The following is a 71,863-nucleotide window of genomic DNA, read 5'->3' on the forward strand; positions in this document are numbered from 1 at the left end:
GTGAGTGCAGAGCCCCTGACCTGGGGGTGCCACTGCTTTGTGGGACCATCACAGTGAGCTAGGAATAGAATCGAGGGACATAGAGGTACCTCTGTCAGCATAGACCATCAGCCACATCCAGCTTGGGGGTACACAGCATCAGAGAAGCCTTCCTGGAGTAGGCGGAGTCTGAGCTGCCTCTTTAGGGTGAGCCTTTTAACAAGGAAAGGACCAGAAGGGTGGGCTAAGCTGGGGGTACAGAGCTGTGGGAGCCTCTCTGCAGGTGCTGTGTTCAGAATGCCTGGGCTGGGGGTGAGCCGTGGGGGTGGGAGGTGAGGCTTCAGAGATGTGGCTGCTGCTGGGGCCCCTGCACCTGCTGACAAGGTGTCTCTGGTACCTGGGACCAGGTGGAGCAGGTGCAAGTGGTCTGACAGGTATAATGCACACCTGGTGCCGTCCCCACAAAACCCTTCAGAATCCTCACTCAGGGTCTGAGGACGCCCTTCAAGCTGGCCCTGCCCATCCCTCCACCCTCCCACCAGGGCTCCCCCACATCTGTGTTCCCCAGACACTCTGGTCTTCTCTCAGGCATTCCCAGCCACTGCTGGGTCTTAGCACTTCTAGAATGTTCTCCTCAACTCCCCCTGCTTCCTAACACCAAGTCTTTGCCCAATTAACAGCATCACATGCTTTGGGTTTGCACGTCATCTTCGCTGGCTCAGGAAGCCCTCCCTGGACCCAGATGGGATGAAGCTGCCCTGTCCCCTGTCCCCAGAGGCTCGCACATCTTGGTTCTCTCATGGTGGTATGCCCTGTGACTCTCAGAGTTCCTGGCGCACTGCAGGGACTCAGGAAATACTTGTCACGTGAGTGAAAGAGTGAACGGATGGATGAGTCACCATTCATGCGGTGACCCGAGGGCTAGCTGGATCCCAGGCCAGAGAGCCCAGGAGAGCAGGGCCTGGGTCTCCTTGCTATCACTGTGTCCTTGGCACCTGCCAGGCGTCCAGAGTCTATCAGGCACTCAATAAGTATGTGATGAGATTGTATTTTGGTGTGTTAAAAATTGTTTTTTTGTCCATCCTAATTCCCCTTTGACCAGTAGCTCTTCCCTATTAAAACTTGACCGTGAGACATCCGGTCGCCTTATGGAGGAAAGTGACTGCCCACGAACAAGAGTTAGATTCTTAGTTTTTCCGTTTCAGGAGTCAATGTTTTTAATTTGCAAGAGCCTGGTGTGCCCCTATCAAATGCTCTGAGGGTCTCAAAGCTTCGCATAAACATGAAGGAGCAGGTGTGGAGCCAGTGAGAGCTTCTCCCTCTCAGAGGAAAAGTCTCCAGGGCTGGAGAAGCAGGAAGGGGTGCGTTGGTTAGCTTTTACCACACAGCAAGTCTTCCCAAAACCCAGGGCTGGAGGCAGCACGACTGACTAATTTCTCACTGTTCTGTGGGTTGTCCAGGCAGTTCTGGTCTCGGTGGGCTCAGCTGGGGCTGGATCCTTGCGGCAGCCTCGCTCACATGTCTGGGCAGCCACCGAGAGGTCCGGTGGAGGGTGCCTCTCTCCTATCTCGAAGGAACCCAGCCCAGGCTTCTTCCCAGGCAGTCTCCGAAGGCTGGACAGCCAGGCTCTTTTCCAGTCTCTTCTTGTATTATTTGCCAGCATCTATTTGGCCAGGCCTAGGTGGGGAGGGGGTGGGACTGGAAGGAAGGAGCCCCTACTCTCCTGATGGGAGGAGAGTCACCTTGTGAGGGGGTAAGCATAGGGAAGTAAAGACCTTTTTTATTTGCAGCTTACCACAGGAAGAGAAGGATTTGAGTGAGACAGACCTGTGTCCTGAGAACACTCTATGCCCTGCTAGTGTATTCTGGGCAGAGCTGCGGAGCAGGGATGGTAGAATCCGGGGAAAAAGTTGGGGGATCCGGAGAGATGGCTGTCTTTGTAGTGTGCTCTGGAAGACAACATGACTGTGGAGTGGCAGACAAGGCGGGTGGATGGGGTACAGAATACCAGGGAACGGATACAGTGGGTATTACTGCTGGACCCCGGGGTGGGGTGAGCAGGACACAGAGCCATCTGGGGACCTAGGCCTGGAGACAAGAGGGCCAGCAGACAGCCCAGGAGATTCCAGGGAGGAAAAACGATGATGCAAAATGGGACACTCCCAGGTCCTCAGGGCCTTGGCACTTAAGGGGCAGCAATCTTGAGCAGGGGAAGCCCAAGCAGCTGTCCAAAACCAACCACAATGCAAGTGCCAGCCGGGTGGGTGATACTGGCGGGTGGGTGACGCTGGCAGGTGGGTGAGACTGCTGGGTGGGTGACGCTGGTGAGTGGGTGACGCTGGTGGGTGGGTGACACTGCTGGGCGGGTGATACTGGCAGGTGGGTGACACTGGCAGGTGGGTGAGACTGCTGGGTGGGTGATACTGGTGGGTGGGTGACACCAGGAGGTGGTGACACTGCTGGGGGGATGCCACTGGCAGGTGAGTGACATTGGTGGGGGGATGACACTGCTGGGTGGATGACACTGGTGGGGGATGGATGCCACCCAGGGTATGGACAGTGCTAGGTGAGGGACTCTTGATAGCCTTGAGCAGGGCTTGGCCAGGGGCATCTTTTTGTTACACAGTGACAAATGTTTAGATATGCTGCTGGAGATTTAAACAATTAAATAGTCCTAGTGATCTGTTTCCATAATGGAGAATGCCATTCTGAGATGTTTTCTGTCAGAGATGAAGTCAGCTTCTTTGCCTTTATGTGAAACTTTTAATAATTTGAGGACACAAACGTTTTAAATAACACTTAATTGATACGGAATTCATATTCCTTAAAATTCACCTTTTAAAAATAAACAATTCAGTGGGTTTTTTTGTTTATTTGTTTGTTTGTTTGCAGTCGTCACCAGTATCCAATTGCAGAACATGTCACTCCCAAAAAGAAACCACAGCCATGCCCATGGCCTATCCCCACAGCCTGGCAACCACCAACCTACTTCCTATCTGCAGGGATGCACTATTCTGGACCTTTTGTATAGATGGAATTTGTCTTGAAGGCAGTGCAGCCCCAAGTCTGGCTTCCTTCACCAGCCATAGGGTCTTCAGGGCTCCCAGCACCACGCCACAGTACTTCATTCCTTGCTTCTTTGAGGGCTGAGTAACATTCCACCCGTGGATGTGCCATGTTGCACTCACCCCTTTGGCAGATGATGGGCATTTGAGTGGTTTGTACTGTTTCCACTCGTATGTCTCTGCAAGTGTTTTAATAAATCTTTGCCTAAGCATTTTCCCCTAATGCTTCAATTTTGAAACACTAGAAAATCTATGTTATGTGTATACCATCTACTTTGTAAAATTAGCCTTTTTCTACAAGTTCCCCACGTAACGCAAGTGCACAGCTTCTTGCAAAACTATTGCTACAGGGCCACCAGGATGTGTCACTAGGGGACTGTGCCATTTTAACCTTGTGTGGGTCTGGGTCACAGCTGCCAACGTGCTGTGCTCCCTGGCTGCTTCTTTGTGAAAAGGAGGGCTAAGAGGACCAGTGAGGAGACACGCCCACTTTAGGGGAACACCTCCTCCCACAGGTGAGTGCTTTGTTGGGGGAGCCATATTCATACTTCTGCATACTTAAGGCAAGAGAATATTATTGCCCATTTTACAGATGGGAAAACTGAGATGAAGACAAGTCCAGAGGTAGCAAGAGGCTGAACGGAGATGCACTTCAGGATTGCCCTGGAGGCTTCCCCTGCTCAAGGCTGCCTCCTGCACAGCCGGACAGCCTCTAGTAGCAGGGCCAGGAAAGGGACCCTTGGCCTTGAAGGAGCAGCAGCCCATTAGCATCCCTCTGCTCTTCTCCACACGCCTCACGAAGGGAGGACAGGACGCCACTACTTAATCTTCAAAGAGACAACTTAACTACAGGTAATATAGAGTGTTTAGCGTATAAAGCGAAACTTACTGGAGTCTTCCTCTAGGGTACTGGAATCCACTTTCCCAATGCACTGCCTTATCTGAATGGCCCCAGGCAGGCAGTGAGGCAGCTCTGGGGGAGGAGGGCTGGGCATATATATAATCCCTGACCTCCCAGAGCCTTGGGAAGCTGAGAGCAGGCATGTGCAAATTACCACCACCTGATGGTTCCAGGACACAGAAACCGTCATCCCTGTTCTACAGGGGAGAAAGTGGAGCCTTTGATACAAGTGACATTCTCCATCACACCATGGCTCTTGAGGGGCGGGGTCTCAATGGGCTCCCTGTGTCTCACGCCTGCACAAGGCCTGGCTCCAAGGAGGGGCTGCACAACCTTCCTGCGAGAGAATGAAATCAGGAGTGAAGCAGTGACTTATGAGAGTCCATGGAGTGCCCAGGAACTCAGGGCCTTTATCTTCCGGCCCAAGCACCAGGGAGCAGATATAAGCAGCTTCGTTGAGACCCGGCTCAGCTGAAAGAGGTCGAGTGCCTCAGGTCATGAACAGTACAGAAAGAGCTGTCCCTGTTCAGAGCTGAGCACTTTGACGAGGGAGAATGTGGTGGGGGTCATCACCTCCTGCTCCACTCCCCTGACCAGAGCAAACTGGGCAGGGCAACCCTGAGGAGGGGCCACTGGACAGCAGAGGTCGAGAGCAGCCTCCCTGGGGTCTGGCTGTTCTGCTCTCCGGTTTCGTCAAAGATCATTTGAAAACTGGTCACAACAATATTTCCTGCCTCTTCTCAGCAGCAGTCAAAGGCAGTATCCATGATGTTACATATAATAAATGGCTTTTGATTTACTGGCAGGAAAAACAATATCACCACTGATGAAATCTGATGCCTTCTTCTTACCAGTTAACAAGGGTGGGATCACTTGATGAAGAATCAAGTGGTTACATGTGTTCATTCACCAAATGTTTATTGAAAAACTGCTTGGATTGGGATCAGTCCAGGACTGAGAACACTGAGGTGGCCAGGACACTGTCTTTGACCTCTGGGAGTTCACAGTCTAGTTCCACTCTTTACTCTGGCCACTGGGAAGTTTATGGCTGCAATCTGTAACCCTCATAATTGAAATATTTGCCCCTCTTCCTTTCGTCAGTTCTGATCTTCTATTTCTATTTTAATTTTATCCTATGCATATCCTTTATTATCAGCTGTTGTAATATACTTTTATATGGGGATAAAAAAGGAAAAGATACAGATGGCAGATTAAGCATACACCCCTCCCCCACCTCCTCCTCCTGCTCCAGATCCCTGGAAATGACAGAAAGTATCTGTCTCTTTGCCTCATCCTCTCCCCCTCCCATGATTCCAGAATAGCTCTAGAAAACAATGACCAAAGAAGTGCCGTAAACAAGGCAGAGATGCTGAGGAGTTCCAGAGAGTTCCAACACAGAGGGACTGGCTGGCTGAAGAATCCCAGGCAGGAGCTGCCCGTGGTGTCCTAAAGGCAAGGCTCACAGACAAGGAGCAGAAGGCTTGGGGACAGTTGCTCAGGTGTCTGGGTGCAGAGCCGGTGTCTGGGTGCAGAGCCGGTGTCTGGGTGCAGAGCCAGAGTCTGGGTAATTGACAGACTCCCTTCCCTGGCACCTGTCAAGAGGGAGGCAGGAGGAGGTCTACCTCCAGACTGGAGCAGTGGTGTGGCCGTTAAGGAATCCTCTAGTGATGGGGGATCTGAAATAAATGGGGGTTTCCAGGGGGGACCCCCTGCCCTGCCCCCTCTGCCACAGTAAACAGAGGCAACTGGGGAAACCAGAATTTCATCTATAAACATGAGCATCCATCCCAAATCACCAAACTGAAATACAGCATTCAACAACTAGGGAACTGACACCCAGGGAGATGTAGCTAGCAGCACAAAGAGAAAAGAAGTAGAATTAATGTCTTCAGAGGGACAGGGATAAGACAGTAACTGTATGGAAAAGAGCCAGTTACAGTTCTCAGGAATAAAGCCACTGAAGTCAGGGTTCAGTGGCAGGCTGAACAACGAGTAGCCACTTCTGAAGGTGGCTTAGTGAACGTGTCTGTGGAATGAGGAACTCTCCCGGTGCAGCACTGAAGAGGTGGAGAGAATGAGAGAAAAGTGCTGTACAAGCTTACATTTTCTAAGTGCACTTGTGGACATTCTATATAGGGTGTATGGAAGGGTTCAGATCCATGACTAAGGTACAGCTTGTCAGACAAAGGGTCATAGCGAGAACATGTTAGAGGAAGGTGCATCACTCAGAGATCCGGGACTAGGAGCTGCTGACGTTATCTCGATGTGATTTGGGTTGTCTCCCTTCTGGGAGGGGAACGTATTTTGGATCTATGTGGGAAGAAAGCATAATTTAAGCAAGGAAGGGTTTTGAGATTTTATGCATGGCGAGAGCGTGTGTTTCTCTTCTGAGCAGCCAAGGGGTGGATTGTAGTCGGCTGCTGCTGCTATGTTGTGTGCTTTCAGAATGCCTACCACCTTCCTTTTCCAGTGGTAATAGCATCTCCTGTCTTGAGGGGACTCTTGCCCCATTCCATGTGGTCCTGTTAAACCTACTAATTAAGGACCACCCTCCCCCTACTGGCCACACGCGCGTGGGTGCGCATGCGTACACACACACACACACACACACACACACACTCTCTCTCTCTCTCTCTCTCTCTCTCTCTCTCTCTCTCTCTCTCTCACATGGAGTCACCAGGATAGCCACATGGTCCTGATTGGACTACAAATGATATCCTCTTTGCTTGGGGCAGTTGGAATGTGACCCAAGGCAGACCAACAATCCTTGCTGAAAATATTCTTTAAGTGTGGTGAGGGAGAAGCACTGTTTCTGTTGAGATTGTATGTCAGGGGCTGCTAGTGGCTGTTTCCTCTGATGCTTGTAAAATTTCTTTCTGAAAAATGGAGCCAGACATAGGCAGAGATTAAAACCAAACAGAAAAATTAAAAGCTGTTTTGATATCATTGGAAGCCCTCAAGCTAGCTGTGCTTAAGATGGAAACATCCACAGCCTGTTTTGTTAAGCAGCTGACCGACCTCCCACCAAACCCAAACACAAAACCCCAAACTTTTGTGCTTTTAACCATTTTCAGGTGGGTACCCTTGTGACCAGTATTATCATGACTTACGTAAGATCTTTGAAAATAGTGTTGTATTTGCATATGAATATTATATCTGAATATCTTTCTGAAGTCTTTTCTTGAATTTTCCAGATAGATGTTTACATTAGTTGCAAAGATTTGTAGTTTTATTCTTTTCTTTCCAATATTTATCCTTCGTATATTTTTCCTCTTTTTTGCCTCATCTATAATCCTTAAGATAATGTTGAGTAGAATGGTAATAGTGGGCATATTTGATTTGTTTCTATTTATTCACTCACTCACCATTGATTTAACATTAGCTGTGTGGCAGAAGTTGCTCTAGGTCCTGGAAATACAGATGTGAAAAAGATAGACAAAGTCTATCTGGAAGTTTTGAGGAGAAACAAGGATGGGAAAGTGAAAGTATATAGTGGGGAAACTGGATGCAGCTCCACCCTGGAGAATATGAAGTCTTCCTGGAAGAAATCATGCCAGTGATAGCCTGTGTCTTTCATAATGGAATCTGATGTTTCCTATTTGATTTCTGTTAAATGTTCTATCAAAGGCAAGAAACTTTCTTTTTTACTTTCATTTTACTGAAAGCTTTTTAAAAAAAATCAGTAATGGATGTTTGATTTTATCAAATCCCTTTTTAGCAGCCATGAACATAGTCCAAGCCCTCCTTTTTAGACTGTTAATTTGAATGACACCAACACACTAACAGCTGTGCTAATATTAAACCGGCCTTGCATTCCAATATTCCTGCATTGTATTAGCATATTATTCTGTTACTACTGCTGGATTCAGTCTGCTAATACTTTATTCAGAAGTTTTGCATCTTTTTATAAGTAAAAATTAGTTTAGTGTGTATGTTTTGTTAAGCTTTATGAAATGAAGTTAGAAAAGTTTCCTCTATCTGTATAGTCTGAACTCGTTTAGGTTGCATGAATGTATCTGGATGTCAGCTGAGATGTCTTGTCCTTGGAGAGGTCCAGTTCTCTCCCAGGTTCCTGGGTATTTTGGAGGAGGTGTACATTTTCCCACTTCCCTCTTAGCTCTGAGCTTCTGTTGAAACTGAGGTGGTTCCATTTTTGGATTGTCTTTCTGAACCATATGGGCTGTTTCTGTTCTGCCTTCAGTTGCTCCTAACGTATGACACATTCTCTTTTCCTTACACCAGGCAGGTGGGTGTCTTGCAAAACTGTCTGAAGATTTGAGATTGAGGAGGGCTATGTCACAGTATCTCCCAGCAGATAGCCCCAAGGTAAACAAAAGACATGCCCTGTCCTCAAGGCTCCTTTGGCCTCCTTAGGAAGGGCCCCACACACTCACACACTCTCTCTCCCCCAAGGAATGGCCAGGTCTCTGTTTTCGGGGACCCCCAGCTTTTGGCTCCCCCAACTTTATTCCTCTACTCAGGCGGACCGATTTCACTGCCCTCTGTTCTCAGCACAGCTCTACTTTTGCATGGCCAGAAACCCCTCACATTCGTGTTGTGCCAACCAGGGCCATCTCCTCCTTTTACAATTTTCTCCATCAAAGGGACAGCACACAAAAATCCCAATTTCTCTGCTGTTTGGTACTGTGCCACACAACTTGGAAGGCAGAGGTGGCTATCTACACTTTTGATTTTAAATCCTTCTCCCTCTGCATTAGATGTGTCATCATCCAGTGTTTCTTTTTCTTTTCTTTCTTTTATTTTTTTTTTCTCTGAGACAGAATCTCACTCTGTTGCCCAGGCTAGAGTGCAGTAGCACGATCTTGGCTCACCTTCCCCTCAGGTTCAAGCAATTCTCTGTCTCAGCTTCATGAGTAGCTGGGATTACAGGCACATGCCACCACGTCCGGCTAATTTTTGTACTTTTAGTAGAGACAGGGTTTCACTATCTTGACCAGGCTGGTTTTGAATTCCTGACCTTGTGATCCACCTGCCTTGGCCTCCCAAAGTGCTGGGATTACAGGCGTGAGCCACCATGTCTGGCCCAGCCAGTGTTTTTCAGTTTCTCCAACTCCTGGGCCAGCTCACTCCATCAATAAAGTCAGAGGCTGGGGCTGGCGGCCAAGAGACCAACATGGTGCCAGTTTGCCTTTGTGGTTTCCAGCTTGTCCCAATGCCCCACACTTCACATTCACCTCCTCATTACTGGGCATTTGGGTAGCTTCTTGTTTTTGTTTTTCACAAATAATGCTGCTATGAACCTTTTCATACCCTTCTTTTAATGAATGTACGTATGCCATTCAAAAAGGTCATAGGGTGGGCATATGTTAGTTTTAATAGATGCTGCAAATCTCTCTTCCACAGAGATTGTACCAATGTACTCCCCCACCAGCAGCCTAAGAGTGTTCCAGGATTTCCGGCACATGGCCTTTCTCTGTCATTTTCATTATAACCATTCTGAAGGTGTGCAGCAGTAGCTCATTGGTGTTTTAATTTTCATTCCTCTGATGATCATTGAAGTCAGGCACCTTCTCCTGCATTTACTGGCTGTTGGGCTATCCCATTTCATGAAGGTCCAAGTCCTGCTCATTTTTCTATTGAGTTGTATCTTTTTTTGTTGCTTTGTAGGAAATGTTTCTATTCTGGGTATGAGTCCTTTGACAGATGTACATGTTCTGAATATCCTCTCCCACACCGTGGCTTGCATTTTCAGTCTCCTGATGGTGCCTTCTGATGGATAAAGTCTGCAATGTAGTCCAACTTGCCAATTATATTCTTTATGGCTGAAGGTTTTCTGTGTATCATCCAAGCCATCTTTGCTCAACCCAAGATAATAGGGTTATTCTCCTAAGTCCTCTTTTTCCCAAGATATTTGCATGGTGCATTCATTTAGGTCTCTGTTCAAATGTCACCTCCTCACAAGGATCTTCCTAGACCATCCCATCTAAACCAGAGTTCCACCGTCACATGCCACCCCTCACTCCACTTTAATCTTCTTCAGTGAATTGAACATTATTTGACTTTATGTTATATATTAGTTATTATTTATGTGTTAGTTTATTGCCTGTCCTCTATACTAAATGTCAGCTCCATGAGGGCAGAAATTTTTCATTGTTCACTGATTTAGCCCCAGCGCCTAGAACAGTATGTGGCACACATAGTTGCTTGCTGTAGATTTATTAAATGAATGAATTAATAATTGCATTTAGTCCTTACCACTGCCCTGTGAGGAAGGGCTTACTTTGTTGTCCCTCAAAGGACTTTGTTGTCCCTTTGAGTCTAGGGATACTCCTCCTTAAAATCTCCGCAAAATCTTATCAGCCATTCATACTTTAATATAAACAAATATTTTTGCTCTGCTTTTTTTGGGTAACATTTTGCAGGTGAGAACACTGAAGCTCAGAGAATCTATCTCAACAATGTTTTTGGTGCCTGTTTGTGTGTGTGTGTGTGTGTGTGTGAGTGTGTGTGTGTGTGTGTGTGTGTGTGTGTGTGTGTGTGTGTTTGGTGCCAGGCTCTGGGCTTGGGTCTGGAGGTACAAAGATTAGTAAAACAGTGGTTCTTTGAAGCCATTTTGGGGACAAGTGGTAGAATAAAGTATGGATCTCAGGATCATCTGACTCCAAAGCCCACATCCTCTCTGCTGAGATGTGCAGGGGACTGAAAGAGGGACTTTTCTGGGTGGGAGAGTCTGGAACATGTTTGCAGGCTGTGCCCATAGGAGAGAGGGATTAAAGGTAAAGAAAAGCCAGGGCCCCAGGAGGCAGCCAACTCCTTCCCCCGATGCCCCCGAGTCCTCCTTTACACCCAGGACTTACAAGCCCTGTGGTCTCAGTTGTTTCCAGGCTGATCCCAACTTCTGGAAGGGACCCCTCTAGCAAGTCTCTGTCCCTGGCTCTGTAATCATCCCTTCCCATCAATCTTCCCCTAATAAAATTCCCTTTCCTGCTTGAGGCTCTCCTCTGAGAAAAGATGGGTACCAATTCATTTATACTAAAGTATAAATGACTAGACAATGTTGTGTTGTTCCTAGCAGGGTTTTGCATTTCCCAGAAGGGATCTGAGGTGGGCAGTCCTGTCACTGGAGGGATGACTCCATAATTGTGTGAATTCTGGCCGAATAAGATACTTGGGGAACTAAGAAAACTATCGACATTTAAAACACCATGAAGGCAACAACTCTTTTGTACCTGATTATAACCAGTCTCCATAGTAGCATAACATTTTCTAATTTGTAAAGTCCTTTCATCTCAACCATGTGGGTCTGAGGAAAGGAGTCTCAGGGAATTTCACCGTCTTCTGGAAGGCACGGGGGTGAGGTTGAGCCACTTTCTGCCTCTTCTGCCCATGTCCTTTCCATGCTGTGTGGAGCTTGGGCAAGGAGAGCCTAAGCAGCTGCACTCTGTGCTCCCCCTTAGAGGCTCTGGATCCCAAGCACTTGATAATTAATGCTAATGAGCCCTGTTAGTCCAGCAAGAGGGAGGAAGAAGGTTCAGCCCCTCTCGCTCTCTGGTCTGCAGTGGCACCTTTTGTACCTGTGAGTTGGGCCCAGATTCTTTGGCCCAGATCAGTGGATTCTGGGATGACCAGGGACAGGGAAGAAGGGGCAGTGGATGTGGAGGTTTGTCTGTGGGAAGCCAGGGCTGGCCTGCTGGGTTTGAACTTGGAGCAGTTTTTCAGACTAGCTCCCCAGCCCCTGAGAGCCTGCCCTGAGAAGCTCCGAGTCCTGCACCTCATTTCTGGTCTGCATCCTGCGGCCTTGGGAGACCCTGCTTCTCCAGGGCCTCAGTCCTCCATCTGTGTGCTGTGTGTTTGGGAGATCAGTGCTCTCCAAGGCCCCTGAGCAGTCTGGAAACTTCCAGTGCTTGGAGCCAGGGTGAGCTTGCCTCTTCTTCAGGTGGGTCTGGCTGGACACCAGAAGCTGGTCACCAGGGGGTAAGGGCTTGGGATGGGAGTGGTCTGGAGCAAAGTGCAGGGCAAGCTCAGGGTATGAGAGTCAGGTGAGGCTGGGCTCAGGCCCCTGTTGGGACTCATGCAAGCTGAGTTACTCTGAGCATGCCACTTAACCTCTCTGATTCTTTATCTGTAAAAGGCAAGTAATGGTGGCTTCTAATGAGGATGACAGGTGCTTACCAGACTTAGAGGAGCTGGAATGGGTCCCCGTTTGAGGGGTAGGGATTTTTTTAAAATAAAAATCAGCTTTTTTTTTTTTTTTTTTTTTTTTTTGAGACGGAGTCTCGCTGTGTTGTCCAGGCTGGAGTGCAGTGCTGCCGTCTTGGCTGACTGCAACCTCCGCCTTCTAGGTTCAAGCGATTCTCCTGCCTCAGCCTCTCGAGTAGCTGGGATTACAGGCATGCACCACCACGCCCAGCTAATTTTTTGTATTTTTAGTAGAAGTGGGGTTTTACCATTTTGGCCGGGCTGGTCTCGAACCCCTGACCTCAGGTGATCCACCCACCTTGGCCTCCCAAAGTGCTGGGATTATAGACGTGAGCCACTGTGCCTGGCCACAAAAATCAGTTTCTGTTGCTTGCCTGCTTTAAGATGCTCTTGGGGTTTCCCAGTGCCCCTAGCCCCCGACTTGGCCCACAGTCTGCGTGTGGCTCCCCCTTGAAGCTCTTTCTCTCTACTCCAGCCCCAGCAGCCTCCTTTTGGACTTTTTCTCCCCATTTAAGAGCATCTCCCCCTTCTAGCTCCTTGGCCAACTTCTGTCTGTCTTTTAGTACCCAAGTCAAAGAGATTTCCTCAAAGAGGTCTTTTCCTTGTTGAAATGAATCCCGTTATAATTTCCCAGAGCAGCATTGTGTCAGGACAGCTATGGCAGAGCTAGAGAAAGGTTCCTTTCTCTCTTTTGTAAGCGAAGTCTGGAAGTCAGCAGTGCCAGACTCCTGAGGCACCTCTGTCAGCCTCAGGAACCCAGGCTCCTCCCTTGCTCCATGACTCTCAACATGTGATGTACCTCTCATAGACCCAGAAGGCTGCTCCAGCTCCAGCCATCACATCTCCCTTCCAATGGGAAGGAGGGAGGAAAAGGAAGGAGAGGCTCACCTCTCCAACCATAAAATACTTCTGAGGAAGTATGGTCTGTTTATGTCCCTCCGAAATTCATATATTGGAACCTAATTCTCAGTGTAATAGTGTGAAGAGGTGTGGTGTTTTAAGTTATGAGAGCGGGACCCTCCCAAATGGAATTAGTGCCCTTATAAAAGAGGCCTGAGGGAGCGTGTCCATCCTTTCCACCATATAGGGACATGTAGCAGGCTCCATCCATGAGGAACAGGCCCTCATCAGACATCAAATTGGTGCCTGATCTTGAACTTCCCAGGCTTTAGAACTGTGAGCAATAAATTTCTATTGTTTGTAAATTACCCAGTCTAAGTCATTTTCTTATAGCAGCCTGGATAGACTAAGACAGAAGTCACATCTTTACTTCTGCCCAAATTCCTTTGGCAGGAACTGTCTTGTGGCCACACCCAGCTGCAGAAGTGGCTGGGCAGTGTGCATGATGGCTGGACTCAGCTGAAAAGGAGGAGAGAATAGATATTGGGAGATGAGTGTGTATGTGCCCGGACCCTGTGTGTGCCTGCTTCTTTCCTGCAGGATCTGTAGTCATATGTTCATGTAGCACTGGCCGGGTTATTTCATATTTCCCCACGACTAAGTTGGGGCCTAGTGAGCAGGGAGCCCCCACTTGCTCACAGGGGTCCCCCATGCCTGGCACAGTGTCTGGGATACAGTCAGTAAAATCTCAGGAAGTATTTGCTAAACAGGTAGATAAAACTAGTCCTGGATTCCTCCCTTTGCTCTCCTCCAATCAAGCCTTTGGGATAGAGCCCCTTCCTCCACATAGCAAGCCTTTTATTCTCTCTGGAGGGTTCTGGGGCTTTCCTTCCAGGGGCTTCATGCTTCCAGCTGCTCAGGGATTGGGCCCTGATGTTCAGACCCCTCTCCTTCCTGACGGCTGCACAGGGATTATAGCACAGGGTTTGATGTGCAGATGCTAGGGGGAGGGGGAGGGCTGATATGAATCAGAACTGACAGATTCCAGCGTGAAGACGGCCCGAGTCCTGAGAACACCAGCAGCCTAATTGGCAGTGCTGTACATCAGTGCTTCTCAAGCGCAGTTCGGCCGAGAATCACCTGGGGAACTTGTTAAAAATACAGAACTTCTGAGTCAGTAGGTTTGGGGTGATATATTTGGTTGCAAGTGACATAACGCCAACTAGCTTAGGCAAGAAGGGAATTGACTATGAGGGCACAGGGACTTCTCCTGGAACTGTGAGGAGGCTGGGGCATACTGGCGGCTGGCCAAGAACCCCGATGCCTTCAGGGCTGCCCACTTCCCTGGTCTTCCAGTTCTGAAGTGCACTGAGGAGCAGCCCCCACCCCAGAAGGAGTGATCCCTCTCTCCATGGGGTTTCTGCAAGAAAAATCCCTGGGGAGGACTCAGATTGTCCCGACCTGGGTGTGCCCTAGAAGTGCTGCCAGGGGGGCTGAGTTCTTTGACTGATTGGGGCCAGTGTAGGGGCACAGGGCATGTGGAGGGCCCCCTGAGGACTCTGCAGCCTCATGCATTGGGGCGGTTCCGGTGGAGGAATTCCTGGAGCTAGGCACTGGAGCCAGCTGCCTCTCTCTCAAGCAGAAACCAGGGAGTCCTAGTTTTCCAAAGCTTCTAGGGACCAGGGATGCACAGCCAGACTGGGGGCTCACCTTTGCAGAATAAGAGGGCAGAGCCACGGCTGAAGACTGGAACCTGAGACAAACACCTCCAAATTGCTCTCAAGGGTGGGACAGGAGAAGCCCCCACTGCTTGCTGCAGGCCTGGTTGTTAAAGGGCCAGGAGGGTCAGGCACTAGCCGGAAGGATCTGTGGGTGGAGATGCCACATGGCTTCCTCCTGAGAGTCACAAAGCAACAAGGGGGGAGTCTGTACTTCCCTTAGATTCAGTGGCATGGGGGCAGCATGGCAGGAGCCTGGACGTTAGATGGGGAGACAGCAAGTCCTGGGGGCCCTGGGGGCTGGGCCAGAGGGTCAGGACACCAACATCCTCCTCCTCCCTGTCTTCCAGTGGGTCTGCAGCACACCTATCAGTCTCCCAGGGTTCTTCTTAAAATGCACGCTCCCAGGCCCCATGGAATCAGACTGCAGGGCTGTGCCCAAGGAAGCTGCATTTTAACCAAGCTCCTCAGGGTGGCAGTCACAATCCCTGTCACCTGCCCAGGATCGTTTGCGAACCATGGTATTTGACCCACCCCCCACCTTCATGGTGCCCTGTCCTGAGCCCCGAGCACTGGCCCTCTCTCTGTGCCTCTGTATGTCCAAGGTGCCGGGCAGCAGGGGCAGCACCAGGGGTAGGTGTGGTGGGGAAGGAGCTGCAGCAGAACCGAGGCTCTCTTACTGCCTGGCTGAGGTCCAGAATCCTCCAGGAGCCAGGGTGCCTGGGGAATGGGGCCCGGTGTGCAGCACCTGCCCCCGAGGGACAGACAGTTTTGGACCTGGTTGCTCCTGCACAACCTTTTCGAGTCGCTGGGCCCCTGAAGCCCTAGCAAGGGTGCTCCCTGCGGGTGGATGGAGCCCTGAGCCGACGGTTCACTGTGAGAGGAGGTGAGGCTCCAAACTGGCCGACATGTCAATCTAGCCCTGGGATGTTTTATTTGGCCTGCAACATGCTTTGAAAAAGGAATTGGTTAATAATATTTAAAACTCAAAAATTCAGCATTAAAAATTCTTATTTCCAGTTCCTTTTGGAAACTTGGCAGAGTTTGCCTGCCTGGGCCCCCAATGTACCTGAGGTCAGGGGTGGGGGGCTCGAGCTCTGCAGCCCCACCCCGCTGGAGTCTCACATTGCTTCTTCCTGCTGCTGGCCTGAAGACTTTGAGGTTCCGACCCTGGCCAGACGTCCAGCCCTTGGTCTGCCAAGAAGTTATGATTGCTGTTCTCGCTGTCATCACGGTCACTGTTTGTCCTTAGAGCTATCACTCCCTGCACACATACATGCACCGTCAGAGCCTCACTCCTCACCCACTGCACACATGCATTCTCAGAGCCTCACTCCAGCAATTACACTGGGCAGGGCCTATTTGCCCTTTTTATATATGGGAAAGCTGAGGCCCAGAGTGGCTACGTGACTCTCTGTAGTGGTCAGTGGCAGAGCAGGTGCTGTGATCTAAGTTTGCTTGGCATGCTACCTCTGAGAGGGACCTGAGCTTTGCCCATGTCCTCTGACCCCTGACTTCTGATCTAAGTGTTTTTACTCCTGTGGCCCCTTCTCCCAGCCTCTAGCCTAATGCCAGATGCTAAGAGCCCAAGAGTTTTGGGCCTGGGTGGGGTGGGGGCTCAGGCACAGAGCCAAGGGCCAGAGAGGAGGCCCCAAGGCTGACCTGCTCACCAGGCCCCTCCCTCCACCCTCTGCATGGCTGCCACTGAGTCGGGGGCAGCTGCAGGTGCCCATGCCCTGTCCTGATCCTCAGCCCTAAGCTGGAACCCCAGGGCCCTCCTGATCCTCCTCCATGTGCTTTGAGGGGAGCCTCTCTTCCCTATTGTCTGCTAGGGTGGCTGGAATTCCACCACTGTCACCTTTTAGGTGACAGTGTCCTTCTCACTTTTAGGAAGGAGTAAGAGGTCTGGGAAGAAGCAGAGTGGCCATCCAGAGAGACATCCTCATCACAACGACCTCACCTCAGGTCGGCTATGGAGGAGTACGGCAAAGGCAAGAGAGGCAGAGCCTGTGCAGGAACCAGCAGGCTGCTTTGGCGGGGGTGCGGTGTCTGGTCAGGGGAGAAGCCTACTGGGGCGGGGATAGAGGAGAAGGACAGGCAGGCTGGCCTTGAGGGGCCCTGAGAGCCTGCAGTGACCAGGCCAGGTACTGTAGCTCCCGCTGCCTCCTCTTCCCTCCTCTCTGTCACCCTCAGTCCGTCCCCTCCTGCCCGTGCCCCTCTTCTCCCTCTGTCCATTCCCTCTGCCCAGCCCCATCTGTCTCCTCTCCACTGCGCCGTGTGTCTGTCTTTTCTGTCTCTCTGGGTTGGTGTCTTCCTGCATCCGTGTCTGTCTGTCTGTCACTCTGCATGTCCATCTCTTTCTTGCTCTGCCTGTGTTTCATTCTGCCCATCCACTCTGGCATCTGTGGGTTTTCACGTCGCTATCTCCCTGGGGGTCTTTGTCTCTTTGTGCTGGGTCTTTTTGCTCTTCTCTCTCTGTCTCTCTCATCTCTGCCTCTCTGTGTCTCTGTTTTCCCCAAGGGTGTGTGTGTGTGTCTGTCTGTCTGTCCATCCACCGGCTCTCAGGCAACTGAAAATACCCCCTGCGTCTCATTTGATGTGCAGTTGTGAGATTCCCTTTGAATATTGCAGCAGTGAGTTGACGGTTGCCAAGGGAACAGGTCAGGAGAAATGGGGGGACTGAAGGGGGTATCGGGAGCCAGGCAGGGGGTGTGGGTATGCTTTTCTGTTTTCATCTTCTTTGGTGCTTTCCTTTTCCAAAGCATAAAAAAGGGCGACAATTTAAAATGATTTTTCAGGAATCAACACGACAGAAATAATGGCTCCTAATTGTGTTGGACTAAAAGCCAGGCAGGGAGAGTGGCAGTTCCCCCTCCTGTGCCTGGAGGGAGTTAATGGCCAGATTCTGGGAGTGGGGTGATTAGAGGGCCTGGAAGCCACTTTGCCTGGCACCTGGGACTGGCATGGCCCACAGCTGACTCCCCCTGCTCAGCTCTGAGCGCAATTTCAGAACCCCTAAGCCTGGAGTGTCACAGCTGGATGTGAGATGAGGTTTTTGTGGCCACACATGGAGGTGGGGGGTGCATTGGACCTACTGCTGGCCTTTTAGCCAGAGGTGGGGGCCAGGGCTGGGAACAAGAGGTGGGTAGAAGAGGCCAGGCTCTGGCCATTCTCAGACCAGTCACACATTCCGGTTTTCCCAGGCAGTTTTGCAAAAGCATCCTTGCTCTCCTCTGCCCAGCCCTAATTTGGTCATCATGGGGATTAACAGAGATGATCCCTGCACAGCACCCACTACAGTGCCACAGTGACCTAGCCGTCCACGCACCATCCTCTGCTGTCCAAGAGAACCCTGTGAGCTTGGACTGGACTTGAGCCATCTGCCTCTGGCATGGCCGTGGTTGTTTCACCAGCATTTACTCACTTGTACACCAGAGTCTTCTGTGAGTAGGATGTGGGTTTGTGCAACAATAATGGTTACTTATTAGCTATATAATGAGTAGGAATTATTAATGGACTTGTTTTCTTGTGTCCTTTTCTAAACTGCATATGAGCCCTTATCCATTTAACTTGCATGGTAAATCTTTGACATAGGGACTATTATTGTTCCCATTTTGCAGATGAGAAAATTGAGGAATTCGGCAGCTATGATACAGAAATGAAAGTGCAATCATTGGGGCAAATGCAGGAAGTCAGGGGATCAAAGAAGCAGACGAGGTCTGAGCAGGGTCTGGCAGGTTGTGTGGGTGACTACTGGGTGCATTGTGTGAGGGTGGGTTTGGAGGGCAGCATGCATGGACAGCCGACAGGTGTAGAGGTGGGTGTGAGGCCCACCTGGGAAGATTAGGAAGGACCTAGAATGGCGCGAAGGCCCCTTGCAGGGATGTTGAGCACCTATATCATCTTCCCCACCCCCCGTCGCCTGTGAAGAACTGAGTTGAGGAACAAGGCTGTCACCACCCTGGTGATTTCCAGCCTCGCCCAGCCATTGATTCTGCGGGACCAGACTGCAGGGAGCCAGCTCCGTTCAACATGAACCCCCCAGGAGCGCAGGGTTTCTCCCTTCACCCACCTGCCCCTCGTCCTCCCCAGTCAGCCTGAATCCTGTCCTCTGTCCCTGTGTCCCCATTTGCTTTGACCCCATCTGTCCCCACTAGTTGTCCTACATCTTTCAAAGAGATGCCTGGTGAGGGTGGGGCTAGGTGGTGGGGACAGTGCCATTGCTGTGTCCTGGAGCCTGTGTGTGACTCGGTAGCCTCTCCTCAAGGTGGATGTTTCTCCCCTTTTGTCAAGCCCAGGTCCAAGCAACTCCAAGTGCCAGCCGATGCTGCCCAGGGCTTCTGAGCTGTGTTTCTCACAATCCGTGGGAAACATGGTCCTGCAGCTTCCAGCATTGGGTAGGAGGGAGCCAGAATTGGAGACAAGACTGGGATAAGGACGCAGACAGGGGCTAAGCTCTCTGCGGAGGCTGCACGTGCAGAGGCTGCACCTGCAGAGGCTGCACCTGCAGAGGGGCATGATGGGAGGACAGTGTGGGGCCCAGTGTCAGGAGAGCTGCAGTGAAGAGGTGCCGTGGGCCTGGGCGTGTGGGAAGGTCTTGGAAAGGTGGAGAGAAAGAAAGGGAATGAGCACCTCCTGGGGCTCTCTAGTAGCCTGGACCTGCGCCCCAGTGCATGATAATCGAATTAGGACTGACTGACACCCTTAGTGACTTATTTTGGCAACTGGCCTTCCCTTCTCATGGGCTTCCCAGTACTAGTTAGGAGCCTGAGTTTTAGAGAAGTGCTCTTTAGTTTTTGTATTCTGATGTTTTGGGCTTTGCTGACTCTAGAGGGACTATCCATTCCAGTTCCTAGAGATAGATGTCTCCCTGCCAGTATGCCTTTTATATGGAAACCACCCAGTCCAGAACCCACATCCAGCCAGTGCCTCTCACACTCAGGACAGTGGTGTGACACTGTCCTGTGTGTGACACTGTCCTGTGTGTGACAGTGGGGTGACACTGTCCCCCTGCCCTAGACCCTAGGGTCAGGATCAGACACCCAGGGACAGCCCTGTGCCTCAGAGCTCCCAAATTATTCAAATTAATTTACCTGACACCTGCTCACCCACCTCACGGTTTCTTCTTGCATATTCTGTAATGGAGACTCCTGCCCAAGTCCTCTCTCCCTCTGTCTCCTACCGACCTGCTGCTTCTCTGTGGGGCCCTGCATGGTGCACTCACTCCTGTTCCTCAAAATCTGTGAGTAACCAGTCCTATTTCCAATGGCAGTCGGCTTTCTCTGCTGGCCTCACCACACTGAGCATTTAACACAGCCTCCCAGGGTGTGCGCCAGGCCCCTCCATGTGTCCCTGCAGGTCCACTGCCTTTTTCCTCTGCTCAGGGCCCTGGAAGCCTGTCCTTGGGGAGGATGACATCTGCAGGCTCTGGGCTTCCAGCTTCCATAGCTTTGGAGACACCAGCCAGAAGCCTAAGGGCAGGCGGAGGGTGAGGTTGGGGGGATTATCCATGTACCCCTCCCTGCAGGATGTGGGCTCTCAGTTCCTCTGCAGTGGCCACAGCTCTTCTTGGGTGACCTGCTCCTGTAGAAGTTCTTTCTCTGGGTTCTGGGATTCGCTTTCTCTTCTCACCTTGCAGGTCTTGGCATGGCAAGAGCTTCCTGCTGTCGCTGGCCCCAGGTGCTTCACCATCACCATTTCCCTGAGCCCTGATCGCTCTGTAAATGGTCCTGAGTGAAATGCTCCTCTATTTTTTCACTGGCATGAGTTCTGGTCTCCTGCCAGCCCTGATAACAGGGATGACAATGGCAGGGCTGGGCTGGGCAAGGGGTGGGGGTGATCCTGAAGCATTAACCTGGGAAGCTATCTTTCATCTTAAGAGAGTTTTCTTGTTGATACTTCAATTAAACTATTCCAGGACAAATCCTCAAAATGTGAAATTATATGGATCAGATGGGAGAAAATAGGTATACCCATTCACCTTCTTCAGTTACTTTTTTCCTTTTTTAGAGAGATAATTGGGACTAAGTGTTTCCCAAAATGTGTTAATTCTTCTACCACCTCCACAATTTTTGCCATATCTGCACACCACCTGTATGATTATTTATCTAATAATTTCCTTTCACTCAGCTTACTTTTTGAAACAGTCAGGTGTATATAATTTACATAATTGGAGATATAATTTACATACAGTGGAATTTACCCCTTTGAAGCATGAGGTTTAGTGAGTTTTAACAAATGCACACAGTCACGTGACCACCGCCACCACCGAGACCCAGACTGGTGCACTGCTCCCATGCTTCCCTGGTGCCTCTCCGTAGTCAGACCCATCTGCCACCCAAGGCCCCGGGCCACCTGATCTGATTCCTGTTCCCAGGGTTCCCCACGGTTCTGCCTTTCCCTGAACTTCATGTGAATGGGGTCATACAGTGTGTGGATTTCATGTCTCACTCCTTTCACTTAGCGAGATGCTGCCACCGCTAGTTTTTTTTTTTTCTTTTTTGAGGTGGAGTCTTTCTCTGTCACCCAGGCTGGAGTGCAATGGCACAATCTCGACTCACTGCAACCAACCTCTTCCTCCCAGCTTCAAGTGATTCTCCTGCCTCAGTCTCTCGAGTAGCTGGATTACAACCATGCAACACCAAGCCTGGCTAATTTTGTATTTTTAGTAAGGACAGGGTTTCGCTATGTTGGTCAGGCTGATCTCAAACTCCTGACCTCAGGTGATCTGCCTGCCTCGGCCTCCCAAAGTGCTGAGATTACAGGTGTGAGCCACTGTGCACGGCACACCTTTTCTTTTTTTTAAATTATTTTTTATTTTTTTATTTTTTTATTCAGTCTCCATAGAGACTCAAAAATTGCCAATGCCAACTATATTTCAAGTCATCATGGTGGGGTATTGGGAAAAGTTTTCAATTAGCAATAATTGCGCCTCGGATAAACCTCATTGGCTATGATATTGCCATTGCACAAAGCTACACCTTTTCTTTTTTTAAATCAAGCTAAAACCAAAATCACAATGTATTCATTCTATTGTTCAACATTCTTGTTTCTATATGCTGTGTTTACATTGGGTAATTCAACAAACCCATAGCCTGGCTTTTATTTTGGAATATTTCCAGGCAGTAGAATTCTCCCTTCTTAGTTGTGACAAATGCGTACAGTCACGTATCCACCATCACAAGCAAGGTACAGACAGTGCCGTCGCCCCAAAACCTCTGGGGTCTCCCTTTGCCATCAATCACTTCCTCCTCTCCAAACCCACTCCTTGCAGACACTGAGCTGACATCCCTCCCATAGGATTACTTTTGCCAGAGTTTCTTATGAGTGGAATAGATGTGGACTTTCGAGTTTGGTGTCTGTCACTGAGCATGTTTTTGAGATCCCCCATAGTCCTTCATGTATTAATATTTGTTTCCTTTTATGACTGAGTACTATTTTATTGTACCAATGTGTCGCTATCCCTTAGTCCATTCACCAGCCAGTGGACACTTGGGTTGTTTCTGGTGTGGGCTCGTTATGAATAAAGCTGCTATTAATATTTGTACACAGGTCTTTGGCCACATGTGTTCATTTACCTCACCTCGCACAGAATTGCAGGATTATATTGGAAATGTATGCATAGCTTTATAAGACATGGCCCAACTATCTTCCAGCCAGGCTTCGTGCTTTTCCTTCCCACCAGCAGTGTGTGAGAGTTCCAGCCATTCTGTATCCATCAGCACTCAGCTATGAGGTTTTACATTTTAGCAGATTGAGCAGGTGTGAAGCGGTAACTCACTGTGGTTTTAATTTGCATCTCCTTAATGACTAAGGACACTAATGATGTCGAGCATCTTTCTGGAGGCTCATTTCCTGTATCTCTTCTTGGATGATGCATTCCTTTAACTCTTTTGTCCATTTTTATTGGGTGGTTCGTCTTTTTCTCATGGAGTTGTAAGAGTTCACCTTGTCTTCTAGACATCAGCCTTTGGTCAGATATATGTTTGACAAATATTTTTTCCCCAGTTCTTGGGTGCTTTTACATTCTCTTAACAGTGTCTTTTTTCTTTCTGTTTTATTTTTATTTTTTTTGAAACAAGGTCTTGCTCTGTTGTCCAGGCTGGAGCGCAGTGACACAATCTTAGCTCACTGCAGCCTCAGCCTCCCAGGCTCTAGAGACCCTCCCACCTCAGCCTCCTGAGTAGCTGAGACCACAGGTGGGCACCACCACACCTGGCTAATTTTTGTATTTTTTGTAGAGATGAGATTTTGCCATGTTGCCCAGGCTGATCTTGAACAAATGGACATAAGTGATCTGCCTGCCTTAGCTTCCCAAAGAATTGAGATTACAGGTGTAAGCCACCACACCCAACTTGTTAACATGTCTTTCAAAGAGCAAGGGTATTTAAGTTTGATGAAGTTTTCAACTTACTTTTAAAACTTAAACATGTTGTTTTACAGCTTTACATGGAAAACCCATAGTATTTGCCATAAATTGATATGTTAGAAATGCTTTTGGAAGAAAGTTACAGGAAACTCAACTTTCAAGGCCTTTGGGAGTTATTCTAATAAACATGTGATTATCCCATAGAACAGGAAAGCTTGAAAAGGCAGTCCTGGTAATGTCATCAAGGGCCAGACCTTCCCACCTCTCCGCCCCACCTTCAGCAGCACGGTGATGTTTGCCCTCAGTCTCGTTGCCTCGAGTTCCTGGATGGCTGCCCAGCTCTGGGCATCACAACCATTGTTCAGAGCGAGAAGAAGAGCAGTTGCAGACAGAGCAGGGCGAGGCCAGTGTGGGGCCAGCCAGGGACCCAGGGTGGCGCACTGAAGGAGGCAATGGTCATAGTGCATGGCCCTGATGGTGAACACCTCTTTAAATCTGGAACCCTGGGCATGTCTCTTGCCTCACACTAGGCCTAGCCCTAGCACAGAGCTGGGAGTTCCTCTGCCTTTCTCTTATCATGTGACTCTTTCCTGGAAGCTCCCGTAGCAGACTGCTCTATGTTTCATGGTTAGAACTAGGACTGTACTCATAGCCATTTTTGAATGCACGGGTGGCCAGGGGAGAAGATATCCTGGCATGTTGCAAGAAGAAAGTGGAGAAAGCATGCTTCTGGTTGAAGGAGAAAAACTTTCCTGTGTTTAAGATGCAAGCAAATTGTGCATGTCAAAAGAACATGACCCAACATACTATTTTGAAACTGCTGGCTTTGCTAACTTACAAACTCTGTTTAGTCCAGGATGTATTTGAGTTTGTGGCCCTTGTTAAAATCCATGTACATTATGGAATTACAAAGGACACAGAATGACCAGAACAATCTTGGAAAAGAACAAGTTTGGAGGACTACACATCCCAATTTCAAAACTTATTACAAAGCTACAGTGTGGTACTACTTAAGAACGGATATATAGACCAATTGATAGAATTGAGAGTCTAGCAGTAATTTATGGACATTTATGTTCAACTGTTTTTGGCAAGGGTGCTGAAAGAGTATTCAATGCAGAAAGAATTGTCTTTTGAACAACAGTGCTGAGGAAACTATCTACAAACACAAATAAATTTGGGCCGCTACCTCACACCATATACAGAAGATTAACTCAAAATGGATGAAAGACCTAAAACTATAAGAGTTAAAACTGAAAACTGTTAGAAGGAAAGATAGGGGAAAAAGTGTGTGACCTTGAGTTAGGCAACAATTTCTTAGATATTATCCCCAAAGCACAAGCAATGAAAGAAAAAGTAGATAAAGAAGATTGCAAAACTAGTGTGTCAAAGGACACTATCAAAAAAGTGAAAAGACAACTCACAGAATGGGAGAAATATGTTCAAATCACATATCTGATAGGAGTCTAGTATTCAGAACACTTAAAGACCTACCGTGACTCAAAAATAAAAGGATGAAGAACACAGTTAAAAAAAAAAACAGAAAAAGGATCTGAGTAGACATTTCTCCCAAGAAGATATACAAATGGTCAGTAAGACATGAAAAGATCCTCTGAAGATCACTCGTCATTAGGGAAATGGAAATCAAACCCACAATAAGATAACGATTTCACACCTGCTAGGATGGCTACAAGTTTTTAAAAAGGGAAAATAACAAGTGTTTTTGAGGATGTAAAGAAATTAGAATGCTGGTGCATTGCTGATGGAAATGTGCAATGATGCAGCCACTGTGGAAAATAGTTTGGCAGTCCCTCAAAAGTTAAACATAGAACTACTGTGACCCAGCAATTCTACTCCTGGGTAGAAAACGTATGTTCACACAAAAACTTGTATATGAATATTCATAGCAACATTATTCATAGTAGCCAAAAGTGCAACCCATCCAAATATGGCATATCCATACAATGAAATATTATTCAGCCATAAAAAGGAATGAAGGACTTGCTGTTCCAAGTACAGAACCTTGGAGACATTGTGCTAAGTGGAAGAGTCCAGTCACAAAAGACCACATAGCCTGTGATTCCATTTATATGAAACATCCTGAAGAAGCAAATCCATGGAGACAGAAAACAGATGAGTGACTCCCAGGGGCTGAGGGAAGGCAGAAATGGGGCATGGTGTTAAGGGAATGGATTTCTTGGGGCATGATTAAAATGTTCTGGAATTAGATAGTGGTGGTGCTGGTGCACCATAGTGAATATCCCAGGAACCACAGAAGTAGTTTTCAAATGGTGAAGTTTATCTTATGTGACTTATATCTCAATTAAAAAGTTATTTAAAAGGACCTTGTGCCTGGAGAGACTCCAGACTGAAAGCTGAGGAGGGAGGCTGTTCCATCCAAGAACTTGTGCCTTCTTCCCCATCAGAGGCGTCCATGGCACAGTGGGACCCACATGGGGAGAGGCAGAGGCAGCTCCTCAACCTGGGGAGGACAGGTATGTGTTGCCTTCTGAAGGCAGCGGTGGCCATCTGTGGTCCTGGAAAGCAGTGGCAGTCTCCGGCTCAGGGCCCAGATCCCCATGCACCCAGGCAAACGTCACCTGCAGAAGTTTCAAGCCAGCCTGGCGTAGTAGGTTGCTCTCGCCACACGTGAGTGGAGGCTCGGAGACACCTGGGGTGCCAGCTTCTGGGCTGCAGCCCCAAGAGACAGACAACCTGCCATTTCCCTTCCCTCTGTGTGCACAGCCTGGCTTCATTAGTGGGAAGGTGATGATCTAATTTCCTCCAAACAAATGTTTGGGATGTGGAGTTTTCCTTCAACAATGAGCAGTGGCAGACGGTGAAAAATCTGCTTGCACCTTCTGGGGCTGGGTGGGAGAGCCACCCTGACATGCCTGACAGCTGAGCAGGCACTGTCTGCTGTGGCCCAGGGTTTCCTCACATCCTGAGCCGGGACATGATTGGCTGGAGCAGTAGGAAGGATGATGCTGGTCCATCAGTGGTCAGGGGACAAGGCAGGCAGACTGGGAGGAGCTCTTCTGATGGTCCCTCCACAAACTTGAAGTTGGAGAGCCCTGCATTTGCCACACCCTCAAGAATGACTTGGGCAAGGCACTTGCCCACCTGAGTCTCTAGGAAAGGGACCTTGAGACAGAGCTCAGTAGGCAGGTTGTTCGGGGGCCAGTCCTGTGGCAGGGAGGGAGGAAGCAGGAAGGGGCAGAGGGGCACACTGAGCTGCAGTGCAGGTGCATTGACAGCCTCCATTACCCTTGTAGGAATCTCAGAGCTGTTCTGAGTCTGGGATGTCGTAGGGCCATGCCTATGTGGGGCAGCCATGGGACATGGGCTCTCCCTGGAGCAATGACATATACATTTGGGGCAAGGCCTCTCTGGCCCCAGCACTGCAGAGAGCTGGTGAGGAAGCCCTGGAGAGGCCCGGGTGATGTGATGCAGCCTCCAGCATACCAGTCTCTAAGGTGTGGAACTCGGAAGGCTCTTTCTCTGGGTGAGAAGCAATGATGAGAACACAGAGGCAGCAGGGAGCTCACCCTGTCCAGGGCTTTCAGCCATATTCTCAGTCCTTGCAAGGATGGTGTGATCTTGGCGGGCTGCCTCTGAGATTTTACCAATCAGAAAAAGATTCCAGGTCTAATTTGTCCCTGTGTCTTGGGTCCCCAGGGCTGGGCTTTCCTGGTGTGGAGTGGGCACTGGGAATTGTTAGTGTCTTCACTTCTCAGTTTAACTGTGGCTTTCACCATGGTCCTACTGTTTTCTTAGCATTAATTCCCCTCTTACTGAACATCCTACAACATTAGGATGTGCCAGATCCAATACTTAGGTCTTTTATTGTCCTTCTTAAAATTTTTTAAATTTTTTTATTTTTAGACACAGGGTGCCACTCTATTGCCCAGGCTGGAGCGTGGTGGCACAGGCAGGGCTTACTGCAACCTCAGACTCCTGGGCTCAAGTGATCCTCCCACCTCAGCCTCCTAAGTAGCTGGACCACAGGCATGCACCACCACACTCTGTGAATTTTTTATTTTTAGTAGAGATGGGTTTTCACCATGTTTCCCAGACTGGTCTCGAACTCCTGAGCCCCAGTGATCTGCTAGCCTTGGCCTCCCAAAGTGCTGGGATTACAGGGATGAGCTAACGCACCCAGACTGTCCTTTTTTTAAAAAAAATTACATGACCTTTTCTTAATAAAGTCAATGAATGAAATGATTTTTGTCTTAGTAGAAACTGATAGTTGAGAAGGTATTTGCAGAAACTCCATGAGGCTCTTCCTGCGTTTGAACCAGCTTCGAGCCTTGACTCAAACGTCACCCTCTCCACAAAGCAGCCCCAAACACCCCTGTGGTCCAGGCACTGTGCCCAGCCCATACCACCACCTTGAGTGGCTCATGCTACCAGTCCTCTTTATAACACAAGTGACAGAAACCCTGTGCAAATCACCGTCAGTGGCAGAGGAGGGCAGCCCAGGCACTCAGGAAGCTAGTGGGTGCCTCCACTGAGACTGGATCTGACCATCAAGCAACAGTCCCAAGAGCCCGGGACCTCCTTGGCTCCCTTACCCCCCAGAAGTCCCCGTTCTACAGCAGCTCCAGTACCCACACCCTCAAACCACTGCATTCTTCCCAGAAGTCCAGATGACCCCAGCTCTCAAGGGGCCATGTGGCCTGAGAGTGGGTGATCAGGGTGGGCCCCAGAAGAAAATTAAGTGTGTTGTTTTCCTAACCAAGGGAAGGATGAATGGACCTGGAAGAAGACCCTCAAGTCCTCTCAAAAACAGATGTTAACACACCCAGATCTGAATTCATTCAACTCCCATTAGCCAAGGGACAGCTTGAAGGCCACCACACCCTGGAAGCCCTCCAGCTGCCTGCTGAAGCTCCAGGCCACTCCATGCTGGCAGGACTCCTTGCACGGCTCTGACTGGCATTTTCTGTGCTGTGTTGATGGATGAGACTGTAGCCCTGAGGGCCCTCATAGTGTCTGGCTGCTCTCTTGGTCTCCAATCTGGAGCACGACCCAGCCCAGAGAAAGAGCTGATGGATGTCTTCTTGCTGCATGAACTGGATGGTCAGGCTGATACAGTGGGGATCGTGGGGCAGGCATGGAGCTTGGGTTATGGGGAGAATCCCGAGGTTGGGAACAGGCCAGGCCAGGCATAGCCTCTGCAGAATCACTGGGGACTGCTACACAACTGTGCCCCCATGCACTGAATGCAGCAGTCGGGGAAAAGCTGAGGGACCCCCCCCAGGGGGCCACAGATGGCTCTGGGGCTCAGCACCTCAACTCTGCACTCTGTCACCCCAGCCCAAGCTCAGGTAGGGCTCTGGAACGACCACCCCCACACTGAACACCCCCCTCTCCACCTCCTACCACGTTGGGTTTCCTCCTCTGTGCCCATCACAGCTGGGGTATCTTCAAAAAATCTCCTTGGAGGAGCTTAAGGGTGGCAGGAAGCAGTGGGGACATATGACACTTGCTTTTTATTCAGCTTATATGTTTACTTGGGGAGACTGCTGTGGGACGTTGGAGGCTATGGGAGAGGGAGCTAAAGAACTCTCAAACCTTGGTGCCACCACGACAAACTTCTAGAAAGAGCTTTTACACTCACTGCCTCTATTTCTCATTCTTCAACCCATTTCAACCTGCATTAGGGGCTGTCTCACCTCACCCCTGAAAATTCTCCCATCTTAGGGCCACCAGCAACTATATGCTACTAACATGAGTGGCTCTTAAGTTCTTGTTTTAGCTGACCTCTCAGAAGCTTCAGTGAAACCCAAAATAACATGGGGTGACATAATAGTTGAGTTCTCTCTACTGCCTATGCATGCAGTCCAGGCCTGACGCAGCAGCTCCAATGTCTACACAAACTCAGACTCCCTCCACAGTGCAGCTCCTGCATCTCAGACATGCAGCTTTTCCCCTTATGGCCACTCCCATGCTTTTGGCTTGAATGACATCAACCCACCTGGTCCTTATTTGCCTCTTTGATGGGGCAACACTTCTGCGAGCCCCTGGAGTGCTGGGGTGTCTGCAGGGCTCTGCCTCAGATCCCCGCATTGTTCTCTTCTCATTCTGCACACTGCCCTTAGCTGGCTGCTTCCCATCCATGCAGGGGCCATGAACTGCCAAGCCCCCAACTCCAGCCAGGCTTTCACCCCTGGGCACCAGACACCTTTTCTAAGTGCCTGCTGTGTTGTACAAGCCTCGCAGGCTTCCCACACATGTGCCCCTCTGGCTGTCCCTGGGAACGGCTCCCGCCCATCCAGTTCCTCAGGCAGGGTCCTAGGCTTCTACCTCAGTGTGTAGATTCCATCCTCCCCTTCTTCTTTTTTTTTTTTTTTATTTTGAGACACAGTTTCTGTCACCCAGATTGGAAAGAAGTGGGATGATCTCAAATCACTGTAACATCTGCTTCCTGGGTTCAAGTGATTCTCCTGCCTCAACCTCCCGAGTAGCTGGGACTACAGTCACGTGTGACTACACCCCTTTCATTTTGTATTCTTAGTAGAGATGGGGTTTCACCATGTTGGCCAGGCTGGTCTTGAACTCGTGACCTCAGGTGTTCTGCTGACCACAGCCTCCCAAAGTGCTGGCATTACAGGCATGAGCCACCACACCTAGCCTACTTCTTTAACAGACATAATCATGAAGTCTCAGCAATTCTACTTCCAGATGTCTCTCAATCCTCCTATTCCCACCTTCTAGCCAGTGTCACCACTCAGTTCTCACTGAGGCTCTTTCCCCGCACACCCTCTCACTGTATCTGCCTACAGTGCCTCCACTCCTGACTGTGCTCCACACTCCTGTTAGGAGGCCTCTGACAACGTGGAGTAGCCACTTCCCTCTCAGAGGCTGCTGTGGGTCCAGGTTGTTCTCCACGTGCATCTCATCTTTATCCATCACCTCCACCCTTGTCCCAGGGTGTCCAGGGCACCCTCTGTATTTTAGGGGCCCATGCAAGTTCCTGGAGAGCTGGCACACATCTGTCCCATTCTTTGCTGTGTCATCTGAGCCAGTACCTGGCACAGGGTAGGGCTCAGTGAGTACTGATTGTCAGTAAGGGATAGTAGAGAGGAAGAATGGAGACAGTGCAGCAGAGAAAGGCACACTGGTAGGACAGAACAGGAAGCCACACATAGGCCCAGACCCATATGGATTCAATATGGATGGAAGTGGCATTTCCAACCAAAGCGGAAAGGTGGATTTTACAAAAAAGCTATTAGGACAATTACGTCACTGTTTGGGGGAAAAAAAAAATGAAGCTGAATTTAAACTGGTTGTGAGGCCCAAATGAGTGGGTTTGTGCCTAACACTGTTCAAGGCACAGGACATAACAGCAACAGAACCAAGGTCCCCCTCATGGTGCTCAGTGCCAGCAGATGAACAGGGGTCAAACCTGCAGGGGAAAGAAAAAGTGTGAGGAGTGTGGGGAGACAGGCAAGCCAGGGCATGGAGGCAACAGCTGCTATTTTAGATATGCCTCAGGCAGAGTGAGGAAAGAGGCATGTAAATGTTTTCAGGAGGTGGCTGGTGCTCAGGTGGATGGCACAGAAAAAGGGTCTCTGTGTGGTTGAGGAAGAAGAAAGCCAGTGATATTGTTTGGCTCTGTGTCTCCACCCAAATCTCACCTTGAATAATTACCACATGTCAAGTGCAGGACCAGGTGGAGGTAATCAGATCATGGGGGCAGTTTCCCCCATACTGTTCTCATGATAGTGAGTTCTTACAAGATCTGATGATTTTACAAGGAGCTTCATCCTTGGGTCAGCTCTCATTCTCTCTCCTGCCACCCTGAGAAGAGGTGACTTCCACCATGATTCTAAGTTTCCTGAGGTCTCCCCAGCCATGTGGAACTGTGGAGAATTAAACCTCTGTGAGTTAATTAAACCTCTTTTCTTTATAAATTACCCAGTCTCAGGTATTTCTTCATAGCAGCATGAGAACAGACTAATATAGTAAATTGGTACCACAGAGAGTGGGGTGGTGCTAGAAGGATACCCAAAAACATGGAAGCGACTTTGGAACTGGGTAACATGCAGAGGTTGGAACAAATTAGAGGGCTCAGAAGAAGACAGGAAGATGTGGGAAAGTTTAGAACTTCTTAGAGACTTGTTGAATGGCTTTGACCAAAATGCTAATGATATGGATGATGAAGTCGAGGCTGAGGTGGTCTCAGATGGAGATGAGGGAACTGGAATAAAGGTGACTCTTGCTTTGCTTAAGCAAAGAGACTGGTGACATTTTGTTCCAGTACTAGAGATCTGTGGAACTTTGAACTTGAGAGGAATGATTTAGGGTATCTGGTGGAAGAAATTTCTAAGCAGTAAAGATTCAAGAGGAAGCAGAGCATAAAACTTTGGAAAATTTATAGCCTGATGATGCCACAGAAAAGAAAAGCCAATTTTCTGGGCAGAAATTCAAGCTGGCTGCAGACATTTGCATAAGTAACAAGGAGCCAAATGTTAATCACCAAGACAATGGGGGAAATGTCTCCAGGACATGTCAGAGAGCTTCACAGCAGCCCCTGGCATCACAGGCCTGGAGGCTTAGAAGGGAAAAATGGTTTCATTGGCTGAGCACAGGGACACCCTGCTCTTTGCAGCCTCAGGACATGGTGGGTGCCCTGTATCCCAGCTGCTTCAGCTCTATCCATGGCTAAAAGGGGCCAAGATACAGCTTGGGCTATGACAAGGGTGCAAGAGTGTGCAAGCCCCAAGCCTTGACAGCTTATACATGATGTTGGGCCTGTAGGTGCACAGAAGTCAAGAATTGAAGTTGGGGAACCTCTTCCTAGATTTCAGAGAATGTATGGAAATGCCTGGATGTCCAGGCAGAAGTTTGCTGCAAGGACATAGCCATCATGGGAAAACCTCTGCTAGGTCAGTGCAGAAGGAAAATGTGGGGTTGGATTCACCACACGGAGTCCCCCCTGGGGCACTGCCTAGTGGAGCTGTGAGAAGAGGGCCACTGTCTTCCAGCCTCCAGAATGGTAGATCCACCAACAGCTTGCAACATTAACATGGAAAATCCACAGACACTCACCAGTGTACAGCCTGTGAAAGCAGCCAGGCTGGGGGCTATACACTGTAAAGCCGCAGGGGCATAGCTGCCCCAGGCCATGGGAGCCCACATCTTGCATCAATGTCACCTGGATGTGAGACAAGGAGTCAAAGGAGATAATTTTGGGACTTTAAGGTTTAATGACTGCCCTATTGGATTTCAGATGTGCATAGGGCCTATAGCCCCTTTGTTTTAGCCAATTTGGAATGGGCGAATTTACCCAATGCCTGTACCTCCATTGTATATAAGAAGTCAGTAACTTGCTTTTGATTTTACAGGCTCATAGGAGGAACAGACTTGCCTTGTCTCAGGTGTGACTTTGGACTTACACTTTTGAGTTAATGCTAGAATGAGTTAAGACTTTGGAGGACTGTTGGAAGGGCATGATTTTGTTTTGAAATGTGAGGACATGAGATTTGGGAGGAACCATGGGCAGAATGATATGGTTTGGCTCTGTATCCCACCCAAATCTCACCTTGAATTATAGTAATACCCATGTGTCAAGGGCAGGACCAGGTAGAGATAATTGAATCATGGGAGTGGTTTCCCCCATGCTGTTCTCATGAAAGAAATTCTCATGAGATCTGCTGGTTTTATAAGGGGCTTCCTCCTTTGCTCAGCTCTCATTCTCTCTGCTGCCACCCTGAGAAGAAGTGCCTCCCACCATGACTGTAAGTTTCCTGAGTCCTTGGAACTGTGAATCAATTAAATCTTTTTTTTTTTTTTTTTGTAAATTACCCAATCTCAGGTATTTCTTCATAGCAGGATGAGAACAGACTAATATAGCCAGCATGGTTGGAGTGAAGCCAGGGATGGGGAGGGTGGCAGTAGCGGGGGAGGGTGAGGGCAGACAGGGAGCCAGCCCTACTTGCTTGTGCTGTTCTAATTCTAAGCATGAGGGTGATCTTTGGAGATGATAAGCCAGGTATGGTTCCAGCCCTCATGGAGACTGCATTAGGGAGAAGGTGACTGTGAACAACCAAACAAGCGAATAATCGAAAGTTTAAATAGTGACATATGCTAAGGTAGGAGATGGGACTTGATTCTGGAGGTGGGACCTAGGTGCCAGGACAAAATGGGGACTAGCTGAAACAGGGACAGGGTGGGAAAAGCCATCCATAAGACATGCCCACCAGTGTGACATGTCAGTTTACTGTTTCCATGGCAACACCTGGAAGTTACTGTCCCTTACCATAGCAACTACCCAATAACCCAGAAGTTATTACCCCTTTTCTGGAAATGTCTGCATAATCCACCCCTTAATTTGCATGTAATTAAAAGTGGATATAAACATGACTCAGGGCTGCCTCTGAGCTGCTGTTCTGGGCATACTGCCTATGAGGTGGCCCTGCTCCACTCCACAAGAAGCAGTACCTCTGCTGCCACTGTGCACTGCTGCTTTAATAAAAGTTGCTGTCTAACATCACTGACTTGCCCTTGAGTTCTTTCCTGGGTGAAGCCAAGTACCCTTCCCAACTAAGTCCCAATATTGAGGCTTGCTTGCCTTGTATCAAGAAAATATTCAGGGTGTTATGGGAGAGAGGGAGGGATGGGTGAGGAGCTGTGGTCAGGGAAGGTAGCCTGAAGGAGGTGCTACTAAAAAAAGTTGGCCACGTGCAGGGCTAGAGGCAAAGCGGGCCACACACAGGCTGGGCAGTTGGCACCTGAGGTGCTCAGAGCCGGGTGCTCTGCAGGTCATCAGGAGGTAATTGTGACCTGCACAAAATAGAAAAAGGAAGAGAACAGAGCAAGGGGAGGCTGGAGTAGTCCTTGCAGGTGGCAGGGTGCTGTACTGAACAACTCCAACCCTGGGCCATGTTGCTTCCAACCTTTTCTCTCTTATCAGTGTGTGTTGTGCATTTTCCCAAGCCAATGCATATTGACTGCATGTTATTTCATACCAGGGATGGGCTTGCTGTAGTGGAGAATCCAATTCCCTCTAGACATTTGATGTTTGTTGTTTTGTTTTGCAAATTCTATGATAACAAGCAAAGCTGCAGTTTTGCCCATGCATCTTTGAGTAAGTATGGATGTAAGATAAATTCCTAGAATTTGAATCGCCAGATAAAAAGTTTTGAAAATTACAATTATATTAGTTGTCACCAACGACCCTCCAGAAAAGCTGTCTTTTTTTGTATACCCACCTTCCCTGAGCTCCTTACCAGCAATGGGTATCTAGTCTTTTCCATTGTTTCCAATAGAGGTGATGATATAATATATTCTAATTTAATTTGTATTTCTCTTATTAGTAGTGAAACTGAGTTTCTTTCCATATGTCTGTTTTTGGAGGCGAGCATTTGATTTTCTTCTTTGATAAATTACTTGCCCATCTACTTCACCCATTTTTCTATTGTGTTGTAATTTTTCCTTATGACTTATGAAAGTAATTTGTATTTTAGGGAAATTTGATTTTTGTCTAGCTTCTGGATAGCAACTAATTTTTCCCAATGTGTCCATTATGTTTTTAAATGGGTATTTTGCTGAAGTGAAGTCTTACACTTTTACATAATCAAATCAATCAGTCTTTTCCATTCTGGTTTCTGGGCTTTTTGTCATGCTTAGAAAGACTTTTTCTCACACCAGGATAAAAAAATTCACCCACGTTTTCTTCTATTACATTTTTAGATTCATTTTTGACATTTGAATTTTGATACTTTTGGATTTTTTTCTTTTTAGTATAAGAAAGTAGAGATTCAGCTTTATTTTTTTCCAAATGCTTACACATCTATCCCAATACCATTTATTAAACAATCCATCATTTCTTAAATTTTCATGCCATTTTTATCAGAGTTTAAACACTCACATATTCATGGGCCTATTTCTGGATGCTCTATTCTCCTCCATTGATGTATCTGTTCATATTTTGAATACTTTGTCAAGTTCAATTGAGTTTTTTTGGGTCAAAAAATTCAATTAGAATTTTGATTTAGAGAGGATTGACATCTTTACAACTTTAAGTCTTTCTATTCAATAAGAAGATACAACTTTTCAATTATTCTATCTTATTTTATGTCTTAGTCGAGCTTTACAGTTTTTGCAGGTAAGGCCTTCACATCTCTTAAGTTTTTTCTCCTTAGGCATTTTATATTTTCAGTTGCTATTGAGAATGAGCTCTTTTCTTTTATTATATTTTTAGCTGCTTGTGTTTTATATAAAAGAAAGATACTGATTTTGATATGCTAATTTTATAGCTAACTATATTAATAAATTTGCTTGTTTCCAGTATTTTAAAAATCTTTACCCAGTGATACCATACTATTATTTTCAATGATAAATTTGTCTCCTCCTTTCCAATTTGTATGCATTTTTTTTTTTTTTTTGAGACAGTCTTGCTCTATTGCCCAGGCTGGAGTGCAGTGGTGCGATCATGGCTCACTGAAGCCTTGAACTCCTAAGTTTAAGCAATCCTTCAACCCAGCCTCCGATGTTGCTGGGATCACAGGGGTATACCACCATGCTTGGCTGATTTTAAAAGATTTTTCCTAAACACAGAATCTCACTTTGTTGCCTAGATTGGTCTCAAACTCCTGGGCTCAAGTGATCCTTGGGCTTCCCAAAGTGCTGGGATTACAGGTGGGAGCCACTGCGCCTGGCCACTTATTTAATTGCATTGACAAACTCTTCCAGGAGAATGTTGCAATAAGTTATTGTTTGCCCTATGAGACTGCCACCTTGAATCAGCCCTTAGTGTTGAACTTCTCTCTTCTTTCTCGTGAGAGGTGCGTAGGGGCAAACCCGCGAGCTGTCTTACCAGTGGGGAGGTAGGCTTCAGGTGGGCCGCTCTCTATACTTTTCTCTCCTTTCAGCCACAGTTTTGGGTTTTGGTTTGTTGACTGAGATACTTAATTCCAGACCCACACTGTTGGATATGATAGCTATTGGCCAAACATGGCCAAGTTTAAATGTAAGTTAATTACAATGAAATAAAAGTTAAAATTCAATTCTTCAGTTGCATTAGGCACATTTCAAGGGCTCAGAACCACCTGTGGCTCGTGGCTTCTGTATCCAACAAGGCAGATGTGGGACATTTCTCTTGCGACAGAATCTTCTCCTGGGTAGTGCTACTGTACTCAGGCATCTCCCCCCCACACAGCACCCTCCTACCTTGGTGAGCACTCATACTGCCTCCAGGCTTTCAGATTCGTTTTCTAGGTTGTGGGGAGGGTTCTTAGAGCTCTTAAAACTCCATTCCATGTGTTTTTCTTGTTTCCCCCTGTAATGCTCTCGACCTCGCTATCAAACCAGAAAGTGCTGACAAGTTGCTTTCTCTTCCTTCTGGCACTGTGTTCCCTCACTGCCTTCCCAGTGCCACGCTCCTCTCCGAGGATGAGGGCAGGGTGGCCAAACGGCATCTCCTCTTTCACTGTCCTTTCAGAATTTTGCCACTGCCTGGTCAAGTGAGGGGTCTAATTTCCCTCCTCTTGCCACTCCCTCAAATAACCTGTAGCAGGTAGCAGAGTGACACTACATGGTGTGGGACCAGGTCTGAAGAAGCCACATGCAGCTTCTGCCTCAGACAGGCACTTGTGTCTGTGTCAGCACACACCTCGGCAGGCCCCGAGCTTGTGTGAAGGGTGACACCTGGCAGCCACCTGCTCCAGCCATCAGCCACAACAGCAGCAGAGGCCCCCCACCTCACCACCTGGCCAAGCCCCTCCTGCATTCCTGACCCACAAAAGAACGAGGATAATAAATTGATGTTTGTTGTTTTAAGCCACTAAATTTTAGGAATTGGAGAAGAAGGGAAATGGGGGTGTGTATGTGTGTGTGTTGAGTGAGCTGTGTGTCAGTTCTTTCTAATACTTCTGGTCATGGAGAGCACTTTCAGGCATTGGGGGGTGACTCGGGATGTGAGGTGATGTGTGGACATGACTTCCATCCTTCCTGCTAGAACAATAACCGCGGCATTTTTGTGGGAAGGCACACTCGACTCCTCTCTGCGCTGGCATTTGGCGCCTACCTGTTGCCATGGCAGCCGTGATTGGCACTCCCTTTGCTATCCGGGAAGGGAGGCTGCTCCAACTAGACTTTTTCTGATTCCCCAAATCTCTCCTCATCTCAGTAATTCTCAGCTGTTAGAATTCAGACGTCTTCTCCATTCCTTTCATGCTTTCAAGAAGAAAATCCCTTAGCTCTTCTGCCTAGGCTGTTTGAATTGGTATCAAAATCACATTTGATTTGAATTTAGCTGCCAAGACTCTAAGTTTTGTTGAGGCTAATACTCCTTCTCTGCAGCTTCCTTAAGTATTTGTGTCTCAGCCTCTCTGGCTCAGCCACCCCAAGGGTGGGTGGGCTCTCCAGGGAGGGCGGGAGAGGAGGTAGCCTGGCTTCCTAGGCAAGGCCCTCTCTGCTGCTCAGCACTGTGACCCTGATAGCGACTCTGGCCTTGACGGGGGTGGTGGTGAGGAGGAAAAGGCCAGGTAATCACAGAGAAGCTGAGACTGGGAGTAGATCAGGTGGAGATCATGCGTGTGCTGGGGAGGGGGCGGGCAAAGGCCTTAGGGGGCACGGAGCCAGCCACTCAGCCTGGGCAGGGACAACACATCCATCCAGCCATCTGCACATGGGAAACGGGACATAGGAAGTGGGATTGCAACTTTAAATAAGGTGGTCAGGGTGGCCTCAACGCAAAGGCAGCAGTGAATGATGCAGAGGAGGTGGGGGACGGCCTGTGGGTGTGTGGGTGACAGCACCCACTCGAGATGGGAACAGCAGGTACGGAGGCAGGGCATTCCTGGCTCCTTCAAGAAACAGCAAGGAGAGAAGTAGGTGGTGAGGCTAGAGGGGTCACGGGGACCAGACAGGGCATTCATGGAGGGGAGATGGGGAGGAGCAGCCAGAAGGGGCGTGGGGTTCTGATCTGGTATCACCTGTGTTCCCTGCACTTCTGAGCAGGCATCCAGTGTTTGCTGGAGGAGGTCTGGGAGTGTGGGTTTGCAGAGCCTCACTATGGGGAGCTCACTGCTGATCACGCCCCTGGGCAGATGAGCCCACAGAAGCTGGGGCCTGCAGGGCCCTGTGGACTCCTTCTCTTTTGCGCTGAAAACCCAGGTGGGAAAAAGTGCCACGTGAGAATCCTAACAGGAGATATTTCCAGGGACAACATGACTATGGCTCAGGGAGGGCACGGAGCCACTGCAACCCTGCACGAACACACCTGCACAGATGCGTGGCCAGCAGGAGCCCTTGGTATTTGACAGGAAAGCCCTGGGCAGAGAGACAGTCAGGGTCAGGACCCTTCACCCTGCACCCAGGCCTGGCACTGCCTCTCCTTGGAGCCCCCTGCTTTCTCCAAAGGAACAAGTGGGGTGGCTGAGCTTCTCTAAGGCCTTCCCTGTGGGCTCCCCCGTGGGTCTTTCTGTGGCTCAGAGGTGGAAGTCCCAAGCACTTCCGTGTCTGGGCGGGGCAGGCAATAGGAGCAGAGGACATCCCCTTGATCTATAGGGGTTCTGAGGCCACCCTCCATGGGACCTGCCCCAGCCTGCCCAGCAGCCTCGGGGATGGGCGGGGGAGCTGCACCAGTAGAAAGGCTGACAATCCTGGCTAGGGCGTGAAGAGGCTGAGCAGGGCCCAGAGGTGTGGGCTGGGAGAGAGGGCACCCACTGTTGGGGGAGGGGAGCCCCATGTCCAGGAGGGAGGCCACTGCCAAGACCTCTGCCCAGAGGTAGGTAGGGCAGACTTGGACTCCGCACACATGGCCCGCAGGAGACCCCTACTGCCTAGGGTTGTCCACCTCTCCAGAGGGATGCCATTTGCGAGAGGCCCGAGCAGGGAACCCCCGACCCCTGACAAATGAGGCGGCTTTTGTTAGGAATTTCCTCTGTAATGAGCGCCACACTCCTGGCAGGATGAAAGAAGTACAGCTTTGGGGTTGGCCAGACCCAGTCTCCTTTCCCAGTCCTGTCACTGCCTGGTTCCAGCCTTAGCCTCTCTCTGTGCTTCTATTTCCTCGTCTCTAACGTGGGCACAGTGATGGTCTCCGCCTCACAGATGGTTTTGTCCCTTACCAGCAAAAAGTGTAACAGGAGCCCAAGGCTCTCAGCTCCTGCTCCCTCCTCAGAGCACGGCCTCCCTCCACTCTCCCCACACCCCGACGACTTGACTTTTATTTTTTATTCCACGATGTCTCTTTGGTCTAAGTGAACTGCACTATCATCCGTTCACTCTGAAACTTTCCTTGCCATTTTGTTTCAGGAGTTTTTGCTTAAAAATAGCAGTGGTTTTGGATTTTTCAAAAAACCCTTATGCTTTTTAATGAGGAAGTTTAGCCTATTTATTTAAATGCCATAACTATTTGGTCTCACTTCTGGTGTTTTCTGCTTTCTCACTTCATTTCTTTGTTCTATCTCTTTTTGCTCTTTTAATTTCACTGCCTTTGATTTCCCTCTCGTGACTGGGAAGTGGACTTATAGTTAATTTTGCTTGTTTACTTTTATTTTTAAGTGGACCTATGTTGTAAAAATGAATATCAAGAATAAAGTGGTAACTATTGATTCCTCTTTGTGTAAAAACTATCTCCCCCTTTCCCACAGCATTTTGTAGGTATAATCTAGGACTTTAGATGCAATTTTCATTTTTAATTTGTTCATTTATTTTATTAGTATGCATCTTCTTTTTCAGAAAATAAGCCTCAATACTGATAATCTTTTTTTTTTCTAGCTTATCTTTCCCATCCCTGAATTTTAATTAGGTAGAATATTTTTTTCTACTGATTTTTCCAGAAGGTTGTAATCTATGAACTCATGGATATCTGAGATGATCTTTCTGTTGGTCTCACACACATGAACAACAATTTGGCTGGACATTGACTTATTTTAAAAAATTTACTCATAATTGTGTAAATCAAAGTGATAAGTGTACTTAGTTTACAGAGTCACAGAAAATTTTTGCAAGGCTTGCCATGAAAAATAGTATTCCTCCTTCCATTGCTCCTCATTACCTAGGTCCTGAAGAAAAACACTGTCAACTTTTTCAGCGGATCCTTTTTGGATTTATCACCTCACTTCTGCAGAACATGCTTATATTGTTATTTGTTGATTTTATAGTTCATTTCAAGCAATGTGTGTTGACTTCTCACTGGGGAAATGAGCGTTTAGCACTCTTGCAAAACTTGTCCCCTCCCCCTGTGATGTAGACGTTCATCCTATCACAGTTCTTGCAGTATGATAAATTTGCAATTTGGTTATGATTCATATTTAGAGTTTATATATTTTTTTGGTGCTAAACCATGCAGCAATCTACAGTTATTTTCCTTTATTACACAACTTTGGTATTTCCTAGAGTTTCTGTCTAATTTTCTATAATTTATCCTGTTAATAATCTGTTTTATTAATTTTCTATTCTTTTGTTATGAATTCCTGTTCAAACAGCCTCTAATTGAGACAGTCTCCTGCACTGTCTTCAAAGCATCAGTGACTCTACTTTTGCCACCTCTTTTTTTTTTTTTTTTTTTTTTTTTTTTTTTTTCTCTTTTTTTTTTTTTTTTTTTTTTTTTTTTCCGAGACAGAATCTCCCTCTGTTGCCCAGGCTGGAGTGCGATGGCAAGATCTCAGCTCATTGCAACCTCCCACTGCTGGGCTCAAGGGACTTTCGTGTCTCAGCCTACTGAGTAGCTAGGATATCAGGTGCAGGCCACCATGCCTGACTAACTTTTGTATTTTTGTTGTAGAGATGGGGTCTTGCCATGTTGGCCAGGCTGGCCTCGAACTCCTGGCCTGAAGTGGTCTGCCCACCTTGGCCTCCCACACAGCTAGGATTACAGGCATGAGCCACCATGCCCGGCCTACCTATGCCATCTTCTAAAGAGCCTTTCCCAGAGCCTTCTGCCCCTGCTCTGTTCCTCATGGACAGCACTTCTTTGCCCCATCCTGGACAACTTTCCCTTTCCTCAGGCTAAAGCACCCATTTCCTGGGTTCCACATCTCCCTCCCCCTTGGTCGTTCCTTGTTTTTTGAGGCATTGCGTGTGTGACTGTATTTTTATTCTCCTCTCACTCTTACTTGGCTGGATATAGAAATCTAGTTAGAAACGAGTTTCCCAGGAACGTTGAAGACGTTGCTTTGTTGTCTTCCAGCTTCCAGGCTGCTATTGCAAAGCTGGTGCCAGTGCCATCTTTGACTTTGCACAGTTGTAAAATTTGTTTTGTTTTATTTTATTCTCTCTCCCTGGAAGACTTTTGAGCCATCTCTTTGTCCTCAGTACCCTGAAGTTTCACACACGTATCTTGATGTAGGTCCACACCCCTCCATTTTGTTGGTCCTTCTGACCTAGCATCTCCAGAACTGCTCTGGGACACTGTGATGGATTTTTTTTCCCCTTGGTAATTTCCTCTCCTCTTTTTTCTGTGTTCTCTCTTTTTTTGGAACTCCTATTACCCAAATGTTGGACTTCCTAAACTGGTCCTCTAACTTTCTGATCCTTGCTCTCCTTTTTCTATTTCTCTGCTCCATCTTATGGCTTTCTTCAACTGTATCATCCAAACTCTTCTTTTACATTTTCCATTTCTACTATCATATTTTAAGTTTCCAACAGCTTTTCTTATGTTCCATTTGTTTAATAATACTCTGTTCTTGTTTCACAGTCAGAATATCACTTCTTAGCTCTCTGCTTGTATTCATGATAATGATTTTGAAGTTTTCTTCCCCCGCAAGTAAACTTTGTTTCCTTTAAGTTGCTCTTTTTAAATTTGTGTTTGTCTCTGCCTCTGTCTGTCATATCAAAGGTTTACTCAGATATCTGACAATCCCTTTGATTGCTCATATTTAAAAGTATGGCACTAAAACACTGGTGGAAAGTTTCGTGTGTGTGTGCATGCGTGCGTGTGTACGTGCCTGTGTGTGTGTGTGTGTCATGGGAAATGGTGGCTTGTCAATTGTGAACTTCACTGTAGGATGATCTGCTTGGGCTGTTTTATTGGGAGGCCCTCAGATATTTCTTCCTGATCGTTTGGATTCCGCTGAGTATCTGAGGCCTGAAAAGAGAAGCCTGGGTACCAGTGTTCTGGCTGCTGGTGAGGAACAGGGCTGGAGTGTTCAGCACTGAGTATGTCGAGTTCATGCATTTCCCCTGTTTCTTCTGATTTTAACTGTGCCCAGTTCAGAGACCACTATTGTGGTTTCTAAAAATTAGTCTTCTGCTGGAATGAGGTTGTGCAGTCTGATGGAGAGGCTCTGGGTATCTGCCTGCTTATGAAAATGTTTTCAGTCCACTCTTGGTTTTTATTACTGCCTTCACCCCTGCTGCAGAGGCACCTCATGCTTTCTGTTCTCAGGACTTTCTGAGCTGCTGTTTATTAGGCTTCCCACAGTCACCTCAGGAGCCAGCTTTCTAAAATCAGCGAATTCAGTTATCCCTCACCCTTCTCCCTTCTTGACTCTAACATTTGTTGCTATTTTCTCCTCTTCTGTTCTCTTTGTCCTTATAAGTGTAGGCTACTCCTCCTTTTAACATCCTCTTATTGCCATGTTAGTGGGAATTCAGGCTGGAGCAGAGGTTAATATCCATTTTTGGTCAGTTACATTTAAGCAGAACTCAGCATTGAGTTCTGAGGTCCCCATGGGTGAGAGAAGGAGACCTGTCCTTTCATAGTGATGCCCACCCCACATTCATTGTTGGCAGCCAGTCTCAAGGTCGGATTGTGTAACTGATATCATTTCTCTTTCACATTAGCTTCTAGAAAGTTGTAAGACATATTTATGCCCTAAATATTTGCTGTAGCAAGTCTATAGATTATCTTAAAAACTTTTTATTTTTTAATTTTTTTTAGAGAGAGAGGGGTCTCACTCTATTGCACGGGCTGGAGTATAGTGGCACTATCATAGCTCACTGCACTCTTGAACTCCTGGACTCAAGGTAGCTGTGACTACAGGCATGCACCACCATGCCTGGCTAATTTTTGTAGAGATGAGGTCTTGCCATGTTGCCCAACCTGCCAGTGTTAACATCTTAATAGATTCTTTGCACTTACCTTCGCAGAATGAGAGTTTTAAGAACTGAAAAGTTCATTGCTGGGATAGACCAGCCACAACATGGAGTGGTTACTAACCTTAAGGAGCACATTAGATTTTTCTTTTCCTTCTTTCTTTTTCTTTCTTTTGAGACAGAGTCTCGCTCTGTCAGGATGGAGTGTAATGGTATGATCCCAGCTCACTGCCTCCCAGGTTCAAGCCATTCTCCTGCCTCAGCCTCCCTAGTAGCCAGGATTACAGGTGCCCACCACCGTGCCTGGCTAATTTTTGTATTTTTAGTAGAGATGGGGTTTTGCCATGTTGGCCAAGCTGGTCTTAAACTCCTGACCTCAGGTGATCCACCCGCCTCAGTCTCCCAAAGTGCTGGGATTACAGGTGTGAGCCACTGCACCTGGCCACATTAGGTTTAATATAAGACTGCAGTAATATTGAGACCATTCAGAGACAGGGTCTCATTGTGTTGCCCAGGCTGGTCTTGAACTCCTGGTCTGAAGCGATCCTCCTGCTTTGGTAGTCGCAGAGTCTTAAAGCATTACCCTGAAGTCTAGTTGTCAATTTAAAAACTGGAGAAAAGCATCTTTGTATGATGGAGTCTAAGGGACACCACATTCACAAAGTGATAACACTTAGCATCCCCAGTAATAGGACTCCCGAGGCAAAACAGTAGGAGGAACCCCTGCCACCTATGGAAAGCTCCTGCTTGAGTGTCTAACCTGGGTCTAAGGATGAGCACACAGTTGGCCAAATCTAGGGGCTGTCCATAAGACCTGGACTCCTCAAAACCTTGATGTCATGAATGACAACGGAAAATGAGGAGAACTGTTCTAGATTAAGGGAGACTAAAAAAAATCAGTCTAATGCAGTACAAAATCCTTGATTAGATCTCGAATCAAAAGACAATAGATGAAGGAAATTTGGGGGCAATTGGGCAATTGCACCTTGAGGTGTGGCATCTGTTGGATTTGGACATTTTTATGGAAATTCCCAATTGAGTATCTAGTTGTGTTTAAACACATTTATTTTAAATGGGAACTATACGTCAAAGATTGCTAGGGCTACCTATAATTTCTATAGATGAATGTTTGTGTCCCCTCAAAATAAGTGTTGAAACGGAATCCCCCATGTGATAGTGTGAGGAGGTAGTGCCTTTGGGAGGTGACAAGGTTGTGAGGGTGGAGCCCTTGTGGTTGCATTAGTGCCTGTATACAAGAGGCCCCAGAGACACCCCATTTCCCCTCTCCCATGGTACAGGGACACGGTAAGAAGGCGCCATCTGAGAACCAGAGAGTGGGCCCTCAGCAGACACTGAATCTGCCAGCACCTTGGCCTTGGACTTCCCAGGTGTGAGATAAATTTCTGTTGTTTGTTATAGTAGCTTGAAGGGTAAAGGATAAATATGCAGTTGGTACACCATGTCCAAGGGCTGTGCATCATGGATTCACCCAACCAAAGATCAAAGATATATATATATATTTAAATTCAATAAAAACATACAATAAAATAATACAAATAAAACAATACACCATGATGACTATTTAAATCACATTACATTATGTTAGGCATTATAAGTAATCCAGAGATGATTTAAAGTATACAAGAGGATGTACGTAGGTATGTAAAGAGGATGTATGTATATATATAAATGCATCACTATTTCTTTTTTTTTTCCCCATTTATTTTATTGCGTTTTAGGTTTTGGGGTACATGTGAAGAACATGCAAAATTGTTGCATAGGAACACACGTGGCAGTGTGATTTGCTGCCTTCCTCCCCATCACCTACATCTGGCATTTCTCCCCCTGCTATCTCCCCCCAGCTTCCCACCCCGCACCGTCCCTCCCCTATTTCCCCCCAACTGACCCCAGTGTGTAGTGCTCGCCTCCCTGTGTCCATGTGTTCTCACTGTTCAACACCCGCCTATGAGTGAGAACATGCGGTGTTTGATCTTCTGCTCTTCTGTCAGTTTGCTGAGAATGATGGTTTCCAGGTTCATCCATGTCCCCACAAAGGCCCCAAACTCATCGTTTTTGATGGCTGCATAATATTCCATGGTGTATATGTGCCACATTTTCCCTATCCAGTCTATCATCGATGGGCATTTGGGTTGGTTCCAGGTCTTTGCTATTGTAAACAGTGCTGCAATGAACATTCGTGTACACGTGTCCTTATAGTAGAACAATTTGTAATCCTTTGGATATATACCCAGTAATGGGATTGCTGTTTCATATTAGGGACTTGAGCATCCACAGATTTTGGTCTCCTCAGGGCCAATCCCTACACATACCAAGGGATGGCTATACTGGAATAATGTTACAATCAAAATAAAAGAATTAGCATTTAAAATGTTTGACCCTGTACCCTGCAATCATTGTCTGCATCCCCAGTGGTAACTGCACCATCCTTTGGGAACCACTAGGCTAGCAGGACACCAAGGCGACCCTCTGTGTAAAAGCAAACCCAGGACTTGACCTGGTTGGCTTGGAGAGGGAGAGAGAAATCGCTCAGCATAATTCAGCAAGAAGCTTGCTGAGACTTCTTTAGCAGACTGGGGAGGAGTGAGTGGTAGGGGACCTAGGACAGAGAGAAGCTGGGGTAGGTGACAGGGGCCAGGGGGTTCTGAGCAGGGATAGGAATGTCTGGTGATTAGTGTCAACCTATTTGCTGTCATGGTATGTACACTTTCCCCTTCATTTCCTGCCACCTGGCTTCAGGATATGGGGCTAGATTCTCACCTCATCCTCCGGGTTCTCAGGCTCTGTCCAAAGGCTGATTGTGGTGGGAGGATATCCTTGGAATAACCTAACAGAGTCCCTACCTTCCCACCTGGTGCCTCTATGGAAGGGGGCCATGCTCTTATGTATCACTTAACTGTTGTTGTGTAACAGTTACCTCATAACCCAGTGGGGCTTGAAACCACAAACATTATGACAAGTCTATGGTTTGGCTGGGCAATTCTGATCATCTCAGGTGGGCTCGTTCATGCATCTGGAGCCAGTGAAGTTCGGCAAGACAGCTCTGTTAATTTAGGCTGGGGTCTGTCACCCGTTTGAGGGTTTGCTGGGTGGAGGCTAGTCTAAGATAGCCTACAAGCTCTCTTCTGGGTTCACCAGTTGGTTCACCTGAACTTGTTCACATTGCAGGTGAACTGGTACAGTGTCACTTTCACTCCTACCCCTTTCTACTGATAAAGCAATTCACAGGCCAGGCCAGACTGAATGGGCAGGAGAATGGACCCCACATCTCGATGGGAAGAACTACACAGCCATCCTGCAAGGGCATAGGGAGGGATGCAGAATTGGGACCATGTTCGCATCAATCTATTACATCTTGCACCCTGTAACTAGAGGCTCCTGGGAAGACCTCCAGCAGAGGTCATTGCTGCTCTCCCTCCTATGGTTTGCTCCCTTAATGTAGTCTCCAGTGTGAGAGGCACATTTCTCCTTAGGCTGGGACAGGACTGATATGGTGAACACTGCAAAAGAGCCCCAGTGTCAAAGGGTCCATGTGTGGCAGCCCTGTAGCCAGCCACACCGGGGCCAGGGCTGGGATTCACCATCCACAGCAAGGTGGAGAGGCTGCCCGCTGTCTGGTGGGCAGTGGAGAATAGTCCACAGCAAGGCAGACAGGCTGCCCAGGCTCTTAGCCCTGCGCTAGCTCAGCCAGCCAGGGGAAAACAGCAATGCCAGAAGAAACTGGGAAATCATCTCCCGGCCTGGAGACGTCCTGGGCAGGGAACTGAAGGACTGGGGGCACAGATGGTGTTTTTTATCTTGTATTCCAATTGGCGGCTAAGGCTTTGGAAGAGAAACGAACATATGGGAACTGAACAGCTGGCTAAGTAGATGCAATTGAAGAACAAGATTTGATTTTCTGGACCATGGCTTAAGACGGGTTCTTGGCTGGGGCCTAATATTAACAATCTTAATATCATGCGTTTGCACAGGACTTAACCATTTAGAAATCACTTTGGCTGATCTGCCATTTCATTGTCACTTTACATTAACTAGGGTTGAGGAAGGGTGGATTTCTACCCTATATCACTGATGAGGTGAGAGAGAGGTCCCCTGCTCTTTTAGATCCTAGAGCTGGTAGGTGTTAGGGCCAGTCTAGAATCGAGGTCTGTTTGACTCCAAAATCAATGCTCTTTTCAACATTCCACGTGATTCTAGTGAGCATGGCTTGGAGCAATGTTTTTCCACCTCTTTGTGACCCACAGAAATAAGAACTTTACATTAAGACTGAGGGTGTATGTGTGCCTATGTGCGCATGTGTATATATGTGCATGTGTGTATATATGTGCATGTGTGTAGCATGTGTAGGTGGGCGTGTGTGTAGTGTGTGTATATCTGCCTATGTGTGTGTAGTCTGTGTGCATAAATGTGTATGTGTGTATAGTGTGTGTGGTGTTTATGTGTGGTGTGTATGTGTGTAGTGTATCTGTGTATAGATGTGTGTAGCACGTGTGTGTCTATGTGTGTGTAGCACATGTATGTGTGCCTGTGTGTGCATGTGTGCATATACGTGTGTGTATAGTGTGTGTCTATGCGTCGTGTGTATGTGCATACTGTATGTGTGTGTATAGATGTGTATGTAGCATGTATATGTCTGTGTCTAGCATGTGTGTGCCTGTATGTATATATGTGTACAGTGTATGTGTACATGTGTGTATACATGTGTAGGCTGTATGCATATATATGTAGCATGTGTGCACCTATGTGTGTAGCTTGTGCACATGTGTGTATACATATGTAGTGTATGTATGTGTGTAGCATTTGTATGTTTGCCTATGTGTGGTGTGTGGCATGTGTGTGTACTATGTGTATATATGTGTTTAGCATGTATGTGTGCCTGTTTGTGTAGTGTGTGCATGTGCATATATGTGTCTGTAGTGTGTATACATATGTGTATGCCTGCATATGCATATATATGTGTGTGTGTGTTCACACTGTTTGTGAAAACATCAGAGGGAGGTGTACCCTGGTTCACCGGAAATCGCTGGGAAGAGAGTCCCCCACGTGCCTGTAAGTCTGTGGACAGAGGATGGAGAACGCGGAGTCTTCTTTGTGCCTGGGTTTCCCATGCGCCCTGCCCGAGGAGACGGTGCTCCAAGCCGGAGGCGCTCTCCCCGCCTGCCTGCTCTGTGGCGCTGTGGGGCATAGTCCTGAGGCCGAAAGAAGGCGCGGGCTGCTCCGCGCCTGCTCACGGCGTCCCCTCCCTCCCTGGACCCTCACCTGAGTTCCTGCCTCCGCCCTGGGCCTGAGTCGCGCCCCTTCCCTGCCCAGGGCGGGGAGTCGCTCCCAAATGGGAGCTCACCTCTGTGCCTCCTCCGGAACCTGCGTGTCCGTGCCTCCCGTGCCCCTCCAGTCTCAGGTATCGGCCACGCGCGCCCGCTGTGCCTCAGCCTCGCGAACTCCGCGCAAGGGAGTCAGATCCGCTACACTGAGAGGAGGCCGAGGACAGGCGTCCCAAGCGCGGCTCCCGTGCACCTCCAGCGGGCTCCAGGCTGCTCCTCTCCAGAGGTCACCTCCCCTTCGGCATGGGCCTCCCCGCAGCTCCTCCCTTCCCTCACCCGCCTGGTGGACACGTGCCCTCCTTGACACCTCCCACGGGAGGCGGCTCAGCAGGTGCACTGAAGGGCCAGAGCCCAGCGCCCACCGCGATCAGACTCCGCGGCGGAATAAGTTGCTTCCCTACAAATTATCCTTCCCGTCTCCTAATGACTTCCAGGGGAACGTCTGGATTTGGTGCCAGCATGTTTAACACCTTTATAATACTTGCTAATCTCTTTGCTCTAACAAACAGAGAGTAGGCCTGGGGCTTAGAGTCCTGCCAGGCTGCAGTATCAAATTAGGGCTTAATAACTTTATTGTGACTTCATTGTGCTTTCTTGTAGTTGCATTATGGAAAATGAGGCTCGGTTCCATTTGTGAAGAGATATAAAGTGTCCCGTTAGGTATACACTAATGTGGATTTTAAAAATGCAAAAAATCAAAGAAAATTGAGGTATAAATGAAGACATAATGAATATTTGAGAAAGCATAATTTGAGAAAGTCTGAAGGAAGGAAAGGGAGGGAAGGGGGTAGCTGAAGAGGTGTTTGGCAGCTGTGCAGAATCAGGAGGGTGGGTGACAGTGGGTCAGCACACTGCCACCTTGCACAGGTAGGAGGGAAGTGGGCATCCTGGACCACACCTGAGGTGCCAACGGCCTCTCGAGGCCTCTTGTCAAGGCTTCTTAACTCAGCCCCTCCTTTGCCCCCATATCCCTGAGTGTGGACACACCTCTGCTGGAGGGTCAAGACATGACTGTGGTTTCTGGGATGGCTGAGCTGCACCCATGAGAAAGTTGATTGACAGGACATCCATCTGCCATGGGCTGGGGTTGGGTGAGCCCAGGCCCAACTCAGGAACTTCTCCATCTTCTCTGAGCCCCAGGGTGCTTGCTGTGATCTCAGCACACTGGCCAGCTCTTTCCCAGCACACCCCTCAGTCTGAATCTTGACAGTTATGGAGAAGTGTCTGTTATATTCCTAAACAGAGACTCTTTCCCAACTATCCCTGCTGTGCTTGTCTTTCCTTACGCCCAGGCTTGGCAGGACTCTTTGGGGTGCTTAGACAAAGGTACTGGGACAGCTGATCTAACCAGGGTAGTGGGAACCTTGTTGGTTACTCACTCATATCCACCCCTTTCCATTGCTTCCATTGTATGGCCAGAGCCCCAGCCCCGTCTGGGTTCCACTGTCCTCCATGGAGCTTTGGGGAGGTGTGGGTCTTAACTAGCCTAAGCCAATGATAATAATTTCATTTCCCTATAGGTGGGCTTCGGAAGAAGCAGATGCCCTGATTCCAGCCATGGAGACCTGAGGTTGCCTCTGTAATGCCTGGAATTTTGGCAGCCATCTTGGGATCATGAGAAATGTCAGCTTGAAGGAAATGTGCTGAGAAAGACAAAGGAGAAAGGTGGCAGGCTCTGGGACCTGTGGCTTCTCCTGTCATCCTACTGGGGAGGGTGATAAAGTCTCTTAGCTAAGCCACGTTAAATTGGGTTTTTGGCTGCTTGCAGCCAAAAATTTAGCCCAACTGACATGCAGACAGAGGGTGACGACCCAATACCCAGCCTCTCTGTCTCCACTCTCCTTGTCTTCCTGCAACTCACCTCTTTTCACTTCTTTTCTGAAAATCCTGGTGTTTTCTTCTATCCTACTTTCTGCAGGCTGAGGGCCTAAAAGTGGCTGTGGGAAACTTCTTTGGTCTATTCCCTCTCCTGAGAGTCCATGAAATGTGAGATGGGGGTCACTCCTCAGCTGAGTGTGCCCCCCAGTGACTGCTGGGCTCCAGCTTTTCCTGCATGCAGCAAGGCTTGGAAGCCCCTTAGCCCCGCCACACTCTACTCACCTTCATCCAGTGCAGTTACACAGGGCCTGGTCCTGCCACAAGCTCATTTGTTCCAGACACCACTGAGGCCCCTCAATCTGATCACGTCTAAATCAGAGGCTGCCAAGGAGGCTCAGGACTCCATGGACTTGAATGGCAGGGGACAAGCTCAGGATGGCCTGAGACCTGATTTTATTTTTTATGGGACTATGTAGTGTACAATGTGATGTTTTGATATAAGTATGCATTATGAAATGATTAAATTGAGCCAATTAACTTATTGATCACTTCACATACTTATTTTTTGGTGGGGGGCTGAGTGCATTCAGGATCTACTTTCAGTAATTTTCAAGTGTACATACATTATTAACTAATAATGCACCTTATATACCATTCTGTAAAATAGATCTCCAGAACTTATTTATCCTGTCTCTTTGACAACTATCTCCCTATCCTCCTCATCCCCTAGTCCCTAGCAATCACCATGTTTCTCTCTGCTTCTATAAGGTCAACTTTTTAGATTCCACATATAAGTGGGTCATGTAGTATTTGTTTTTATGTTACTGACTTATTTCACTTAGCACAAGGTCCTCCAGGTTCATCTATGTTGTCACAAATGGCAGGATTTTCTTCCTTTTTAGGGCTGCATTGCACCATGTGTCTATTTTCCATGTTTTCTCTATCCATTCATCTGTTGATGGATACTTAGGTTGATTTCATATCTTGGCTATTGTGAACAGTGCTACAATGAATGAGGGTAGATATCTCTTCAACATACTGATTTCACTTCCTTTGGTTATATACCTAGAAATGAGATTGTTGGATCAAATGGTAGTTCTATTCTTAGTTTTTTGAGAAAACTGTAAACTATTTTCAATAATGGCTGTACTAATTTACATTCCATCAACAGTGTACAAGGGTTCCCTTTTCTCCAGATCATCGCTAGCACCTATTATCTTTTGTCTTTTTTATAATAGCCATTCTAACAGATGTGAGATGATATCTCATGGTAGTTGTCATTTGCATTTTCCTGATGATTAGTGATGTTGAGTACTTTTCATACACCTCTTGACCATTTGTATGTCCCTTTTGAGAAATGTCTATTCAGGTCCTTCAGCCATTTTTAAATCAAGCTATTAGTTTTCTTGCTATTGAGTTATTTGAATCCCTTATGTATTTTGGATATTAACCCATTATCAGATATATGGTTTGCAAATATTTTCTCCTATTCCATAGCTTGTCTCTTCACTCTGTTGATTGTTTCCTTTGCTGTGCAGAAGCTTTTAAGTTCAATGCAATTTCTTTGATCCATTTTACTTTTGTTTCCTGTGCCATTGGGGCCATATCCAAAAAAATCATTCTCCAGACCAGGATCTTGGAGCTTTCCCCCTGTTTTCTTCTAGTAGTTTTACATTTTCAGGTCTTACATTTAAGTTTTTAATGAATTTTAAGTTGATTTTTGTATGTGGCATGAGATGAGGGTCTAATTTTATTCTTTTGCATATGGATTTCACAGCACTATTTACTGAAGAAACTGTTCATTCTCTATTTTATGTTCTTGGCAACTTTGTCAAAGATCAATTGACCACAAATGCATGAAGTTATGTCTGATATCTTTATTCTTTCCATTGGCATCTGTATCTCTTTTTATGCCACTAACATGCTGTTTTGATTACTATAGCTTTTTAGTATATTTTGAAATCAGGTGCTGTGATGCTTCCAGCTTTGTTTTTATTCCCTCAAGATTGTTTTGGCTCTTTGGGGTCTTTGTAGTTCCATACAAATTTTAAGATTTTTCTTTCCCTTTCTGTGAAAAATGACACTGAGATCCTTGCAGGGATTGAATTGAATCTGTAGATTGCTTGGGTAATTTGAACATTTTAACAATATTAATTTTTCCAAAGCATGGACCAACTATCTTTCCATTTATTCATGTCTTCTTCAATTTATTTCCTCAATGTATTACACTTTTCTGTGTAGAGATTTTTCAATTTTTTTGATTAAATTCATTCCTAAGTATTTTATTATTTGTGATGTCATTGTAAATCAGATTGCTTTATTAATTTATATTTTAGACAATTTATTGTTGATATATAGAAATACAACTGATTTTTGTATTTCGATTTTGTGTTCTACAAGTTTTCTAAATTTATTTATTCTAACAGTTTTGCGGTGGAGTCTTAAGGTTTTCTACATATAAGATCATGCCATCTGAAATCATGCCAACTGGAACAGACAATTTAACTTTTTTCATTCCAATTTGGATGCCTTTTATCACTTTTTCTTGCCTTATTGCTTTGGTTAGGACTTTCAGTACCATGTGGAATAACAGATTTACAAGAAAAAAACTAACAAGCCCATTCAAAAGTGGGCAAAGGATATGAACAGACACTGTTCAAAAGAAGATATACATGAGGCCAACAAACATATGAAAAAATGCTCATCATCACTGGTCATCAGAGAAATGCAAATCAAAACTACATTGAGATACCATCTCACGCCAGTTAGAATGGCGATCATTAAAAAATCTGGAGACAACAGATGCTGGAGAGGATGTGGAGAAATAGGAACACTTTTGCACTGTTGGTGGGAGTGTAAATTAGTTCAACCATTGTGGAAGATAGTGTGGCGATTCCTCAAGGACCTAGAAATAGAAATTCCATTTGACCCAGCAATCCCATTACTGGGTATATATCCAAAGGATTACAAATCGTTCTATTATAAGGACACGTGCACACGAATGTTCATTGCAGCACTGTTTACAATAGCAAAGACCTGGAACCAACCCAAATGCCTATCGACGATAGACTGGATAGGGAAAATGTGGCACATATACACCATGGAATATTATGCAGCCATCAAAAACGATGAGTTTGTGTCCTTTGTAGGGACATGGATGAACCTGGAAACCATCATTCTCAGCAAGCTGACAAAGGGGCAGAGGATCAAACACCGCATGTTCTCACTCATAGGCGGGTGTTGAACAGTGAGAACACATGGACACAGGAAGGGGAGCACTACACACTGGGGTCAGTTGGGGGGAAATAGGGGAGGGACAGTGGGGGGTGGGGAGCTGGGGAGAGATAGCAAGGGGACAGATGCCAGATGTGGGTGATGGGGAGGAAGGCAGCAACCACACTGCCACGTGTGTATCTATGCAACAGTCTTGCATGTTCTTCACATGTACCCCAAAACCTAAAATACAATAAAATAAATAAATGGGGAAAAAAAACAGAAGTGGCAAGGGGGTGGGCATCCTTGTATTGTTCCTGTTCTTAGAGGAAAAGTTTTCAGTTTTTCACCCTTGAATGTGATATTAGTTTGGGCTTGTCATATACGGCCTTTATTAAGTTTAGATACATTCTTTCTAAACCTAATTTTTGAGAGTTTTTTTTTTTTTTTAAATCATGAAAGAATGTTAAATTTTTTTGAACACTCTTGTCACCTAGGCTGGAGTGCAATGGAGCAATCATGGCTTACTACAACTTCTGCCTCCTGGGTTCAAGTGATTCTCCGCCTCAGCCTCCTGAGTAGCTGGGATTACAGGTGTGCGAAATGATGTCCAGCTAATTTTTGTATTATTAGTAGAGACAGGGTTTCACTATATCAGCCAGGATGGTCTTGAACTCCTGACCTCAGATGATCCACCTGCCTCAGCCTCCCAAAGTGCTGGGGTTACAGGTATGAGCCACCATGCCTGGCGTTGTTGAACACTTTTTATGCATTCATTGAGATGTTCATATGATTTCTGTTAATGTGGTGTGTCACATTTATTGATTTGTATAAATTGAACCATACTTGTATCCCACAGATAAATCCCACTTAATCATGATGAATGATCTTTTTAATGTGTTGTTGAATTCTGTTTGTGAGTATTTTGTTAAGGATTTTTGCATCTATGTTCATCAGGGATATTGGACCGTAATTTTATTTTATTGTTGTGTTCTTAGCTGGCTTCGGTATGATGGTACTGGTGGCCTCAAAAAATGGCTTTGGAAGTATTCCCTTATTTTCAATTTTTTGGAAGAGTTTGAGAAAGGTTGGCATTAATTCTTTTTTAAATGCTTAGTAGAATTTGCCTATAAAGCCATCTGGTCCTGGAATTTTCTTTGTTGGGAGGTTTTACATTACTGATTCAATTTCCTTGCATGTTGTTGGTCTGTTCAGCTTTTCTATTTCTTCATGATTCAGTCTTGGTAGATTGCATGTCTCTAGAAATTTATTAATTTCTTTTATCAAATTTCTTGGTACATAATTGTTCATAGGTGTCTCTTAGCATCCTTGTATTTTTGTGGCATCAGTTGTAATATCTCCTTTCTCATTTAAAACTTTGTTTGACTCATTTCTCTCTCTCTCTCTCTCTCTCTCTCTCTCTCTCTCTCTCTTTGGTTAGCCTAGCTATGTTTTCAACTTTATTTTTCCCAGAAAGCATCTCTTAGTCTTTTTGATCTTTTCTATTGTCATTATAGTCTCTATTTCATCTCTAATCTTTATTTCCTTCCTGCTGTTGACTTTGGGTTTCAGTTTTTCTTCTTTTTCTAGTTTCTAGAGGTGTAAAGTTAGGGTGTTTACTTGAGATTTTTTTTAAAAAAATAGGCATTTACTACTCTAGATGGCTTCATAAAAATGTTTTTGCTGCATACCATAAGTTTTGGTATGTTGTGTTTCCATTTTTATTTGTCTCAAGATACTTTTTGAGTTCCCTTTTTATTTCTTCTCCAATTTATTGGTTGTTCAGTAGTGTGTTTTTTAATTTTGTGGCCCAGCATATGATTTATCCCAGAGAATGTTCCATGTGTTCTTGAGAAGGAAATATATTTCACTCCTGTTGTGTGGAATGCTCTATAAATGTCTGTTAGGTCCATTCAGTTTACATGTTATTCAAGGCCACTGTTTTCTTATTAATTTTCTGTCTGGATGATCTATTTATTGTTGAAAGTAAAGTATTGAAGTCCCCTAGTATTTCTATATTGTCCATTTCTCCCTTCAACTCTATTAATATTTGCTTTATATATTTAGATTCTCCAATGTGGAGTGCACAAATATTTACAATTATTGTTTCCTCTTCATGAATTGACAGCCTTATCATTATATAGTGACCTTTTTTGTCACTTGTGACAGGTTTTGACTGAAGGTCTATTTTGTCTTGTATTAGTAGAGGCACTTCTGCTTTCTTTTGGTTATCATTGGCATGGAATATCTTTTCCATCCCTTCACTTTCAGTCTCTATGTGTCCTCAAAGCTAAAATGAGCCTCTTGTGGTCAGCATGTTGTTGGATATTAATTGTTGTTTTTAAAATTCATTTAGCCATACGGTGTCTTTTGATTAGGAAATTAAACTCATTTACATTTAAAGTAATTATTGATATGGAAAGACTTACTATTGCCATTCTGTTTATTGCGTTTGAACTGTTTTGTAGTTCTTTTGCTCCTTTCTCTCTTGCTGTCTTCCATTGTGATCTGTTGATTTTTTTTTTATCCATATGCTTTGATTCTTTTCTCTTTATTTTTCGTGTATCTACTACAGGTCTTCTCATTGTGGTTTCCAGGAAGCTTACCTAAAATATCATATAGTTATAATATCTACTTTGATCTTATAACAATTTTAATTGCATATAAACACTACATTTTACCTCTTCACTGCTCCCCCTTGTTTTATGCTACAGATGTCATACTTTACATTTTTTCATATTGTGTATCCATTAGCCAATTACTAAATCATGGGTTTTAAAATAGTCTTGTTTTTAGCTTTTACACTAGAATTAAAAGTGACTTATATGTTATAATTATAGCATTAGAATATTCTGAATTTGACTATATATTTATTTTTCCCAGTAAGTATTATACTTTCATATGTTTTTATGTTGTTACTTAGCATGACTTTTTTTCAACTTAAAGAATTTTCTATAGTATTTCTTATAAGGCAGATCTCATGGAGATAAAGTCCCTCAGCTTTTATTCATCTGGGGCAAACCAAATTGTCTCAAACAAATAAAAACTGAGGGACTTTATCCTTTAGATATGAACATTGAAAGGGTAGAGGGACTCTATTCTTCAGAAATGAAAGCTTTGCTGAGTGTAGTGTTCTTGGTTGGCAGGTTTTTTTCTTCAGTACTTTAAAGATATTATGTAATTCCCAGCTAGCTTCCAAGTTTTCTGCTGAGGAGTCCACTGATAGCCTTATGCAGGTTTCCTTGTAATTGATTAGTCTGTTTTCTTATGCTTCTTTTGGGATTCTCTTTGTCTTTTGACAATTTGATTAGAATGTACCTTGGGATATTCTTCTTTGGGTTGATTTTTGTTGGGATCCTTTGAGCTTCATGGATCTGGATGTCTCTCTCAAGATTTGGAAATTTTTTTCGTTTAAAGCCAGTATTTATTTAAATAAGATTTCTGTCCCTTTCTCTCTCTCTTCTCCTTCTGAAACTCCCATAATTTGTATATTTATCCCCTTGATAGTGTCCCATAAGACTCTTATGCTTCACTCTTTTTTATTCATTTTTCTTTCTGTTTCTCTTGTTGGCTATTTTCAAATGACCTGTCTTTGGGTTCACTAACTATTTATTCTACATGATTGAGTCTGGTGTTGAAACTCTCTTGTATTTTTAAGTTATTTCATTATATTCTTTAGCACCAGTATTTCTGTTTGTTTTTTTTTAATGGTTCCTGTTTCTTTATTAAACTTCTCATTTTGTTTATGTATTGTTTTTCTTATTTCATTTAGTTGTCTGTATTGTCTTGCCTCTCACTGAGCTTCTGTAAGATGTTTATTTTGAATTATTTTTCAGGCAGTTTATAGACATTCATTTCTTTGGGGCCAACTACTAAAGCTTTATTAGTTTCTTTGGTGGTGTCATACTTGCTTGATTCTTTGTCATCTGTGTAGCCTTGTGTTGGTGTCTAGGAATTTGAAAGAGGAAACACCTCTTTAGTCTTTATAGACTAGTTTTTAGCAGATGAAGACCTCCCACTGGGTCCCTGACCTCATGGGACTGCTTCTAGGGTTGTTGCCAAGTGGGATTTCACCTGAGTCACGTGGATGCTGTTGGGTCTGCAGTGGAGTCTGCAACCAGTGGACCCTTGTCCTGGCAAAAAAAATCAGCAGCCTGTTACCAGGGGTTTTAAGGATTGTAGATCCTGTCTGGTCCCTGGGTGGACTGGATTGCCTTTAGGACCTTGGTAAGTAGGGGCTGGTGCTGGGATGGGAGTCTGATTCAGGGTCCACAGATAGTGGGTCTGTTACTAAGTATGTGGATAGGTGTGTCTTCCTTCAAGTTCCTTGGAAGCCTTCCACTGAGTCAGTGGATGGGTCCCTAGGCAGGCAGTACTGGCCTCAGGTCATGGCTGAGACGGGCTGGAACTGAGTTATAAAAATGTTTGAGTCCACAGCTGAGATTAAGGTCTGCAGGCTTGTCTCTGGTGGTACAGACAAGCAGGTCTCCCTCTGGCCCTTGGGCTGACAAGACAGTGCTTTGAGACAACAGTGGAGAGGAACTGGAGCCAAGTTACAAGATTGTTTCAAGATCTGCAGTGGCACTGGGCTTGGTGAGTCTACCTACAAGGACATGGGCAGGTTTCTGTATTTTCTGCTAATCAATTTTTACTTTTTAAATAGATTTTTCCCTTTTGATTTTACTATTTTAATTTGTTTCACTAGGTATTGGGGTAGGAGATTCTGGGATCTTGTTTCATTTTATTGTATTTACCCAAATATCTGCTTGGCCAGCCTCTCTAGCCCTCCTTCCTGAGCAAGCCACTTTGTCACAAACCCTATCAGAAAGGTGCCTATCTCAAGCAAAGCAGAGGTATATCTGCTATCACTCTTCAGCTTTGCATCTTAAAAGTAAAAAATCCAGAAGCTGCAGTTTCTTTACCAGTACCAGGCCTGCTTCTGGGGGCAATAGACCACCATGCCACATTCACCCTGAGTTATAGGACATTCTTCTATAATTCTTGCTTGTTACAAAACAAAGCAGAATTATGTGAGTTTAGCTCAGCAAAAGTGTTTACTGTATTTTTTAAAATGACGCTTATTTATGAAAAACAGATCAGAGCCATGTTTTTAGAATCAGACAGAGCTAGGTCTGAATCTTGGTCCTGTGTTTTACTAACTGTGTCTGTAAGTATTCAATGGGTTCTTACTTAATTAAGGAAAAGAACACTGGCAAGTTATGTTGTCTCTCCAAACCTCAAATTCTTTCTCTACAAAATAAGGATAATAATAGCACTACTTCAGCCTTTGTAACAGGGATTAAAAGAGATTATGCATGTGAAGTTCCTGGTGCAGGGCTTGGCCTGTATCAAAATCACCGTTTAGAACAAGATTTAAAGAAATGAAACCCTCAGGCACACTTATGTGCATCATTCATTAACTTAGATTGTTTGCCAATAATTATTGCTTGATTTAATCCCAGTTTTCTCACAAACTTGAGCAAACCTAACATAATAAGATACTTGTAAATCTCTAAGTCTGTGCCAGAATTGCAGCTGCTCACCCATAGCTAGGGCTATGTCAGCAATTGCTAACCTCCTTCACTTCTGGCTCAATATGTTTAAATCTGAGTTCTCCTTTACCTTCTGTACAGGAGAAAAAAAGGGCTCCCTTTTTCCAGATGCTCTGTTTCATCAGTGTTACCCTCTTTCCTCCAATTTCCAAACTTAAAAAATGCACTGTTGGCTTTCCTCTCCTGTGTGTAGTCTTACATTTAACCCACACAGTCTGACCAGGTGTTCTGTCTCAGACTTCTCTCACTCTTGGGTATACAAGCTTTGCTTCCTCAACAAAGCTGTAGAGTAGGGTTCGTGTCTCTTCTCTAGAATTCCCCAGAGCTCCCATCCAGAGATAGACATGCTGTAGGTGCTTGGGAAATGTAGGTGAGCTACCACGACCACCTTAACTGGAATAGTTTCCCTTTCACTCTCCATCCTCTTGCCCTAATTACTTTCTTCATATTGCTCATGACTACTTGATGTGAGATGTTTACTCTTTGTCAATTGCCTGTTTGGGTCTCAGGGTACATAAGCACCATAAGGACAGCAGCACCATCTGTTTTGTTCACTGCTCTGTCTCTATCATCTGTAAGATTTGCTCAGCACAGAGTAGATTTTCAATAAACATGTGTGAAATGAACAGAGGCCCCAAAGTCCACCACTATGGAAATTTGGTTACATGTTCAACATTGGATTCTGAGAGGTAGTCCCTAGTAAGTTTTTTGTGCAAATGCATGTGCTTTATCAAATGGTATAAAGTAGAAGCCAAAGGAAAGAGGGAGAGAGGAGAGAGACAGAGAGAGGCAAAGAACACACGCATAAACACACATGCACACACACATACAGAATTGCACTAGTTAATTGTATCTAGTGACAAGTCACTTGGAGTCAGCTCAATACCTTTTTACCTGTCTGATGGCCTAATCAAAGTCTGCCTTCCTTAATCCCATTCGCCATCCCTCACATTGATCCCAAACCAGAGAATAAAGAAGAGCACAGGCCCCGGGGCAAAGTGAATGCAATTAACAGCCCTGTGGCTTCATTTCAAAGCTGTCACCCAGCAGTTTGCCCTAATACTGCAGATTTTTTTTCCCTCTGGACTATTTCTCTTTTCACCTTTCCTTTCTGCAATTCATGTTTTGAACAGCAAGCAGGCCAAAAACTTATAAAAAGAAACTGTGGGTTTACACCAGGGATTCCCAAAGTTTTGGAAGCCATGGAACCTTGGTTTAAAGAAAATTCATGGCAGATAGAGACTTTACAGTTATATCTAGAGGTCACAAATATTTATTGGGCACTTTCTTCTCACACCAATTTTTTTTTAGGCCCAGAGAGGTAAAGACAGTTGCTACAGGTCACACAGCTAATAAGCAGTAGAGCTGGGATTTGAACCCAAGTCCTGGTTTTTGGCACAGGACTCCAGTCTTTTACACCCAATATTGCTTCCTGGGCCATGAGAGGAAGGTCCATGCAAGGCCCAAAGTGCCTCCCATGTGCAAGCGTCAACTCAGGACACATGAGGAATGGGTGGCAGAGATAAGGGCAGGCAGGGCTTCTAGATCCGGGCATCCTCCCTGGCCAGTCCAGAGGGCCCTGCCGGTTCCTTTCAAATCTGACTCAAAAGGTCAAATCTTAACCATGGAGTGACTGAAGGAACTTGTTCTAAAAAGAAGGCTGGGGGGTAGCACTTGGTGTTTCTCACTAAGCTATGCTTTCAGCCCTCCTAGTCAATTCCATGGCAGCACTGAGTGGGCCAAGTGGGGAGAAATTGATCTGTAAATGGCAGAGAACAGTCAATTGAAATGTATGGAAGGAGGGGCTGCCCAGGGCAATAAGACTGGAACTGGGCATGGACTCCTTTGGAGGCTGCCTTCCCTGGATCTGCATTATGGGCTTCTCTGCTGACTGGCCCTGAGAACCAGGATGAACTTCAGGGTTGGTTGGGGGTTCCCCTAGCTAGCTGCAATTCAGTAGAGGTCCTTCTGGAGCAGCAGCTGGCCAAGGTGATGTGCCAGGCCTGCTAGGAAAGCACATGCAGCTTCCCCACTTGGCTCCTGGATAGAGGGCAGCCAGGTACAGCAAGAGTAGGAGACAGGGTGCACACGGATGGTAGAAGGAGTGTAGCGGTCATATGCCATGGCATTAAAGGAGAGTCCCTCCATCACTCTGGAAAGCTCTTTCTCTTCCCCTGAGAAGGTTTGTGTATGGGGAGGTAGGGTGAGCAGGGTGGAGGCTCCTGACATCTGCTGCAACGACCTGGTGTGAGGTCTGCAAAAAAATCTTACATTTTTCTTGCTCCCCTAGAGAATGTCCTGGTGGGTCTTTCTTAAGTGGTTTTTTAACACCTTTAGGCCTACCAGCCCAGGACACTGCAGGGGTGGAAGCCACAGCAGCTGTCACAGGGTGTAGTCTAGATTAATAAATGCATGGAGTGTGTGCTCACTGGGGGTTCATGAGGGATGCAGACCAACAACATGGCCAAGGAGCATAGCCCTCTTAGTGTTGGTTGAAACAAATGATTACTACTCTTCACTCCTGCCTGAAGCCTTGCCTTTTGCCTGTGACTTTGCAGCACCTCCCATTAAGAGGTGAGTCTATTTTCCTACCCTGTGAGCCAAGACTTGGCCAACATAATGTGATGGGAACTATAGAGTGCCACCTCTGAAAATAGGTTTCTAGAGGCTATACTCACTCCACTTGCTCTTGGATGCCTGTGCCTGTCGCCTGGGCAACCCTGGGCCAGCCCACCAGAGAGCGAGCCATCCAGGGCCTGCTACTCCTGCTGCTCCAGCTGATAGGAGTGAGGCCACTGCAGGCCAGCCAGCTGCCTGGTCCCCCACTCACTGACTACAGACACAGAGTGAGCCAGCCAAGTTCAGACATACCTGGCCCAAACCACAAGCATTTCCCAGCCAAATCCCCAGTGTGTGTGGCAAAAATAATTGGTGATTGTTTTAAGTCATGAAGTTTTAGGGCAGCTTGTTCCCCAGCAATGGCTAGTGGCATGGTCTGAAGTATTTTTAGATGTGCTCCATGCTGGTCTGTGGGGTGGCTGGCAGGGCAAAAATGGGCATGATCTGAAGAGTCCTGAGTGTCTCATAAAAATAGGAGATGGTGGGTATGAGAAGACTGTACCTTAACTGGTGCTGAATGCAGAGAAGCTCCCTGCTTGAGGTCAAGAGACAAGACAGTGGGGGAGGAAAACGTATGCCCAAGACAGACTCCAAATGTTACCTTCTTATTACACAAGAAATACATCAAGATGTTCTTTTAAGACAGTCGAAAGATTCCAGATAAACCCTAAATTCCCTTTGACCAACGCTTACCCTCATGCATTCCCCAAAGCAATTACTCTTATGAAGTTGACGGTGTCCTTCCAGACCTTAAAAACATTCTTCCATGTTGATATGGGTAGATGTAGATTTAAGTTCGATTTTTAAATTGTACAATAGTCTATTGCATGAGCACAAGATGTTAAGAACATCTTAGTTAGCTGTTACCCAGTTGATGGAAATACCCTTATTTCCAGCGTCCACTTGCAACATCCTTGGACGTGCCTCCTTAGGCACCAGGGGTTCTCTGGGGAACCAAAACCAGAAGTAAAGTTGCTGGGCCCTGAGACACATGCATTTTCACAGGCACAAAAACAAACAATTTCCTTTCACCTTGACAGTACATGAGATTATCAAACTATTTTTTGCCAATTACATAGGTGAATAAAGAGACAGCGGAGGGTGGGGAGGGAGGGGAGGGTGGGGAGGGATAACATGGGGAGAAATGCCAGATATAGTATGCACCTAAAGTAAAATAAATACATTTAAGAAATATCTTGTGGTTGATTTAATTTTGCATTTAATTTGATTACTCATAAGGTTGTGCATCTTTTCTTATGGCAGTTGGCCTATCTACTGCCTCTCCAGGAAATTCATATCCTTTGGCCATTTTCCTATTTGATGGCTTATCTTTTCTTATTAATGTGATCTGTTGTTTGTATATTGTAAGCACTCCAGGATAGACTTCTCTGTGGGAGCAGCATATTGGAGGCCTGCCAGGACAGTTCACAGGAGTGGCTGTGTGGGGCTGGAGGCATGTCTCTAATCAGAACCTGCCTGTTTTATTGTTTTTTTTTTTTGGTTTTTTTTTGTTTGTTTTTATTGCCAGCTGCACTTTCTCCACCAAGAAGTGGGTAGCATGCAAGCTGTGGTTATAGTGAAGGTGGGGGAGGTGGGAAGTCCTTGTGGTACAGACAGCCATTTCCTGCTCTCAATACCACCTGTAAATGGAATCTCTGTGGGCGAGTTATCCCAATTCCCTTCCAGTAAGAGTCTGCCTCTGTGAGTGGGGAAATCCAGCATGAACACCCAGAAATACACCATAGCAGGGAGATCACTGTTGGTCCTCACCCTAAGAAAAGGAGTAATCACACACTGTCACTCAGAGATGTGTGCTGAACAGAGTGCAGGTGGAGTGGTGTGCAGGAAACACTAAAGACCAAATCAATGCATTCCTAAGAGCACAGGGTGCTGCGCCCCTGGTATGGAAGGCAGCACAGGGAGTAGGGGAGCCTCCCCAGGAGGTCAGAGAACTGGGCAGAGGAGGCTGGCTGCAGTGTGGTTTCACTGAAGGCCTCTGAGAGACTCACCAAGCTCTGGGGCTAAAGTGGGCTTAGAACATGTCCCATATTGAGGGGAAGGGGCTGGGCCTTTCAGCCCTGCACTTTCCAGGGGACAGGGAGCCTTGGTAGAGGAAGCTCTTTTCAGCAGAGTGTGATGCCTGGGGACAGCTTGGCTGGGGTTCTGGGCAGACAACAATCTCGACCAGGAACTAAGCAGCTCTGTCCGAAGGGGACACATCCCAGTGTCTGCACGCTGTTATAGCTCCTGTCTCCTTCAGAGCAGAACCAGGCTTACAGTGGCTGTCAAACCCTGTCTGCTCTGCCTCTCTGACCGCCTCTTCCCTAGCTGTCCCTCTCTCTCTCCTTCATGCAATCTAAACTGGCCCAGCCTCTCTGTCCCTAAACTGTGCCAAACATTCTCCAGCCTTGGACTCTGGCTGGAATGTTCCCAGCCTACCTCATAACAGCATGGCTTGGTTCTTGTCTTCTTCACCTTCTTGTTGAAATGTTCCCTTCTTGAGAGATATACTCTAACCACCCCTCTTAATGGGGGGATCATTCTCCAGGTATCTTCTGTCCTTCAAATGCTGCTTTATGATTTTCCACAGCATTTCTCACCTCCAGGCAAATTTCATTCATTCATGAACTCCCTCTCCCGGGGAGAATGGAAGCCTGAGAGCAGGCATTTCTGTACTCTGTGCACTGCTGGGTCTCCGGGGCTTAGAGCAGGGCCTGGCTTGTGTTGGCCACATGACAGTGTTCACTGTATGAGTAAATGAACAAATAAATGAATGAACGAAGGAGAGGAGGGAACTGCAGGCAGTGGACAGACTCAGATTCCTCTGTGGCTGTAGTATTCACTGCATCAGAGCCACAAATACAAATGTCGCCATGCTGTGAAGGCAAGCTTGGCTCTCTGTGTCAGAGGTGTGCTAAGAACATAGTCCACGTTCTTTCAAAATTGTCCCCAGAAGTGTGGGCAGGACACAGCCACATTATATACCTGGAAGGAAAGTTCAGACTAACAGAAAATTTAACTTGGAGACCAGGATGCTCGCCAACAGTGACGCCAAACATCCCTAAAGTCATGTACAGATGGACCATGCTTAGTGAGTGTGTCAGGGAGGGAGAGGGGCTGATCAAAACCCCAGGTCCCTCCTCCATCCATGGCTGACAAAATTCTCCTTACCAAGCATCAGAAGACTCTACCTTATCCAGATGAACACTAAGGAGACCCACCTTCGTAACAAGGGGACCAGTGGTGGCAGCCTTTCTCACATGAAATGCCCAGTGATTCAGTCACACACAGGCCCTGGTGCTGCTGGGAGGCCTTTTGTAGATGTGGTTAACATCTGCAATCTGTTGACTTTATGTACAGGAGATAATCCCGAATGAGCTGCATAGGCCTCATCGAATCAGTGGAAAGCTTTGAGAACAAAGCCAAAGTTTCTCTGAGGAAGAGGAAATTCTGCCTGTGGATAGCAGCTTCAGTGCCTGCTGCAGTTTCCAGCTGGCCCTTCCTGAGGGCCTGCCCTGTGGATTCCAGATTTGCCAGCAGTCCTCACAGCCACATAAGCCAATTCCTCACAATAAATTTCCTAGTGTTAATGATCCTTTAATAATATACATATAAATAATATATCCTAGTACTAATAAATCAATCTTTCTCTCTCTCTCTCTCTCTCTCTCTCTCTCTCTCACACACACACACACACACACACACACACACACATATCTTACTAGTGGACTTAGTGGGTGGCCAGTCCATAGTCATGAGGCTAAAACCAAAGAGGATTCTCTGCCCAGGACACTATGGCCAAGAACATAGTCCTCAAGGGCAAAGCCAGCATAGATAGAACAGATAGGACATCACTGATCAGGAACAAGTCCCAAGGATGCACAGCCAATGCCAACAGTGTAGATGGTACTACACTGCACAGGATGCTATGCTGTGGCCATGCATAACCTTGGGGGAGTGTCCTTGAGACAGCCACCATGTGTGCTTGTGCTAGAGGTAGGCTGTGGTTTATTTTTCTCATTTATCCAAGAAGCTATTTTTGTTCATTAAAACCTAGTTACTTGCTGTATCTAGCCAGGATCCTGGAGTGCTCGCTTGGTTAATTTAAGCAAGCAGAGCTTTGACAAAGTAATTTTATTGTCCTCTGGGATTGGCCAGCTTATGCCAAGCCTCACTCTTTCTGTTGAAATGGAGTTAATTTTCACTGAAATTGCTTCTTAGCAGACAAACACATTCCCCATCATTGAGGGCTTATGCTTCTGCAGCCCTATTATTGCTTAATTTACACCCTTGGACAGCACAATATCCATGCCCAAGACAGACAGAGACTCCTGCAGGTGGAAGGAGGTGGAGAAGACTGCAGCCTCTGCTCAGCCCCTCATACCAGGTTGGAATTAGCCATTAGCAATTAGTTATCAATGATCCAATCAGTCTGTGCAGACAGAGCCCCCAGTGTGTCCAGCTCTGTGCCAGCCACAGCAAGAGGATGCAGGGAGGAGAGGTGCCCTCTCCCAAAAACCCAGTTTATTTGGAGAGGTGAGACTCGGATATGGGACTCAGAACTGACACAGGACAATATTAGCTCAGCCTTTGGCTCTGGCCTAGGACATGGAAGAATGGAGCGACTTGCTGATGCGATATGAAAAGATGGAAAGGTCTGAAAAAGAAGGAAAGAAAATGGCCCTTGGAGGGAACTTGTCATAGAGGAGCCCTGAAACTTCTGGTGAGCCTTCAGGGAGGAGCTACAAGGGTGAGCAGAAAGGGAGGTACTGGCCAAACGGGTCCAGGAGGAGCACAGTGGCAATCAGTGTTCTTCAGAGTAAGGAAGGACAGGAAACATTCAGGTCAGGGCAAAGGCCAGGATGGGGGTCAAGGCCGTGATGATTAAGCCAGAATCTGAGTCACTATCAGTGCTGGCCTTAGAGTCATGAAGGGTATCCAAGATGAGATCAAGGCTAGAGGAAGGGCAGCTTGGCCCACAGCTATTGTCATGGCCAGCACCACGGAGAGCTCCCGTGGGTTCTGGTGTCTCCCACAACTAGTGGGCAAAAATATTCGGATCCCAGTTGTAGAAGCAGAAATAAATAAGTCCATGTTCAGCCTTGGCTAGTAAGTATCACTGAAGCAGAAGCCATGGGCTTTGCCTAACAGCTAATGAAGAACCTGGAAAAAAATGGGAGTCTGTTGACACAGATGCTTTGAAAGACAAGCAATAAGCTAGCCATCTTGTTAGATGGATTAGGAGAATACTGGGGAATATTTGCATACCAATTGCCATAAAATTTGAGTTCAATCTATACTTATTTTATGACTTGCCTTCAGAAAGTTGAGTTTCTATGTACATCTGTTTGCTAAGAATATTCATTTTCCTGTAATATTAAAATTTTTGTCATAATAGTTTCAAAAAGTGTTGACTTGTAACATTGGGATTAAAAATGTTTATTAGAAAAAAACACATTTGTTAAAATATTTGTAGTAGGAAAGTGTTCATGCAAAGTTGTTTATTTACCTTGATAATTAACCCACTATTTCCCTCACTAATCCAGCAAGATACAGCCAACTCAAGCTGTATAAGTCCTGAGTTCCTTAATATTAGAAATATAGCAAAATGCACATTTTCATGTAAAATGTATCTGCAAGTACAACAAAATTACTCTAACATACTAACTTTAAAACCCAAAGCATAATCTTTGTTCACAGAGGGTCAGGTGTATCTGGCTCCAGGCTCCAAGGAATCACATATCTGAACCTGCCCCATCCTGGGGTTGCTGCTTCTCTCTGACTCTGCTGGGGCACTAAGCGCCCTTCCTTGGAGCCCTTGCTCCTGTGTGTGATGTGTTTTTAGTTTTTAGTTTTTGTTTTTGAGACAGAGTCTTGCTCTGTTACCCAGGCTGGAGTGCAATGGTGTGATCTCTGCTTAATGCAAACTTTGCCTGCTGGGTTCAAGCAATTCTCATGCCTCAGCCTCCTGAGTAGCTGAGATTACAGGCACATGCCCACCACCATGCCCAGCTAATTTTTGTATTTTTAGTGGAGGCAGGGTTTCACCATGTTGGCCAGAATGGACTGGAACTCTGGACCTCTAGTGATCCACCCACCTTGGCCTCCCAAAGTGCTGGGATTACAGGTATGAGCCACTGCATCCGGCCTGCGTGTCATGTGTTCCTAATTTTATTCACTTGTACTGAGTTTGTGTCTGCCACCTGGAAATTTCAGTTATTACTTTAGAGCTTATCTAAGTTCTTAAAACTTAAGTAGATAGCTGGATGCTGTTTCAGTCCATTTGAGCTGCTGTAACGAAACACCTTAGACTGAGTAGTTTACAAACAATATAAATGTATTCTTGCAGTGCTGGAGTCTGGGAAGTCCAAGATCAAGACACCAGCAGGTTCAGTGTCTGGTGAAGGCCCATTCCTCATAGCTGATGCCTTTTTTTGTGTCTTCACATGGCAGAAGGAACAAAAAAGTTCTCCCTGGCCTCTTTTATAAGGGCACTAACCCATTCATGAGGGCTCTGCCCCTGTGATCTAATTGCTGCCCAGATGTCCCACCTCTCAACACTATTGCACTAGAGATTAGGTTTCAACCTATGAATTCTGGTGGGGGACACAAGTCTTTAGACCATAGCAGTTACCTCCACACTTTCGGAGTACATGTTGGGGGGGATTTTACATGTGCCCACTCTGTCATTTGACCTACAAGTTCCATTTTTTACTCCTAGCTGGTTAACTAGTTAGGTAATAATGTAGATTGTGAGCCTTCACAATGCTCCGCACAAAATAAGACTTACTTGTTGTTTGACGAATTGATGAACAAAGCAATGAATGAATGAATGAATGAGGCTTCCTAGGAGAGCAAACCATTTAAATTCCAGAGACAAATCACTAGCACTGAAGGGGCAGGAGGGAGGCAATCTTTTGGGAGCTGATTAAAGCAAAAGCTTACACAGCCTCACCTGGCCCCAGAGGCTGCTCAGTGTGCAACTCAGCCCAAACTTGGACAACGTGAAGGAGGAGTTTGTTCAGTTGACCCTGGAGATTTCCACTTTCTCTTGAGGGAGGGAGAGGCAGCAAGACTGTTTGAGATTCTCCTGTTTGGGGATCTAAAGCTAGACAGATTTGAGATTGAGTCTCAGCATTGCACTATGAGCTGTATGGCCTCGGCCAGGTCATTCAATGCTTACTGCCTCAACTTTCCCAACTGTGAAATAGGGAGGGATAAACAAGAGCTCAGTCTCATCATGGCACAGAGATGCTTAGATACCAAGCACTGCATCTGGCACCAAGGAAGTGCTCACGTAGTCATTAGTATTTGAAGCAGGTGACACCTGCTGCCTACCACCAGGAGCAGGATGTCAACCCACTGCACAGTTTGTAGGTGTCAGGGTCGCCAAGAAAGACACAACTCACACAGGCACTGGATGGAACAATACTTTACTTACATTGAGAAGCTTCTCTAGGGAGTGCTGGTTCCCCATGACCAGGGTGTCTTGTCCTGCAGCCGATGCAGGGAGGTGGTCTGCACGTGCCCCTCTCAGGCTGTAGGTGAAGAACCTCATTTCCTTCCTCCTGGCAACAGATATGGCAGTAAGGTTGGCCAGGTGCCATATGACGGACATGCTGAAGCAGACCAAAGAAGTACACACAAGGAAACAACAGAGGAAGGTGTCCTCAAGCGTGGTGGTGAGTCCAACACAGGATGTGTTTTTTGAGCTTGTTATTTCCAGGGAAGGGATGGCTCCAGACACAACCTCATGAGACTGAGCAGGGGTTGAGCAAGCTGGTCATGGTTGCCTCTCCTGCCAAGTATTGCTACCAGTATAATGGTCCTGGTGGTGATCATTTCTCATTGACCCCCCTCTTCATCTCCTTCCCACCTTCTTTATGAGAACTGGTCTCTCATCTGTGCACTGTGAGTTTCGGACCTCAGCCCTGAGGCAGCCCCAGCAGTCTTGGTGCTTCCTTTACCTCTTTGGCTTATTTTGTTTTTTATTTATACTATTGTCTGATTACATTAACATATGTTCATTTTTTTAAAAAAAGATGAAAATCCCTAAACATGCAGAAAAATGGAAAAAACAAAATTAAAATCATTAATAAGTTTATCACTGTTGTCCATATTGTGGAATATTTCCTTTAAGCTTTCTTTCTGAAAATAAACATACACACATTATTTAAAAAACTTGAAATTATTTTGCATATAAAGTTCTTAATATATATTTTTACTTAACATTTTCTCATCTCATTACATATTCTTTGAAAGCACCTTTTTATGCCTACAAAGCATTTTATCTTATGGGTGCAACATGCTTATATAACTCCAGTGATGTAATTCTGGTAGATGTGATATTTTTGAGCCTTGTCCTCAGATAACAAACATTTGTAGCATGTTGCATTTGTCTACATCTGTATTCAATTTCACCTCACACCCTTTCTTCAGACAGCGGCAACTCTGATCTGGTCATTTCCAGGTAAAGTCAGTCACTTGAGATTTAAAATCAGATCATTTCTGCTTCTCTCCTTTTTCCTCTTTTCTAGATTGGCATTTAAAGTTCATTTTCTTCTGTTTTTCCAAAGCAAAACTCTAAAAGCCTCAGGACACGAAGTCAATACCACCAACCACAGTCAGTTTTCCCATCAGCCCAGGTAGAATAAAGCCATGTAACAGCAAGTCAAAAGGAGTGGGGGCCTGATGCCCGAAGACAGCAGAGTGCAGGTCCCTGGTACCTGCCTGGGTCTGTACTTCTCCCCAGCTGCATGGCACCACCCCCTGGGAGCTTTCCAAACCCCTGAAACTGGGCCATGCCCCAGATGAAGGACATCAGATTCCATGGCTGACTGTAGGCTTCAGTGCTTTTTATATCTCTCCAAACGATTCCAGTGTGCAGCAGCCAGAGCTACTGGCCTTCTGCTGTGCATGTGTGGTCCAATCAATGGATACCATCTGGGGGCTGTTAAACTATGGAATCTTGGTCCCACCTCAGACCTGCCCCCTCAGAGTCTGGACCTTTGCAAGGTCTCCAGGTGGCTTAAATACACATTAAAGTGTGAGGAATTTATATGAAAAATAATAAAAGTCATAAAAACCATTTATACAGCTCTTAACCTCTCATCCATATTGATGATATAAGAGGACCAATAATCGGCCTTTGAGAAATATATGGAATAGGATTACTTGGGAGAGAGTCGTGCTGTGATTCCTACCTTGCCCAAGGGGTGTGGCAGGGGTGTGATCTTGTCATAGTATCAAAGAAACTGCTAGAGAGCTTGCTGTCTGCCCTTGCAGTCTGGGGAATGCCATGGCACACTGTCTGAATCACACATTAAAGTACAGAGGGTGAGGGTTGGCTGAGTGACCTGCAGAGGCTAAGCTAAAGGGCTCTGGTTTGGAAAATCACTCTGCTTCCAAGATTTGCTGGGCTAAGGATTCAGTGAGCATGTCCCCTGAACTGGAGGTAGACACATGCCTGAGGGGGCCTCCTGGCTGCCCTGAGCTTGAGGAGACACACAGATCCGAGGCTGCAAAAGGAATTGGCAGTGGTCACAGCAAGGGGGCTGTTAATATGAGGCATCCCCTAGGATGAGCAGCCCCCTGAAGGCCCTGTAAGAGGAAGCGTCAGCTCAAAACACCTGGAACTTTCCAGAAACCAGAGAACAACCATGGTCCCAGTCAAGGAAAATCCTTTCTGTCCCCTGCTCCCCACAGCAGGTAAGGTAGTTTGGCATGATGAAGGAGTGAAAGAAGCTGAGCACTCGGTTCTTCCTGGTCTGTAGCAGGCCCCAGGGCAGGGGAAGGAGACCTGGCTCTAAATCCTGTCTGATTGCTTCCTGCATGAGGACATCTGGATCACTGAATTGAAACAGAGGCTGGTGATTTAATGTGGCCCTAGGAAGCTGTATTGGCACCACGACGACTATAACTATCACTGCCCCTGCCATCTACAGGACCAGAGAAGTTATGGGGTCTGCCCGGGCAGTGAAGAATAAGGAATGGAGAAGGAAAAATCAGAATGAAGTTATATCTCCACCTCCTGCATGGCTGGCATGGCATTTGCACCCTGGGTGGTGTTGGGGAAGCCTCAGGGCTGAGGCCTCTGAGGCAGGATGGATAGAATCTCAGATAAGTTTGGGAATCTCGATGGGAGAAACTCTAATGCCTGCTGCCCTGCAGGGCACTGGAAGGCAGTGAGTGGTCCAAGGCTCCTCTGGGGCCTAGCCTTCCTCAGGATTCCACACCTGGCCATGCAGGGAGGCAAAGGAGGGCCTGGTGGGAGGTGTTTGGGTCGCGGGAGGAGTC

The 71,863-nt window shown here is 46.5% G+C and overlaps 1 long non-coding RNA gene and 1 other non-coding gene across 2 annotated transcripts; one reads left to right on the top strand and one right to left on the bottom strand.

Moving 5' to 3' along the window:
* Positions 1–17,269: 17,269 nt before the first annotated feature.
* Positions 17,270–50,666, top strand: LOC119468096. Its single transcript, XR_005196715.1, has 3 exons — positions 17,270–17,323; positions 49,886–50,030; positions 50,284–50,666. It is a non-coding gene; the product is annotated as an uncharacterized LOC119468096 (long non-coding RNA).
* Positions 21,501–21,639, bottom strand: LOC119468104. Its single transcript, XR_005196719.1, has one exon. It is a non-coding gene; the product is annotated as a U4 spliceosomal RNA (small nuclear RNA).
* Positions 50,667–71,863: the final 21,197 nt, after the last annotated feature.

Source organism: Cebus imitator, unplaced genomic scaffold (assembly GCF_001604975.1).
Source record: "Cebus imitator isolate Cc_AM_T3 unplaced genomic scaffold, Cebus_imitator-1.0 Scaffold376, whole genome shotgun sequence".
NCBI classification, from domain to species: Eukaryota; Metazoa; Chordata; class Mammalia; order Primates; family Cebidae; genus Cebus; species Cebus imitator.